The sequence below is a fragment of the Theropithecus gelada genome, chromosome X, assembly GCF_003255815.1.
Source record: "Theropithecus gelada isolate Dixy chromosome X, Tgel_1.0, whole genome shotgun sequence".
NCBI lineage: Eukaryota > Metazoa > Chordata > Mammalia > Primates > Cercopithecidae > Theropithecus > Theropithecus gelada.
Genome location: NC_037689.1, coordinates 12,727,951 through 12,800,039, shown reverse-complemented (window position 1 = coordinate 12,800,039; position 72,089 = coordinate 12,727,951). Strand labels below are relative to the sequence as shown.

Genomic DNA, 72,089 nt, shown 5'->3' with positions numbered 1-72,089 from the left:
TCCCATCTTGCCCAGCCTGTGCTCACCTTCCATCCTCAAAATTCCAATTGCAGTTTCTGCTCCAGCACCACACAGGTAAAGAGAAAGTGACTGTGTCGGATATGCTTTTCTCAGAATCACTGATTTGACAAGGTGCTTCTCTCTAAATTCATGACTGCAGAAAATGTGTAGGACTGCTAGACAATGTGAACACTCTTAGCTAAAGAGATGCAGCCTTCTCTGGATACCGTGGTCTGCGATCTTAGAGAATGTGTTTTGGTGAGTTGGAGCAGTTACCTTCCAAAAAACACTAAGGATAACCAACGTTTACTAAGCTATCATTAGATGCCAGGCACTATGATTGTCAGAGGATATCCTGATAGCCAAGAAATGACCTGTGAGAAACTAGCCATTAGAAACACAAAAAAAGCAAGCCCTTGCCAACTTCTGATTAGCACGTGAGATTTCTTTGTTAGTGTTTTAAATATATTAATTTCCCACAGTTCGGCAGTATGGAAGAGACATTTAGACCAGAGAATAAACGTGGAAGATCTTTCTCCTTTTAGCACAAATTTCTGGCGATCAAGCTTGGAAACCCCGGTGTCTGCTGCCCCCATGTGGCCACAGTCGTCTTTTGCTTTCAGCAGTCGCAAGAAAGTGCATTTCATTCACCAAGTGCAAGTGTAAAATTGTTTTGAGTGGAAAAGACTACAGTCTTGTGTAAGGGTTTTCTCCTTTTCCATGTCGCTAGGGAAATTCTATGATAAAAATTGAAACATTTAAAAATTTCTCCAGAACAGCCTAGGAAATCCCAGTGGTAAACTCTGGTTTATCCTTGTTCAATTGAACGCCTTTGTCTTGGCATTCTGAACTCCATGAGTTTCTGAAATGTACAAACTTTTAAAACAGTTCATTTCCAGGAATTCGGTAAACCAATTCTGGAAGCTATTTCAACTAAAGTCTTATCCATGCGCTGTGAGAGTTGTGAAGAATTTCAACCAAATTTCAAATTGGTAATTTTCAGGTCTTCTTCAACTATCCTCTCCACCCTACACATACTCCTTAAAAATCTGTCATGTAATAATCTTAGCCAAGCAAATACATTAGTTCTTCTCTACACATAGGCTAACAACTACTCAAATTCTTTCCCCATATTTATTTGCCTTTTCTGGAACATTTGCTTTATTCTCTTCACAGCACCAATTTCTTCTACTCTAAGAAATTTCTACCCAGAAATTAATGTTTTCTGCAAAACCTTCCCAGACTCCACTCAGAAAACGTTGTCAAGCCAATGATTTCAGCATCTTCCACTTGGAGGAGAAAAAAAGTGGGGGACAGAAGTAGAAAGAGAGAAAGAGAGAGAAGGACCAGGAAGGCTTTATTATTTACATATCTGCATATAAACTATTCAAAAGCAAGAATTGCATCTAGTCTTTCTAATTTTGCCTTCTCTTACATTATATATATATATACTTAATAATGACAGGAGAGTTCAGAACACAGTCTTTTCCAAGAATTATGGATTTTGAGATTAGGAATGAAACATAATGAGCAAAAAAAAAAAAAAACAAAAAAACCCATAGCATATTGAATATATGTCTTTAAATAAAATTAACTCAAAACATGACATTTATTTGCAGATGTGTCTGTCTCCTCTGTTAAATGCCAGGCACTTTGCAGCTTGTGAGTAAGCATCATGCCTGCTTTGACTTTTTTTAAAAAACAGACCTATTCATATGCCACAAAATTCACCTATTTCAAGTATACAATTTTTTTTTTTTTTTTTTTTTTTTTTTTTGAGACGGAGTCTTGCTCTGTCGCCCAGGCTGGAGTGCAGTGGCCAGATCTCAGCTCACTGCAAGCTCCGCCTCCCGGGTTTACACCATTCTCCTGCCTCAGCCTCCCGTGTAGCTGGGACTACAGGCGCCCGCCACCTCGCCCAGCTAGTTTTTTGTATTTTTTAGTAGAGACGGGGGTTTCACCGTGTTAGCCAGGATGGTCTCGATCTCCTGACCTCGTGATCCGCCCGTCTCGGCCTCCCAAAGTGCTGGGATTACAGGCTTGAGCCACCGCGCCCGGCTCAAGTATACAATTTAATGATTTTTAGTGAATTTATAGAGTTGAGAAATTACCAACTCAATCCAGTTTAAGAATATTTCTGGCCAGGCACAGTGGCTCACGCCTGTAATCCCAGCACTTTGGGAGGCCGAAGCAGGTGGATCACCCAAGGTCAGGAGTTCGAGACCACCCTGACCAACATGGAGAAACCTCGTCTCCATTAAAAATACAAAATTAGCTCAGCGTGCTGGCACATGCCTGTAATCCCAGCTACTTGGGAGGTTGAGACAGGAGAATCGCTTGAACCTGGGAGGCAGAGGTTGCAGTGAGCTGAGATCGTGCCATTGCACTCCAGCCCGGGCAACAAGAACGAAACTCCATCTCAAAAAAAAAAAAAAAAAAGAAGAATATTTCCATCACTCCAAAAAGACTGTGCATGCTGTTTGCAATCCCCACCCTCTACCCTCAACACCAGGCATCCGTTAAATTGCTTTCTGATCATATAGATTTCTCTATTCTGATTATGTCATATACATGGAATCATATAACATGTGGTCTTTTGCATCTGGCTTATTTCCCTTAGTGTAATGTTTTTGAGGTTCATCCATGTTACAGCATGTATCAGTACTCCGTCCTTTATTTATTTATTTATTTATTTATTTATTTATTTATTTATTGAAACTGAGTCTTACTCCATTGCCCAGGCAGGAGTGCAGTGGTGCAACCAGGGCTCACTGCAGCCTGGACACCCTGGGCTCAAGTGATCCTCCCACTTCAACCTCGCACGTGGCCGGGACTACAGATGCGCACCACCCCACCCAGCTAATTTTTGTATTTTTTGTAGAGATGGGATTTTGCCATGTTGCCCAGGCTAGCTTTGAACTCCTGGGCTCAAGCTATCCACCTGCCTCGGCCTCCCAAAATGCTGGGATTACAGGTGTGAACCACTGGTGCCTGGCCCACACATTTTTTAATCCATTTATCAGTTGATGGACATTTGTATTATTTCCATTTTTTGGCTATTACAAATTATGTTCCCATGGACATTGGTGTACACATTTTTGCATGTTATAATATGTTTTCATTTCTCTCTAGATATTTAGAAAATTGCTGGATTTTATGGTAACTTTAAGAAACTGCCAAACTGTTTTTCCAAATTGGCTGTCCCGTTTTACATTCCCACCAGCAATGTATGAACGCTCTAGTTTTTCCACATCCTCACCATCATTCTATGAGTATGAAATGGTGGTTCATTATGGTTTTAATTTGCATTTCCCTAAAGATTAATAATGTAGAATACCTTTTCATGTGTTCTACATTATCTTCTAGATAATCTTCTAGATCTACAAAGAAGATTTGTAGATCTTCTTTAGTCAAATGTGCATTCAAAACTTTGGCCCATTGCCCATTTTTTAATTGAGTTGCTTGTCTTATTATTATTTAGTTGTAGGAGCTCTTTGTACATTCTGGCTGGATACAAGTCCTTTACCAGAAATATGATTTGAAATATTTTTTCATTTTCTTTTTTTCTTTTTTCTTTCTTTATTTTTTTGAGATGGAGTTTTGCTCTTGTTGCCCAGGCTGGAGTGCAATGGCACTATCTCGGCTCACCGCAACCTCCACCTCCCAGGTTCAAGTGATTCTTGTGCCTTAGCCTCCTGAGTAGCCGGGATTATAGGTGCATGCTACCATGCCCGGTTAATTTTTATATTTTTAGTAGAGACAGGGTTTCACTATGTTGGTCAGGCTGCTCTGGAACTCCTGACCTCAGTTGATCCACCTGCCTCAGCCTCCCAAAGTGGTGGGATTACAAGCGTGAGCCACTGCGCCCTGCCCTTTTCATTTTCTTAATAGTGTCATTTAAAGCACAAAAGTTTTATTATTTTGATGAAATCCAATTTATCAATTTGTTCTTTCACGTTTTGTGTATATCTAAGAGATTTTTGTCTAACCCAAGGTAACCAAGCGTCTTAGTTCATTTTGTGATGCTATAACAGAATACCATGTACTTTATTTTATTCTATTTATTTTTTAACCAAAACTAGCTTTAATTTGTCCAAAAGCCACACACAGCTGTCTAGAAACTGTCTCTGGAAGGGAAGCCAAGAGAGAGTCCATTATGCACAGGGTCAAGAGGCCTCTAGAAGTTTTCAAGCAAGCCCAGGATGTGCTTTTGCTCCTTCTCCCAGAACTCTGCATACCCCTTGATGATACGCCTGACAATTTTGATGGAACGTCTTCACATGTTTAGGATCTGGTGAACCCTCGGGCAAATCTGGGGAACATTGGCATTGCAGATCTTGGCCATAATGCAGCAGATGCACTGGAGAACAAAGAGCCCTGCATCCAAGCACTGGAGGTAGAACTCATCCCCCATGTCACTGTCTATGATCTCTCCACACTGGACCATGTCATGTTTTTCCCCTTCCTTCCTCTTGTCTGCCACCTGCATTGCACCCAGATATTGAAAATGCAACTCCATTAGTCTGTCAGCCTACTCACTGTCATTTTCAGTGAATTTATTCAGAAGCCAGGTTCGCTGATGCCCTCTCAGGTTCCACAAAAGGAAAGCCAGAATGGAACAGACATGCTCTTTGTGTTCCCTGTCAGTGGTACCCACTTTCTTGATCTTTCTGGGAAATTCCATAAAGAGGGGAAAGATGGTTCATAAGCCAAGAATGTCAACAAATTTACCGCAGTTGTAGACGCCCTTGGATGCAATCAGCACTTTCAGGACCCTGCTCCATGAGATCTTCTTTTTCCTGGGCATGAGATTCATCAACTGAAGACCCTCGCCCTTCAGGAAGTGCTCACGATTGGAACTGAGCATTAGTTAGAAGCAGAGTGAATCAAACGGATTCTCCATCATCTCCTGCTCTTTTGCTGTGCTGGGATTGTGTCTTTTAAACACAGATAACTGCTGAAGAAGTGCATCAATTCCATCCAGCTCCCCAAGCAATTACCTGTTTTCATCGTTGTCCTGGAGCAATATGGCCTGCATTTCACTGCAATAGTTTGTTGGCATCAAAAGGCTTCTTTGCCTTCAGTCTCTTCAACAGCCACTGAGGAAGACCCTGCTGGGCACCCCTCGTACACATCTCCAGCTAGAACTCAGCCATGTTTCCCACAATAACAAGAGTGTTATGGACACTATTGGCCTCCTCCTTCACAGACTCATCCAGGCGCTCCACGTTCTGCACCAGCAGTGCTGTCACCTACCCATCCACCAGAGCATCAATGAGTACTTCTGCTCCCTCTTCACTCTCATAGAAGATGTCTATATATCTGTTAATTCCTGACTCAAATCAACCCCAGCTATGGACACGTCTGTATTATTGTGTCCAAGCAACCCAAGAAGTGACTGCACAGCATTCAGCTCCAGCAGAAGGTGATACAGGTCTGGCATGGTGGCCACCACGTGCATCTTCTGAATGATGTCATGTAGGTCCAGTTGGGATTCCATGAACTTCTCTGGATTGTCTGGAAACTTAATCTGCAATTCTTAGTTTTTATATGCTCACTATTCAAATGTGAGCATCATTTTCTTCACTGAGCTTTCATCCAACAGCTCCTCCTCTTTTTCTTCCTCCTCACCCTCTGTGTCAATAATCTGAAGCAGCCATTTTTTGTCATCCTCTGCTTCTTCCACCATAATCATTTCCTCTTCCCAATCTTGAGTACTAATTTGCTTCCGATGCATCTTCTGCTCCTCTTCTTTGTCATCTCGGGGACATTTTATGCCCCTGTTGGGCTGGTAGCTCGGAAGTTTGCCCGTGTCTGTGGTCCCAGGCACAGCCAACCTGTGTAATTTATGAAGAACAGAAATTTATGTCTTACAGTTTTGGAGGCTGGAAAGTCCAAGATCAAGGCACCAGAAAGTTTGGCGTCTGGCCAGGGCCCAGCCTCTGCTTCCAAGATAACACCTTAAATGTTGTATCCTCCAGAGGGGAGGAACACTGTTATTCATGTGGCACAAGAGCAGGAAAAAAAGAGAGAACCCACTCCAGAAAGTCTCATTTTAAAGACATTAAACCCACCCATGAGGGCAGAGCCCCCACAACCTAATCCCCTTTGAAAGGTCCCATTTCCCAGTTCCATTACAATGGCAATTAAATTTCAACATGAGCTTTGGAGGGGACAAACATTCAAACCATAGTGTTCCACCCATTACCCCCCAAAACTCACATTCTTCTCATATGCAAAACACCTTCATTCCATCCCAATAGACCCCGAAATCTTAACTATTTTAGCACCAACACATAAGTCCAAAATCTAGAATCTCATTTCAATCATATATGGGTGAGACTCAAGGCACGATTTATTCTGAGACAAATTCCCTCCAGCCATAAGCTTGTGAAATCAGGTTATCTACTTCCAAAATACAGTGGCGGGACAGGCATAGGATAGACATTCCCAGTCTAAAAGGAAGTAACAGACAAGAAGGAAGGGGTAACTGATCCCCAATATGTTCAGAACCCAACAGAGTGAACAACATCAAATCGTAAGGCTCCAGAACAATCTTCCTTGACTCTATGTCCCACCTTTTGGGCATACTAGAGTGGGCTATGTGCTTCCAAGACCTCAGGCAGCCACTCCCCCATGACTTTGCTGGACTCAGCCCATGCAGCAGTTTTCATGGGTTGAAGACTTGTGCATGCAGCTTTCCCAGGCTAGGACTGCATATTGGTGAGTCTACATTTCTGGGGTCTCTGCAGCGGCCCTGAGCCCACAGTTCCACTGGCATTGTCCTAGTGATAGCAAGAGGAGGCAGCCAAATGCCTAGGCAGATGGGGTGGGTAGCCAGTGAAACCCCAACTCCAAGCCAAAGACAGTTTAAAGCCTGAAAGCCAAGCTACAAGTTAAATCCTCAGACTGGACTGATAACTTGTCTTCCTGTTTGGCACACTTTCCTCTGATCGATCCCCTCCCTTTACCTATTTTACCTATACCTACCCTTTCCTAACTGGTTTTCTACAGTCATGCCCACCTTTGAATGGTGTCTTCACTTTAACCTTTTTTGCATACTCACAAACCAATCAACATGCCCTCCCCATTCTGAGTCCATAAAAGGTCCTGGATCCAGCCACATGGGGGACTTTTCCCGCCTTCAGATAGGGAAACCTCCACCCTCCGACATCCCCTCTCTGCTGAGAGTTTTCCTTTTGCTTAATAAATTCTACTCCACTCACTCTCGGGCATTCGCGTGCCTAATTCTTCCTGCTTGTGAGACAAGAACTCAGACTTAGCTGAGCTAAGGAGCAGAAAGGCCGTAACACTAGTGGAAGCTCTCTGTGGTAGCTCTGCCCCTATGACAGAGTTTAAACATGGAATTTAAACTACCTGGGCCCCCAAGCTGTCCATGACATCCTTTGAAATCTAGGTAAAGGAAGCCATGGCCCCACATTTCTTGCATTCTCTGGGGCTGCACAATTAGCACCACCTGGATGTAACCAAGGCTTAATGTTTTAATCTTTCAGAATAGCAGGTTGAATTGCACCTGGGCTTGCTTAAGCCATAGCTGGGACAGCCAAAGAGTGCTGCACTGGAATGCAGGAAGCAGATACTTGAGGTAGCAAAGGGCAGCAAATGGTGAGATCCCACAGTCCTTTTTCTAGAAACCTTGCCCTCAAGGTCCCTGTGCTCTGAGACTGTGATGGAAGGGGCAGCCTCAAAGATCACCATAATGACTTTAGGTTAATTCTCCATTGTCTTAATGAATAGCATCTGGCTTCTGTTTATCTGTATTAATCTCCTTATCAAACGGTCCTTTGGCCACACTTCTGGTTTTCTCTCCTAAACATGCCTTTGATTCTTTACTTAGCCAGGGTTTTCCAAATCCTTATGTTCCTCTTCCCTTTTCATTAAAAATTCCATGTTTAAATCATTTGTCTCTTCTTGCATTTAACTATATACAATTAGAAGAAGTCAGACAACACCCTGAATGCTTTGCTACTTAGATGTTCTTCTGTCATATCCTAGTTCATTGTTTTTAAGTTCTGCTTTCCACAAAACCTTCAGACATGGGTAAAATTCAGCCAAGTTATTTGCCATTTTATGACAAAGAAGGACTTTATTGCAGTTTATCATATCTTGTTTCCCATTTCCATCTGACATCTCACCAGAATTACCTTTACCATTCATATTTCTACCAACATTCTGATCATGACTACTTAGTGATCTTTCAGAAGTTTCGGACTTTCCCGACTGCTGTCTTCTTCTGAGCCCTCACCAGAATCGCTCTAAACACTTTATTCATGGCAATATAGGCTTTTGCTAGGATACTCCTCCAAGTTCTTCCAACCTCTACCCATCACCCAGTTTCAAAGTAGCTTCCAGATTTTCAGGTATATGTTATAGCAACAGCCCTATTTCTGAATACCAAAATCTGTATTCGTTGGGGTTCTCCAGAGAGACAGAGCCAATAGGATAGATACATGATAGATAGGTAGATAAATGACAGATAAACAGATAGATAGATAAGAGGGGATTTATTAGGAGAATTTGCTCATGTGGTTATAGAGCCTTAGAAATCCCATGATAGGCTACCTGCAAGCTAAAGAACCAGAGAGGCTGGTAACACGGCTCAGTCCAAGTCTGAAGGCCACAGAACCAGATAATCGAATGGTGTAACTCTCGGTCCAATGTCAAAGTCCTGAGAACCTAGGAGGTTGCTGGTGCAAGTCCCAAAATCTGAAGGCTGGAGAATCTGGAGTTCTGATGTCCAAGGGCAGAAGAAGAAAGGTGTCCCAGCTCCAGGACAGAGAGAGAGAGAACACAAATTCACCTTTCCTCTGCCTTTTTGTTCTATCTGGGCCCCCAGCCAACTGGATGGTGCCCATCCACATTGAGGGTGATCTTCCCCCACTCAGTCCACTGATTACACACCAACCTCCTCTGGAAACACCCTCACGGATACACTCAGAAATAATATTTTACCAGTTTTCTAGGTATTCCTTCATCTAGTCAAGTTGACACCTAAAATTAACCATCACACCGAAGTTTTCTCTTACATTTTTCTCTAAAAGTTTTAGCACTAAAATTTAGGCCTTTGATGCATTTCAAGTGAATTTTTATGTATAGTGTGAGGTAAGAATGCAAATTCATCCTTTTGCATGTGGACATCCAATTGTCCCAGCAACTATCATTGAAAAGACTATCCTTTCTCCATTGAATTGTCTTGGCACCTTTGTCAAAAATTCATTCACCATAAATGGAAGGGTTTATTTCTGGACTCTTGATTCTGTACCATCATCTATCTTCATGACAATATCACGCTGTCTTTTTAAACCTATTTTTAGAGTATTTTTAAAAAGTTTTTGAATTGACAAATAAAAATTGTGTGTATTTATATTGTACAACATGATGTTTTGAAATATGTACACACTGTGGAATGGCTAAATCAAGCTCATTAACATGTACATTACCACACATACTTATCATTTATTTGTGATGAGAATATTTGAAACCTACTCTCTCAGCAATTTTCAAGTATACAATACACTGTTATTAGCTATAGTCACTATATTGTATAATAGAGCTCTTTAGCTTATTCCTCCTGGCTGTAAAATTTTGTATCCTTTGACCAACACAGTCTTCATTACTGTGGCTTTATAGTAATTTCTGAAATCAGAAAGCGAAAGTATTTCAACTTCTGTTTTTTTTTTTCAAAAATCTCTTTGTTATTCTGAGTCCTATTAAGATCAGCTTGTAAATTTCTGAAATAATTCAGATGTCTTTACTTATGTATAATTCTATTTACTTTTTATTATTATTATTTTCTGAGACAGAGTCTCACTCTGTCGCCCAGGCTGGAGTGCAGTGGCGTGATCTCAACTCACTGCAACCTCCGCCTCCCTGGTTCAAACAATTCTTATGCCTCAGCCTCCTGAGTAGCTGGGATTACAGGCGCCTGCCACCACCCTCAGCTAATTTTTGTATTTTTAGTAGAGACAGGGTTTCGCCATGTTGGCCAGGCTGGTCTCAAACTCCTGACCTCAAGTGATCTGCCCACCCCGGCCTCCCAAAGTACTGGGATTACAGGCATGAGCCACCTCGCTCGGCCCACTTATGTATAGTTCTATTTAGATTCTCTGTCTCTACTTGACTCATTTTTGGTAACTTGTTTATTTCTAGCAATTTGTCCACATCACCTACATTGTCTTTAAATTCCTTTGTTGAATTGTTTTACTATATATTTAAAAGTTATTTTCGGCCAGGTGCGGTGGCTCAAGCCTGTAATCCCAGCACTTTGGGAGGCCGAGACGGGCGGATCACGAGGTCAGGAGATCGAGACCATCCTGGCGAACACGGTGAAACCCCGTCTCTACTAAAAAGTACAAAAAAACTAGCCGGGTGAGGTGGCGGGCGCCTGTAGTCCCAGCTACTCGGGAGGCTGAGGCAGGAGAATGGCATAAACCCGGGAGGCGGAGCTTGCAGTGAGCCGAGATCCGGTCACTGCACTCCAGCCTGGGTGACAGAGCGAGACTCCGTCTCAAAAAAAAAAAAAAAAGTTATTTTCTTAGTTGTTGCTTTAGGGATTACTATATGAATCTTAACCTGTCACTCTCTACTTCATAGTAATTACTAATTACCTTTGGTAAAATATAAAAAATTTGTACTAATATCATATACGTCCACTTCTCCCCCCCCCCACACACTCTGCTATTATTTTCATATATATATATATTATATTTGTATATGTTATAGCATAAAAATCATTTTATAAGAATTGTTTTATGTAAGGCCGGGTGTGGTGGCTCATGCCTATAATCCCAGCACTTTGGGAGGCTGAGGCAGGTGGATCACTTGAGGTCATGAGTCTGAGACTAGTCTGGCCAACATGATGAAACTCCATCTCTACTAAAAATACACAAATTGACTGAGTGTGGTGGTGCACACCTGTAATCCCTGCTACTCAGGAGGCTGAGGCAGGAGAATTGCTTGAACCTGGGAGACAGAGATTGCAGTGAACCGAGATCACACCACAGAACTCCAGCCTGGCGACAAAGCAAGACTCTGTCTCAAAAAACCAAGACTCTGTCTGAAACAAAAAACCAAAAAACAAAAAGCAAAACAAAACAAAAAATGAGTTGTTTTATGCAATCTTATGTAATTTAAATACATTAGGAAAAAATATATTTATTTAGTATTGTATATTTACCTACAGATTTACCTTTTCTGGAGCTTTGTATTTCTTTGAGTGAATCAGACCAACTAGTGTCATTTCCTGTTAGTGTGAAGGACTTTATTATTTCTAGAAAAACACCTATGTCTATGAGAAATAAGGTTACTTTGGGTTTACAAAATACTGGATAACCAAACCAGAGGCAGATACAAGGCTAAAATGGGAAGGATACAAATAGAATACAATAGAATACCTCGCACATTCATATTTTGACATGGTGTTTCTGTTTCTACATATTTTGGAAAATGCATCTGTGAGGTGACCAACAAGTCTTTGGATGATCCCCCTCCAACCTATGTGAGAGTAGGTTGCAGACTGTTTTTGAAAAGAATGTCAGGAAAATCTTGCGGTGGAGAGCACTTTGTCACTTTGACATGGACATTACCACTACCACCTCAAGCTACGAGAGGGTCCGCAAGATAACTCAGAATAACGGAGGTTCCTTCCACATGGAGAGACTGACATCTGCTTCTGTCCCAGGTGCCGAGCTGCAGAAACATATAGACCTACCCAATCCTGTCTCTGGGGTACAGCTTGAGGGGAGTTTTTGGTAAAGCTTGACATGTCCTAAGAGTTTTAGAATGTAGATGAGGACAGAGACTGATGACTGCTCCTAACTGGATAAACCTGTAGAGAGGAGGCTCGTGTAGCAGCCTGACATGGCAGAGTAAGGAAAGCGAGTCCAGACAGCGTGTATGTCCAGAGTTTGGTGGGCTGAGCGTGTGTGGGTTTTTCCCAGAGGCCAAGAAGGCAGCCAGTTGGAAGAATCTTGAAGGGTGGTGACCCAAGTGGACAGGCCGTCAGGTGAGCAAACTGGTGGTAGGAGTAACTCCTGTGGTAGAAACTGAGACAGTAAGTAATTGAGCTCAGGAGTATTTGCAAATTCGGCTTTTAGGGCCATCAGAACATCCCTATATTCTTTTTTTTTTTGAGACAGAGTTTCACCTTGTTGTCCAGACTGGAGTACAATGGGGCCATCCCTGCTGACTTCAAGCTCCACCTTCCAGGTTCAAGCAATTCTCCTGCTTCAGCCTCCAAAGTAACTGGGACTGCAGGCGTGCACCACCACAGTTGGCTAATTTTTGTATTTTTAGAAGAGAAGTGCTGGGATTACACCCCGCAGCAGAACATTCCTATATTCTTTCCACTACTTCTCTGTATTGCTGCTAAACCTATATAGGACCTACAAAGGTCTGGCCATTGTCAATGGTTTGATTGCAACCATTTGCATTCTGGTGCTCTTGGGGATGCTTGTCACCTCGTTTTGTTCATAATGTAATCTGGGAAATTTTTTCTTTTGCCATCATAATGATTCTTTGCTATCATAATGGTTTTAAGATAGCATTTAGGGAGATCAAAAACTACACTACAGGCCAAGTGCTGTGGCTCATGCCTGTAATTCCAGCACTTTGGGAGGCCAAGGCAGGAAGATTGCTTGATACCAGGAGTTTGAGACCAGCCTGGGCAACACAGGGAGACCCCGTCTGTACAAAAAAAAAGAAAAAATATTTAAATTAGCTGAGTGTGGTTGTGCATGCCTGTAGTCCCAGCTACTCGGCAGGCTGAGGTGGGAGGATCGCTTCAGCCAGGGAGGTCCAGGCGGCAATAAGTCATGATCGTACCACTGCACTCCAGTCTGGGTGACAGAGCAAGCCCTTGTCTCAAAAAAACCAAAAACCCCAAAACTGCACTACCATTATTACCTTGCATTGGCCTGTTAGTCCCATACTGACCTGTTAAAGAAACCAGGCCAGTTAACTTGTAGAATGTCCCACATTCTGTATCATCTGATTGTTTCCTCATGATGTCATCTAACTCTTCCTTTATCTTCTGTATTTTCTGTAGACTTGAAGTTAGGTCTAGAGGTTTGATCCGTTTCAGGTTAAGCATTTTTAACAAGAATACTTAATAACAACCAAGAATACTTCATGGGTAATATTGTGCAACCACTTTAATGATGCTAAGTTTTCTAACTAGCAAGCAATCTGTGGACTGACATTTTAGAGAACGGGATGTTAGCATCCTGTTCAAAAACAACTTTTATTGAATGTTTTTAACAGCCCTCAAGGATCTTTGCCTGAATCAGTTATTACACTGAGGCTTGCAAAATAGTGATTTACTAATTACACAATTATTTGTATATTTATTAGGTGGCATTCTTTTATAAATAATGGCTGTAGTAAATACTGTGGTGGTCTGCTCAGATCTCCTCTTCAGGGCCAACACACTGTCCTCCCACTTCTGGGAAAATCAGCTACTGACTTCACAGCTATGTCCCTCATTTCAAACTGCCCTCGGCTACAGGGAACTGCTTTACTCAAGGCTATCCACCCCTCTCATCCCTCAAAGAACAGGCAGTAGTCAATGAGTATCTGATGTCGAAATACAAGTCATGCGTGGCTTACTGATGGGGATACATTCTGAGAAATGCTCGCTCTGTTAGACAATTTCATCCATGTGTGAACATCATAGAGCGTATGTACACAAACCTAGATGGTGTCATCTACTATACACCTAGGCTACCTGGTATAGCCTATTGCTTCTAGGCTACAAACCAGTACAGCGTATGACTGTACTGGATACTATAGGCAATTGTCACCTATATGGTAAGTATTTGTGTACATAAACATATCTAAACATAGAGAAGGTAGTGCATCATGCTAAGATGTTATGACAGCTACAATGTCACTAGACGATAGGAATTTTTCAGCTTCATTATAATCTTGTGGGATCACAGTCGTATATGCGGTCTGACATTGACTAAAACATTCTTAGGTAGTGCACGACTATACAAAGGTTCAGCCCACTCTCCTTAATTTGAGACAACTCTGAGGGGCCATCCCAGCTCCAGAGCTCTCTGTAGAATTGTCTTAGGGCTCAGTTGTAACTGCATTGTAGGTCAACTTCTCTCTCAGTCCAATCTTGTCTTCTTCACCCTCTTACAGCTGTTTCTCCACAGATCTCTCCCCAGTAAACTTTCTGTATACAGCTTTCCATCTGAGAGTCTGTTAACCTGAAATCCAGTATAAGACAAAACAAAGAGCTTTTGAGTTTTTTCCTTTTAACCTTTTAACCTTTCCTTTTATGTTTTTGAAGTATCACTATGAATTTAGGGAATTTAATTTATCGAATGTGTTAGAATAAATTATGGCTGTTATTCTTTTTGATGTTGAAATGATCTCAAATGTGGCCAGTGAAGGCCCTTCATGATGCCGCCTATGTCATAGGGCCCCATGAGTCTTTAAGCATTCCCCTGCTTTTTAGCACAATAAGATAGCCCATGAGCGACACGTATTCTTCTACCCCCAGATCCGGAATTAAAAAGACATTACCCTAAAAATCTCTGGTGCCCTTTTAGTGAGAATGGTGGTTAGAGATCAAGATAATGGGCACTAGGGGTTAACTATTTTGTTTAATTTCATTATCTAAATGTCTTTTTGTTGATATAAAGAATTGCATATATTTCTGCACAGACATTCACTGGGGTTGCATTAGAATTAAAATTAAGTTCTCCTAAATCTCAATGCATATTAGAAATATTTTCAGCTGCAAGTATCAGGAAGCTCACTCACAATGGCCTACAAAAACAAGATGTTTAGTTAGCTCACCTGATAAGGAGTCTGGTTGCAGTCAGTCTGGGACTAATGCAATGGCTCAATGATCCTGTCAGGGGGACCCATATTGTTACTATTTAGCTCTTAGTTTGCCCTCTTGCTTATTGCCTCATTGTTACAAGATGACTGGCCTACACCAGGTATTGTCTACATTCCAGGCAAGTGTAAGGAAGGATAAAGAAGTTAATGACAAAAATATATTCTCCTTTCCAGGTTTTGCTTTTTTATTGGGGAAAGATGCCCTCTCTGGCCAGGTGTGTTGTCTCACGCCTGTAATCCCAGTACTCTGGGAGGACGAGGCAGAAGGATTGCTTGAGCCCAGGAGTTTCAGACCAGCCTGGGCAACATGACAAGACCCCAGCTCTACAAAAAATACAAAAATTAGCCTGGTGTGGTGGCCTGCAGTTCCAGCTACTCGGGAGGCTGAGTTGGAAGGATTGATTAAACCCAGAAGGTGGTGGCTGCAGTGAGCTGTGATCATGCCACTGCACTCCAGCCTGGGTGACAGAGTGAGACCCTGTCTCAAAAAACAAATGCCCTCTCCAGATAATTCCACTTGCTCATTATTAGACAGAACTGTCACAAGTCCAACTCTTGATGTATAATAAAGTAGTTTAGAAAATTGAGTTATATTTTTAGCTGCTAGCCCAGAATTATATTCCCAGTGAAACTATTCTTTAAAATGAACATAAAATAAAACTAGTCTCAGAAAAACCAAAACTGATACAATTAATTGTCACCAGAGTATTTATTCAGGTTAGAAAATAATGATCCCCAAAATATGAAAATGCAAAAAGGAATAAAGAGTACAGGAAAGGATAAATATGTAGGTCAATCTATATGAATACTGATTGTATTAAACAATGATCATAATGTATTGAAAGGTTTAAAATATACATAGAACTGACATTCAGAGCAACAATAGTATAAAATATAAGAGGAAATTAATTGAGTTGAAATATTTTACATCATTGCATTGTTGAGGAAGTAGTAAATATACTAATCTGTAGTGAACTAATAAATCAAGGGTGTACATCATAATCCTTAGAATCATCAAAATAATGATTAAAGAATGCAAAACTAAGAAGATGAAGGAAGGGAAATAGAATAATAAAAGTTAATTGATTAATCCAAAAGTCAGGAAAGGAGAATAAAAGGAACAAATAATGGGAGACAAAACAGGTGTCAAGTAGTAACATGGTATACTGAAACATACATATATCAGTAATTATGATGAAGCTCAAATTGTCAGAAAGGATTTTCAAAAGAAGGATAACTCTATGTGGTTTACAGGAAATATATCATTAATATGAAAACACAGAGATGAAAAGAAAAATGATGTAATATAATATACAATGCAAATACGAATCAAAAGAAGGTTGGTGTAGCTATATTAACTTTGTGGGTTGAATGGTAGTCCCCAGAAAGATATGTCCTAACCCCCAGAACCTGTGAATGTAGCCTTATTTGGAAAAGGGATCTTTGCAAAAGTCATTAAATTAAGGATCTTGAGGTGAGATTATTCAGGACTATCCAGATGGGCTCTAAATCCAATGACAAATGTCCTTATTAGAGACTTAAGAGGAGAAAAGAGAGAAGAGGAGAATACCAGTAAAGACAGAAGCAGAGACTAGAGTTATGTAGCCATGAGCCAGGGACTCCTCAGAGCCACCAGAAGGTGGAGGAATAGGAAGCATCCTTCCCCAGCACCTTTGGAATAATTGCATTCCTGTCAAACCTTGATTTTAGACTTCTGCCCTCCAAAACTGTGTGAAAGTAAATTTCTGTTTTCAAGCCACTAAATTTGCGGTAATTTGTTATAGCAGCCCTAGGAAACTAATAAATATTTTGGTACTAGGAAGCAGGATGCTGGAGTAACAAATAGCTAAAAATGTGGAAATGGCTGTGGAATTGAATACTGGACAGAGGCTGGAAAAAGTTTAAGAAGCATGATGGAAAAATTCCAGATTGCCTTGAAATGATTTTTAGTAGAAATATGAACATTAAGGCAATTCACTTCAGGGCTCAGGAGGAAATGAGGAGTATGGTAGAGAAGGCTTCTATCATCTTAGAGAATACATATATTGTTGTGCAGAATGTTGATAAAATATGAACAATAAAGGCACGTTTAGTAAGAATGCAGAAGGAAATGAGAGACATGTCATTGGGAATGGAGAAAAGGTGATCCTTGTTATATAGTGGCAGAAAACTTGGCTGAGTTGTATTCTACAGTTGTGTAGAAAGCAGAACTTGCAAGTGATGAATATAGAGATGTAGCTGAGGAGATTTCCAAGCAGTGCTGAAAGTGTGGCCTAGTTTCTTCTTGCTGCTTAAAGTAAAATGCAGGAGGAAAGAGACAAGTTGAGAAAGAGATTGTTAAACAAAATGGAATGAGTATTTGATGATTTGGGAGGTTCTTGGCCTACCCAGTTTGCAAAAGATGCTAAAATTAGAAAATTCACTGTTGGAGGGGGGGGGAAAAAGAGAAAATTTACTGTTGGAAAAAAAAAAAAAAGACAATTCACTGTTGGGAATAAATGTTCCAGAGAGAAGGTTAAGGGTGTTGCTAAATACCTTTTTGCCGAAGAGATTAGGTGTGTTACTCATGGACCCAATCAACCATCTCAGCAGAAGCCAAGAATCAAGGGATGGAAATGAGAATGGCACTACCCACCCCTAGAGATCCACTAGCAAAATTTTTGCTTCCAGTCTCTGCGACCTTATGTTTTACTGGTCTAGAGATCTTAGTTTCAAAGGAAGGAATGCTTTCCACTAGGAGACACAACAATTATTCCATTGAACTGGAGGTTAAGACTGCCATCCAGCTGCTTTGGGTTCCTCATGCCTCTAAATCAACAGGCAAAGAAAGAAGTTACTGTACTGGCTGGGGTGATTGGGCCTGATGACCAAGGAGAAACTGGGCTGCCAATACAACTGAAGGTAAGAAGGATTTTGCCTAGAATACTGGAGTTTCCTTAGGGCATCCCTTGGTACTACCATGTGCTGTGATTAAAGTCAATGAAAAACTACAACTCAATCCAGGCAGGACTCGTAACAATCCATGCGCCTCAGAAATGAAGGTTGTGTAACCCCACCAGGCAGAATACCACAATCAGCTGAGGTGCTCGCTGAGGGCAAAGGGAATATGAAATAGTAATGAAAGATGGCAGTTATAAGTACCTAGCTATGACCACATTACTGGTTGCAAAAATGAGGACTGTAATTGTTATTTCCTCTTTGTTTTGTATGAATATGTGATATTTATGTGCATGTGTGTGTATGTAATATTTCTGCTTTCTTCCCTCTCTTATCTCTTTATAATCTAATGTAAGATGTATTAATAATTGTTAATTTCACATCACTGTATTTATTTAAGTTACAGGATGTCAAGGAGAAGAGTGAACATTTTTCAAAGGTATTTGCATCCTCTTCTAGGGAAAGAGTTGGTGCAGTTTTGGTTGTATGCTGGATAATTGCATCATGTTAGGTAGAAATATGACTTTGTTATTATCTTTATCTGAAGATTAAGCATAGTTTAAGGAGATGTGTATGGTACCAAGATTACAAGGGGTAGACGGTGATGATTAGTTTTGAGTGTTAGCTAGGCTATAGTGTCCAGTTATTCAATCAAATACTAATCTAGGTGTTGTTACAAAGATATTTTGGAGAAGTGATTAACATCTATAATCAGTTGACTTTGGGTAAAGAAGATGATTCTCAGTAATCTGGGTGGGCCTCATCCAATGAGCTGAAAGATCTTAAGAGCAAAACTGAGCTTTCCGTGAGGAAGAAACTTCCACCTGTGGACTGCAGCATCAGGTCTTTCCTGAGGGTTTCCAGCCTGCTGCCCAGCCCCACAGATTTCAGATTTGCATAGCCAATCCCCACAATCATGTAAGCCAGGGGCCCCCAACCCTCAGGTCATGGACCAGTACTGATCCGTGGCCTGCCAGGAACTGGGCTGCACAGCAGGAGGTAAGCATCCGAGAGCATTACTGCCTGAGCGTGCCTCCTGTCCAATCAGTAGCGACATTAGATTCTCACGGGAACGAACCCTATTGTGCATGCAAGGGATCTAGGTTGAGTCCTCCTTATGAGAATCTAATGCCTGGCACTCTGAGGTGGAACAGTTTCACCCTGAAACCATTCCCCTCACCCTTTCAATGGAAAAACTGTCTTCCACAAAAACAGTCCCTGGTGCCAAAAATGTTGGGGACCGCCGATGTAAGCCAATTTCTTGTATGTCTCCTACTAAACTCCAACTGATACAATTAATATTAGACGAAGTAGATTTTATGGCAAGAAGAATGATTGGATGATTGGAGATAAACAATCATATATATATATAGTTTTTATTTGTTTTTGTATATAGATATATATAGTTTTTGCTTGTTTATTTGTTTTTGAGACAGAATCTCGCTCTGTCACCCAGGCTGGAGTGCAGTGGTGCAATCTCGGCTCACTGCAACCTCCACTTCCCAGGTTCAAGTGATTTTCTTGCCTCAGCCTCCTGAGTAGCTGGGACTACAGGCATGCACCACCATGCCCAGCTAATTTTTTTTGTATTTTTGGTAGAGACGGGATTTCGCCATGTTGACTAGGCTGGTCTCAAACTCCTGACGTCAAGTGATCCGCCTGCCTCGGCCTCCCAAAGTGCTGGGATTATAGGCGTAAACCACCGTGCCCAACCTAAACAGTGATATTTTGATAGGATTTTTAAAAAGGCCAATTAACTACGAAAATATTGCCAGTTTAAATATTTAAATGTATCTTTTTGAATAGGAAAAGGCCATACTGAAAACAGATAATATAACACATTGAATATCTTCCATCCCCTGGTAACAGTCATTTGGGGCACCAGCGCTTGTAACTTCAGAGCCAATATTGCGAGGGCAGCAATAATACACTCTACAAGAAAAAAATACATTCTGTACAACAAAATTGCATTGAATTGACACATGTCTGTTTCTGTCTGTAACTACAAAACAGTCTCTTCTAAAGTAAGCTTTTTTATTGTAATGTTCTTGCTATTTGATGAAGAAAAGAAGAATGTTTTCTGGGGTTAGACATATCCATGCCCAACCAACCACTGTTTGTCATTCCACTCGGGAAGAGCCAGACAGTCTATCCTCTTCTCAGAGCAGTACATTTTACAGAGACCTAGGAATTACCATTTTATCAACACAAATGACCTCAGAAGAAGACTGTGTCTGTTGAACCAATGGATGTGAAGCCAGATTCCTTAATCTGAGCAATGTGAGCCATTTGTCCCCACACCCAGATGAGCACCCATTGAGCAGCTGCCAGGTTCAGTGTGTACACGTAATGGCAGCCTTCAATGAAGAGTGGGGCAAGGCTGACCATGATGTACTCCAAAGGAGAAGCCATACCTCCACCTACTCTTCCAACTTGAGGACACAGGGATACCTCCTTGGGAGTCTGAGCCCCTCAGATTTCACACCACCTTCTGTCATTGGCCTCTGCACATGTGCCCCATAATGTAGTATCATGTAGGCAGAGGAAGGTGAGGTTTGTCTTCACCCCATCCCAGTAGGTACAGAGAAGATGACCCTGGGACTCCATGTAAGATGTGGGGGATAGGCATTATGGAGGACATCACACGGAGAGGGAGGCTGTGTTCCCCCCTCCCCACCTTCTGACTCCTGGAGCTCATGAGCCTTCCCCAGGACAGAGAGACCAGAAGTCACGATTGTTGTTTTGGTTGACTTTTCATCAGCATTCCTTCTTACAGTAAGTCACAAGACTAACTGCTTTGGAGGCCATTATCACAAGTCTAAATGAATGAGTCCAGTCCAGCCAGACTTGGGCTACTTTGTAGGACCCCATGTCTCTTATCCCATAAGACAGAGTATGTGGATCCAGCATGATGATTATCTCATCCATTATGATATTGTCTGGTTGAAGGAGCAAAGTTAGGGGCATCTTCCACTTAAAAGGTCGCACCATATTCCCATTCACCATTTTGAGTCAAGGCTTATCATTGGACTCCCAGGAACTTTGACTCCCAAGATTCCCACGTAACCATACTAAAATGGCAAGCTGTTTCAAAGCAGTTCCAACCTCGGAGGGATATTACCTTTACAATCAGGAGCTCAGGGATGCCCCTGCCCCATGTGTGTGTGTGAACCTAATTCCCCTGAACCCCCATTTCAGGAATAGACATATATGACATATTCCAGATATGTCAGTGGACATATCTGATCCCTCCTGTTGTCTGTTGGGTCAATGCTCACCAGAGTCATTCTGCTGCAGAGTTCTGTACTGACCACCATTTTACTCACCACTTGCTTCATTCAACTGCATGAATGTCACCCCTTTATCATGTTGACAGATAATCCAGTCTCCCAGAGATTTCTTCAGCCCTGCATGGTACTACCAGTCTTGGGAGAAGTCTTAATATTATTTCCATGAATTGTAACATTTTTAGCTGTACCTGATTTTATCCAAAAGTCCTCTGTCTGGTACATTGTATAATGATTGAATCTGAGGAGTTGGGCTGCATCAGCTGCCACAATAGTGACCAGATTTGGTGGGGGGTGGGCTCTCTTTTGTCACTTTCTCTACATCTTTAAAGCTCAAACATAGAAAAGCTGAGAAATATAATAATAGGCAGCCTTGTATCTCAGCCTCTTTTTTTTTTTTTTTTTTTTACCATAGTGATGTAGCCAAATTATCTGCTCATTCAGGTGTACATCTGTGGCCTCCAGACATTGTAACTACCCAGTGACTAACTACCTAGGGCCAAATGAACTGCCCATTCAGGAGTGTTTCTGTGACCTAGAGACATTCTGGCCATACAATCAAAAGGCTATCAATTCAAATTGCCTGTCAGTTTAGGGACATTTATGGGCCACAGAAAATGAGGCCATTTGATCATGAGCATTATGGGTGATTTGTCCTCAAATTCAGAGAGGATGCTTCCCAACCCTTGAATGAAACAGTGAAACTTTTCTGCCATAATCACTCCACATTAGGCACTGCTATCAAGTAAAGGTCTCAGTCAATCACCAGAAAGTATCACTGAGGAAGGCAGGGTCACACAAGCATGGGTCAGCAAAAAGCACAGATCTCGCATTCCCTCGTTATTTTGCAGAGACACATGCTTGGGCTGGGTGCAACTGGATGAACCAGCAAAGGACCCCTATCCCCTACTTCTCTTCCTTTTCATAGGTAGAGCATGAAAGTGCCATTGTAAGTAGAAGACAATTATCTGAGCTTGGATGCCGGTTGTTCAGGGGAGTGCTAAAAACGACAGCTGCCCAGCAACCTTGTGAGAAGTTGAGATCATGAGCAGTCCCTCATTCAATTTGGAGGATCAGCAGCCATTTATCCTACTTAACCCATTCTGAGACAACTAGAGGACACATTATTATTCAGCAAATAATCTTTTTAGTCTCTCTATATGATCTTTGGAATAACTTCTATAGTGGGACACACTTGGAAAGTGTATTATGGCAGACCTATAGAGTAAATTAGCATTTTACAGGTTCTAGAAGTCCTAAAATGAAAAACCATTTGTATACAATGTTTCCCAAGTTTTCGCAATTACAGAACTCTTACATCATACTTGCTAATACGCCAGAGAACCAATGTTTTGTGGAACACATTTTGTGAAATGCTACCCTTGGGCAGGCATGGTAAATACAGTTCAACATATTTGCCAATTCTGATTGGTAGAGATAGTCTAGAACATACCGTTGAGAATGATTTTAAGACCTTGTCTGACCTCAGCTAGAAAGAGTACAATTATTGACAAACAACAGCGGCCATGTATGTGGAAGAATATAACAGCAGCAGGAGGGCAATGGGTTTATCAGTCTTGCTCCAGCTCATTTAGCTTCATTTTCTCCAGCAAAAGATTCCTGTACGCCAGAATCATTGACTCAAGAATTCCTTCATCAGGAACCCAACTTGGGAAACACAACTCTTCCTTCATTATAGTTTGCTCATGCTCATTGAGTGTTCACTGAGTAGATGGGGCTCTCAGGAGGGTGAATAGGTTGTTTCTATTGATGGGACTGCTCTCAAAGGTGCCACACAAAAGAAATCCTGGAATTTTCCTTCAAGCTCAGTGCACAGGAGGATGCTCCATGCCTAAAGGCCTCCATGACTGCAGACTTGGCCTCTGAGGCCAGTGGCATTTGGGCAGAATCTAGGAAGTTCTCCCAACTCATCTAAAGCATCCTTTGTCCCATGATTTAGGAATGTTTTAAGCTTCTCCACTGTGACACTGGGAGATTTTCTGTCTGAGATATGGGTCTGCAAGTGCATGTATATGCACATGCACAAGTACACACGTGTACAAGTGTATACAAGTGTCTTAGTTCATTTCATGTTTCTATAACAGAATATCACAAACTGGTAATTTATAACAAATGGAAATTTATTTTGCATACAGTTCTCGAGTTTGGGAAGTCCAAGATGAAGGGGTCACATCTGGTGAGGGCCTGCTTGCTGCATAACATGAGAGAAGGCATCATATGGGTGAGAAGGAGAGGAAAGGGAATCAAACTCATCTTTTTATCAGGAAACTATTCCCAAGACAATAGCAGTATTCCATTCACGAGGGCAAAGCTCTCAGGACCTTATTGTCTCTTAAAGATCCTACCTCTCAACACTGCTGCATTAGGGATTAAGTTTCCAACACATGAACTTTGGGAGACACATTCAAACCGTAGCATTCCACACCTGGCCCCCAAAATTCATGTCCTTCTCACAGGCAAAATACATTCATTCCATCTCAATAACCCAAAAAGTTTTAACTTGTTTCAGCCTCAACTCAAAAGTCAAAAGTCCAGAGTCTCATCTAAATCAGATATGGGTAACACTCAAGGTATGATTCATCCTGAGGCAAATTTTCCTCCAGCTGTGAGCTTGTGAAATTAAACACGTTATCTACTTCCAGAATACAACAGTAGGACAGGCATAAGACAGACGTTCTCATTCCAAAAGCAAGAAAGAGGCAATAATAAAGGGGTAACTGATCCCCAATAAGTCCAAAACCCAAGAAGGAAAATAATATTGAAACTTAAGAAGCCAGAATAATCTCATTTGACTTCATGCCTTACATTCTGGGCACACTAGGGTAGCGGTTTGACCCCCAAGGCCTCGGGCAGTGCTGCCCCTATGGCTTTGCTGGGCTCAGACCACCAGGAGCTCTCACTGGTTGAAGTCTCATGCCTGCAGCTTTCCCAGGCTGGAGTTGCATGCTGCTAGCCTTACAGTTCTGTAGTCTCGGGAGCTGCCCCACTCCAATGACTCCACTAAGTAATACCCTAGGGGGACTCTGTGGTGGCTCTACTGCTGTGACAAGTCTGCCTGGGCTGCCAGGCTGTCCATTACATCCTTGAAATCTGACATGGCCCTATAGCTCTTACATTCTGAATGCCTGCAGAATTAGCATCATGTGGACGCCAGCAAGATTTACAGCTTGTACCTTCTGAAGTGGTAGGATGAGCCCTACCTGGGCCTTCTTGAGCCATGGCCAGGTGACTGAGCAGCACTGTGCAGAACTCAGGGGGCAGAGTCCCAAGTTGGCACAGGGCAGTGAATGCTGAGGTCCTGCAGGGAACTCTCTGGAAGCCCTACTTTCAAAATCCTAGCTTGCCTTTAAGATCTCCGAAATCCCTTTGGAGTCATTCTCCCACTATATTGATGAATAGAACTTTTTATCCATATTAATCTCTTTAGCAAACAGTGACTTGGCCACACTCATAGTATTCTCTCTCAAACATCCTTTTTTATTCTTTACATGCCAGACTGGAAGTTTTACAAATCTTTCCATTCTGCTTCCCTTTTAATTATAAATTTTGCCTTTAAATAATTTGTTTTCTCTCATTTTACTGTGAACAGCCAAAAGAAGCCATGCAGCATGTTGAATGCTTTACTACATAGATATTTCTTCTGCCAGATATCCTACTTCATCACTCTTATGTTCTGCCTTCCACAAAGTCTCAGGACATGAACACAATTCCACCAAAGTCTTCGCAACTGTATAGCAAGGATGGCCTTTACTCCAGTTTCCAATACTTTGTCCCTCAGTTCTGTCAGACCTCATCAGAATGGCTTTTACTGTCTGTATTTCTACCAACATTCTGATCACAACTGATATAGTTTAGATGTTGTCCCCTATAAATCACATGTTCAATTGTAATCCCTAATGTTGGAGGTGGGGCCTGGTGGGAGGTCATTGAATCATGGGGCTGGATTTCTCAGGAATGGTTTAGCATCATCCCCTTGGTGCTGTCCTTGTGATAGTGAGTTCTCACAAGATCTGGTTGTTTAAAAGTGTGTGGCATCTTCACTCTTGCTATTTCTTGCTCCTGTTCTTACCACACGACATGCGTGCTACCATTTTGCTTTCCACCATGAGTAAAAGCTCCCTGAGACCTCCCCAGAAGCCAAGCAGATGCTGGCACCATGCTTGTGCAGCCTGCAGAACTGTGAGGCAATTAAACTTCTTTTCTTTATAAATTACCCAATCTCAAGTATTTCTTTTCTTTTCTTTTCTTTTCTTTTCTTTTCTTTTCTTTTTTGGCTGAGCACAGGGGACTTTACTGATGGTACACGACAAGGTGGGGCTCCCTAGGCCCCTCCCTCTTCAAGTGGTCTGCATGGAAACTGTGAGGAGGGGAGATTCAGTATGGTGGGGGACTGAGTGTCCCCCAGCAGTGAGGGACTCCCCAGCAGTGAGGGTCTCTCTCTTCCTGTTGCGCTCTCGCTGGGGCTGGTGGTCCAGGGGTCTTACTCCTTGCAGGCCATGTGGGCCATGAAGTCCACCACCCTGTTGCTGTAGCCAAATTCATTGTTATACCAGGAAATGAGCTTGGCAAAGTGTTCATTGAGGGCAATGCCGGCCCCAGCATCAAAGGTGGAAGAGTGGGTGTCGCTGTTGAAGTTGGAGGAGACCACCTGGTGCTCAGTTTAGCCCAGGATGCCCTTGAGGGGGCCCTCCGACACCTGCTTCACCACCTTCTTGATGTCATCATATTTGGCAGGTTTTTCCAGACAGCAAGTCAGGTCCACCACTGACACGTTGGCAGTGGGGACATGGAAGGCCATGCCAGTGAGCTTCCCGTTCAGCTCAGGGATGACCTTTCCCACAGCCTTGGCAGCATCAGTAGAGGCAGGAACGATGTTCTGGAGAACCCTGCGGCTGTCACGCCACAGTTTCCCGGAGGGGCCATCCACAGTCTTCTGGGTGGCAGTGATGACGTGAACTGTGGTCATGAGTCCTTCCACGATACCAAAGTTGTCCTGGATGACCTTGACAAGGGGTGCTAAGCAGTTGGTGGTGCAGAAGGCATTGCTGACGATCTTGAGGTTGTTGTCATACTTCTCATGGTTCATGCCCATCACGAACATGGGGGCATCAGCAGAGGGGGCAGAGATGATGACCCTTTTGGCTTCCCCCTGCAAGTGAACCCCAGCCTTCTCCATGGTGGTGAAGATGCCAGTGGACTCCACGACATACTCAGTGCCAGCATCACTACACTTGATTTTGGAGGGATCTCGCTCCTAGAAGATGGTGATGGGATTTCCATTTAATGACAAGCTTCCCGTTCTCAGCCTTGATGGTGCCATGGAATTTGCCATGGGTGGAATCATACTGGAACATGTAGACCATGTAGTTGAGGCCAATGAAGGGGTCATTGATGGCAACAATATCCACTTTACCAGAGTTAAACGCAGCCCTGCTGACCAGGCACCCAATATGACCAAATCCGTTGACTCCGACCTTCACCTTCCCCATGGTGTCTCAGAGATGCGGCCGGAAATGCAAGAGAAGATGCAGCTGTCTGTTGAACAGGAGGAGCAGAAAGCCAGGTATTTCTTTACAGCAATGCATGAATGACACAATACAATGGCTACTTAACTAATCTCTAAGAAGATTTAGGTTTTTGCTACAGCTCTTTTCTACTTCTGAGCCCTCACCAGAAATGACCTTTATGCTCCATTTACGGCAACCAAGGCTTTTTCTAGTCTGCTCTTCTAAATTCTTCCAGCCTCTAACCATTACCCAATTTCAAGGTGCTTCCACATTTTCAAGTATTTGTTATAACAATTGCCCCACTTCTCAGTACCAATTTTCTGTCTTAGTTCATTCTATGCTGCTATAACAGAATACCACAGACTGGGTAATTTTTAGTTAACAGAATTTATTTGGGTCATGGTTCTGGAGTCTGGGAAGTCCAAGACTGAAGAGCCACATCACATCTGATGAAGGCCTTTTCACTTTATCATAGCATAGCAGAAGACATCACAGAGGAGAGACAGAGCAAGAGAGGAGGACAAACTCATCCTTTATAAGAACTCCACTCCCACAGTAACGAACCCACTCCCACATTAATCCATTCATGAGGGCAAAGCCCTCATGACCTAATCGCCTCTTAAACTGAAGGCCCCACCTAAACAATGTTCCACTGGGGATTAACTTTCCAACACATGAATTTTAGGGGACACATTTAAACCAGGGCCACAAGAATACTGGGGAGCATAAACTAGGGCTAACTTTATACCCAGGGAGTCTAGGACCTGGAAAAGAAAATTTCATGACACAAACTATTGTTGCTTGCCTCGGCAGCTGATGCCTCAGTTTGCAGTGACACTAGAGGGTTCTGCAGTCTTCTACTTCAGTTTGGAAGGAAGAAAAGGGAGACAAATCTTTCAACTTTAATGTGAATTTCAAAGATGCACCAGGTATTGTCTATTGACACTCCACAACATTCCCACTCTTATTCTCTTCCCTGGATTTCAGAGGCTGGAGGCCTTGAGACAATATTTCTCAGACTCCCTTGCGAATGCAATCTCTGAAGAAAATTTGGAAGAGAGAAGGGAGCTAGAAGCCATACTTTTCCTCTAGCAGGAAGAGCAGATGTGAGTTTTCACAGCACCCTGTTAAACTCCTTTCTAAGCTAATCATGATGGGGCCAATGGGATACTCATGCTATCAGCAATGGCTTTCTGCAGTTTTCTGTCCTCTGGGTGGCAGAAACAATTTCCTGACCACGGTGATCCTGAAAGCTACTTGTAAACCCTGAGCTATAGTCATCCTATTCTTTCTCACTTCCAGGAATGATGATGCCCAGAGCGCCTTGGAAGCCATTTTGAAGAGGGCAGAGATGACAACAGGCTGGGTCTACATGAAGGGGCACTGCCTGTCAATATGGAATACCCACGGTTGATTCTTGTGTGAGCAAGAAAGAAACTGTATCTGAGCCATTAAATTTTGGGTCTAATCAGTAATTTGACCTAACCATAGTAGTACAAAAGTTGTAGTATGCATCTAGCTACTGGTAATTCCTAGAGTTTGTGGGCAGGCAACTGAGCTTACAAATGGTGTCTGAGCATCTGAGAGGTTGTTGTAGTTACATTTTCCCCAGGATGGTAGCTGCATGGGCAGGCAGATTTCTGAAGGGAACCATTTTGACCTTTCTCCTAGGCTCAGTACAGTTGGATCCTCCCGGGCAGCTAAATCATGTGTTCAGTACAGCATGGCGGGCAAGAAGACCTGGAATGAGGATCACCTTGTTTTTTTCCTGCAAAGTCATGAATAATGTGACATTGAACAATGCCCATTCCTTTACCACTGTTCTCCCCAGAAACCTTCATGCAACGGAGGAAGGAACAGGGGAGGGAGGAACATTGGCTGAGAAGTCAAGTGGAATGGGTCCTAGTTCCAGTCTGTTAATGACTCCCTGAAGAGTTTTTTTCCCTCCTTGGGCCTCAGACTCTTCACCCCAGAAGGGAATTGTTAAGGGGTCTCAGAAGTGAGACTCAGAGAACACACCTGCTGTGTCTTTTTGTGTGTGTGTGTGTGTGTGTGTGTGTGTGTGTGTGTGTGTGTCGGTAGATATGCGTTTAAGGAAATTCTCCTGCTTGGAAGCCACAGCTGCTAAACCAGAGGGTTGCTCAAATCTTCTTTTGACTGAAAGCATAGTCTGAGGACCGGCAGTAATAGCATTGTCTGGGAGCTTGTTAGAAATGCAGAATGTCAGGCCCTTTACAGAAGTATTGAATCAGAATCTCCAATTTAACAAGATCCTTAAGGGGATCCCAATGTGCATTCAAGTCTGAGATGCACTGCTCCAGAGGACCTGGGATAAGACAAATGTCAGCCTGAAAAAAGGATGAGATTTGAAGTCAGGAGACCTAGGTGTTAGTTTTAATTGTGCCACTCACTGGCTGTCCAAATTGGGCAAGTCATGTAATCACCCTGATCCTTTTTTTGTAAATAGGGTGCTCTAATAACTACAGAATGGTGTCAAGATCAATGGTGTATGTTCTGGAGCCAAACTGTCTAACCTTAAATCCTGAGTTCATTTATCAGCTATGAAGCTTTTGGCAAGTTGCCTGATATCTGTGGGCTTCAGTCTCTTTATTTGTAGACAGGGTATCATAATAATGACAGACGTTGAGAATTTTTAAATGGGCTGGGTGCGGTGGTTCATGCCTGTAATCCCAGCACTTTGGGAAACTGAGGCGGGCTGATCACCTGAGGTCAGGAGTTCAAGACCAGCCTGGCCAACATGGCGAAACCCCGTCTCTACTAAAAATACAAAAATTAGCTGGGCACGGTGGCATGCGCCTGTAATCCCAGCTACTTGGGAGGCTGAGGCAGAAGAATCGCTTGAATCCAGGAGGTGGAGGTTGCAGTGAGCCGAGATCACGCCACTGCACTTCAGCCTGGGTGACAGAGTGAAACTCTGTATTAAAAAAAAAAAAAAAGATTTTAAAATGAAGTAATTAATGTAAATCACATAGCACAAGGCCTGGCATCATCTAAATTCACTGTACATCTTATTATACTCTGACTTCCTGTACTATCTTTCAAGAACAGACAGAGACCTCTAAAATAGAGCCACCTGGAGGCTAGCTGAAGACTCCTACCTTTGGTGTTTATCATAGTATACATAATTCTCAACAATGGGCACAGTCACTCAAAGACTGGAGCTCTAACCTCTGAACCACCAGACAGGCATGAGATTGATTTCATGATATTATCTTAGGCAATCAATCAGTTCCCCTGCATGTATTCCCTATTCCTTTGTTGTCTATTCCAGTTACACTCAACTCTAGATACTCCCTTCCCTGTGAAAATCTACAGAGCAGCCATATACAGAGCAGTGCCATCCAGGTAAGAGATGATCACTTGTAACTGGCTTTTCTTTCCCTACAGGAACTCACACAGTTCAAAAAATGGAATGTCATCAAGGCATTGCCTGGTGGGCCTGTCGCCACACTTACTGGAGGGAAAGGATCTAGGATGAGGGAGGTTCCAGGGACCATCAGCAACATGCCAAACCACAGCAAGAAATCAAGCATGACTCAGCTCCTGCCCACTGCAATTACTCAGGACCTCTGCCCTTCAGATGTGGAAAAAGCCCAGCAGTGCCTTGCAGTAACTGCTGCTGAGGTCTGGAACTTCCCGACAACCTTGCAAGTCCTTTGATAAGGGGAGGCTCAAACTGGATTTCAGAAGGCCCACTGCACCAGGATGACTGAAACAAACTGTGGACTGGGTATCAATGCAAATAATATTGTAGCATCAGGAATAAAATAAATTTCAACTCAATAAGAAGCCTCTGCAGGTGGATGCAAGTGGTGATCCTGGGCAAAGTTGGTGCCAGGCACAGGCACACCTGTGCAAGGAAATGGAAAAAGGGAAGTCCACAGTATGGAAAAGTCCAAAAGGGGTACCAGCATGTTTCATAGTGTGGGAGAGAGGAAAATGAAAACACCACTTACCAGGTGCCTGCCAAGGGCTATTCCTGGGCCTGCAGCTCTAGAGATGTTCCTCTGAACAAAACAGGAGCCATCTAGGACAGGTGGTGCTTGGCTATGACAACAAGGAGGGAACTTAAGTCCAACGGGTCAGTAAGTGATGGATTTGAGTCTTCTCTTCTAATGGATTAGTAGATCCCAACAGTCAATACGGTGGGGGTTGGAAAAACTTTCCTGTGTTTCATGATACCCAAATGCCAGTGTCATGAATGGCAAATGCTAGCATCCCAATGACAGTGTGCCCTTCATGAAACCCCACCCAAAGATTCAGCCCCTTCTCCTAATGTTCAAGCACCTGTTCCTGCAGAATCGGGATATGAAGAGAGGCTGGCAAAGGCCACAAACCAGGTACTTCTGCAGCTTGCGGGAGGGCGGAGGTTGGGGCGGTTTCTATGCTGTCCACAGGACACTGTCACACTAACTCTATTAATCCTTTCCTACCTAGAGATAATGATACGAGAAAAGAAAGTTATCAGTTCACCTCTCCTCTAAAAATAAATAGGGTGGTATCTCTGAACCTGGCCATTGTTAACAGATGCAAATAAAATACAGAGTGGGCAATAATGCAATGCACATATGCCCAAGACAAAACAGGCTGGCACAAATAAGGAAAGGGGCTTCATTTCTGAAAATACCAGCTCCACTTAATACTGGATACTCTCCTGCCTATGGAAATCCACAAGAGCAGTTGCGGAGAGCACAGCATGTTTCATAGTGTCGGGAGAGGACAGTGAAAACTGACATTTACCAGGTGCCTGCCATGGGCTATTCCTGGGCTTGAGGCTCTAAAGAGGTTCCTTTGAACAATAACAGCAGCCATCTAGGATAGATGGTCCTCAGCTGTGGGAGAAAAGGGGGAAATGAGGCCCAAGAAGCTAGTAAGTGGTGGATTCCAGTCTTCTCTTCCAACGGATTATTAGACACCAATGTCCCAAGCAGGGTGTTTCTTAATTTTTGAATACTAACATCATGAATAGCAAATGCTGGCATGGCAATAAGGGTGTGCCCTGCATCTGGTCACATCTAAAACATCAGTCCCTTCTTTTTCTGAAGAAATACCTGTTCCTGCAGAATCAGGATATGGAGAGATGCTGGTCAGGGCCACAGACCAGGTGCTTTTGTAGTTTGCAGTTTATTGTCCCCAGGACACTGTCATACTATTAGCCCTTTCCTGCCTAGTGATAGTGATGTCTCAAAAGAATGTCATCAGTTCACCTCTCCTCTAAAAACAAATAGGTTAGTATCTCTAAACCTGGCCATCAGCAACACATACACATGAAATTCTGAATGAGCAATAATTCACTGCTCACATGCCCAAGGGAAAACAGGTTCTTTTCCTAGGACTTGTACAGGAGGCTTAGACAGGGTGACTTCCCAGGGGATGGCTGTACTGAGTTTGCAAATTTGGGCTGAGACTCATTCAAACTACCTGGGGAATGCAAGTTAACCTGCAGAGGAGAAAGAGAAAAAGGAGAAAGACCCATGTTTAAATGGAAATTAAATACATATCTGATGGATTCCATGATCAGCTTTGACACTTTCATCTATAAACAGTGTCTGGAACCAGTTGGCTCCAGCACAGAAGGGACTGCTTTGTACCTGGTGGAGACCCTGCCACACCTGACCCAAGGAAGCCTGCTTGGTGACCAGGCAGCCACAGAAGGATGAAGAACACACTTGGTCTGTTTCCCCCAGGCCCAGACAGGAAACAGAAAACTTTCCTCAAGGCTACTACAGGCCTTTTTAGGGGACCATGTTGCCACTGGCTGGCAATCTCAGAGAAAACACCTCTCTGCTTTTTACAGTGCGTTTTCAAAAAAGTAAAATCTAGATTCTCCCAGGGGTCTAGGATCTCAGGAATTGGAGCCCCTCTACTGAGTAGAGAAAAATCAGAATGAGGGTTTCTTTCCTCATTGCAAGAGATTGCTGGCTCTGCAGCCCAGCTCAAAAGCCCATCCTCCAGGCCACTTCCCCGCCTGAGCCAGACCCCTTGCTCTCATGACTCTCTGAGAGCCAGCCCCATGGTCGGGTTCCCTGAGACCCGCCTGGACCTTAGACGGCCGCGCCTCCGAGCGCTATTGACGCCGGAGGCGCGACTCTTTTTCCTATTCCCAGGAGGGGAAAAAAGCGGGAACAATGGCTTTCGGGACAGAGGGACGCGAACACCCAATGGCGCAGCGACTGGCAGGGTCGCGATGCAGGAGGACGAAGTGGGAGAAGGGGCACTTCGGCCTCCCTGCGGGCGGGAGCTAGGCCGCTGGAAAGTCCGCTCGCCTCTAGCCCCAAGGGATGATCCCCTGGGCCTTTTGTACCACTCGCCACGGAAAATGGTCACAGGCTTTTCTCCCCAAACCGAACACTATTGGAAACACAGGGCCCCTGGAAGCCGCCACGTTGGCCATTGGCGGTGGCGCACCCACCCCCGTGCTACTGCGCGTGCGCAGCGCTGCGACACACTCCGACCCCATCCCGCGTTCCCAGGGGGCGGTGGGAAACGGAAGTGCTCGGCTGACCCGGGCGGGCGGTTCCTAGTTCGCAGTAGCTGTTGTCGTCGGTCTCTGAGGTTTCAGGCTCTTGGCGGTGAAGTAAGAGGGACGCGGAGGTGGTGATAGTTTTAATGGGGGACGGGGGTTGACGGGACCGTGGGGTCATGGGACGCCTTTGTGGGTGACAGGGTGGCTCTACAGCCTAGCTCAAAAGCCCACCCTCCAGGCCACTTCCCCGCCTGAGACAGACCCCTTGCTCTCAGGACCCTCTGAGCCAGGACCAGAGTCGGGTTCCCTGAGACCCGCAGGCCTGTGGGCGTGAGTGCTGGGGGCGAGGTTCGGGGCCAGCAAGTGACTGATTGATTGAGGCACTCGGCCCCTGTTTCCTGAGCTCCTAAAAATGCCAGGCAACCTTGCAAATGTTTCACATTAATCTTCACAGGAGCCCTGTGAGGTGTTACGATGATTATTTTCATGTTATAGAGAGAAAATGGCTCAGTGTGGCTTGGCAACCTGTCCAAAGTCACGTAGGTAGCAAACCCGAGGAATCCTTTTTCATTTCCTGTGCTTTGTTTGTCATGTTTATTGTTTCCTGTGTGTCTCCCCCGCTAGACTAGAAACTCTGCAGTAGCTGGGACTTTGAGATTTTGTTCACTGATGTATTTCCAGCACGGAGAACGGGCTCATGGAAGGCACTCATTTCTTCAGTGAATAAAAGTGGCACAGCAGTCAATCAGTTGGTTCCAAAGCCCGAACTCAGGAAAGCAGGGTTTTCGTCACTGGGGATAATTGAGCTGTGCATGAATGTTAATTCACTCTTAAAGCTAGAATGAGGCGTTGTCCCTCTTCTGTTGGGTAAAAACCTTTGGATTTTACTCAACTTCACTGCATGGAAGGGAGCATAGGTGTTGCTAATTGAATCTCCTGTGGTCATTGTGTTTCAAGGGTCAGAGTGCAGACCTGAGACCACTGCTACACCGACTTCAGACTCCAGTTTATCTGTGCCCCGGCTTCCTCACTTAGTCTCAGAAGACTTAGGCTGAGGCCCCAGGAGGAGGTGAGTTCCCTGGGTCACAGGCAGAGATCTGGTGCTATAGTGATGGCCCCACCTGGGGTGTGTTTGTCTCTGAATCCCTTGGTCCTGCCACCTTGGACATAAGAGAGGTACGCTGAGCTGAGGCGAGTTGGAGGAGAAGCCTCAGCCCAGAGTCCAGACCCAGCTCCTCAGGGCAGAGAGAGGAGGTTCACAGGACAGCAGGTCCTAGAAGAGCTGAACCCGTAGTGACCTTTGTCCCTCACTTCTGCTGAGACAGAGCAAACTGGCTCAACTTCCAGGTGCCATCGAGGACCATATGACAGTGCAGTTTGATTCCTACTGGAGGAGGGACAGGTGAAAGTCACAGGTGAATGGAGGCATGGGTGCCCCCGCCATGGGGCAGGTGCCCTCCTGTAGTGGCTGCAAAGGCGGGATGAGGCTGGGAAGGATCACAGCCCGCCACAGAGGATTGGCCTCTCCTAGCACACCTATTTGTGCACCCACGCACTTCCTTCTCTTGCCATTGGCTTTTTCTGAATTGGAGTCAGCCCCACATCATCAACCAGGCACCTGCTTCCAGGGGAAATGCGAGTGTCCCTTCATCCTGACCGAAGTGCAGAAAATATGTTTTTAGTTTATAGAATTTCAGAGTAGTGTCTAGGTACGCTGTCATCCAGCTCTGCTGCCTTATTTCAATGTTTAATGAAAGTGGGCTGGGGGACATGACCTGCTAAGCTACACCAAGCTGAACCCTGTTACCTTGATACTGTCACAGTGATTGCTGCAGTATGCAATGGTTGCTCTGCACAGAAGCTCCTTGCTGGAACTTTCTTTTGAAAAACTGCCAAAGAAGGAGGAGCCTGGTAATCAAAATGCAAATTGTGGGAAAGGAGGAAGTGGTGGGGTGGGAACAGGGTAGGTGGCCAGTTAAAGAGGCAGATGCAGGGGAGCAGGCACAGTGGTTTTCAACCCCTCACAGAACTGACAGTGCTGGGCTGTTACCCACCCAGCCCCACACCTCTCCTCCCCTGCAGCCCTCTGAGCCCTTGTTGGCCTCCTTCCTCCAAACCACATCAAGAGATCCTACTCATACACGCTTGCAGAGGGTCTTTTCACCTCTAGGACTCTGTTTGATAAGAGGTAATTTTTAATAATTTTTAATTTTTGTTTTACTAGTGATATTCTTTATCAAAAATTGAGAAAATGCAAATAAAAGAAGAAAATTGAAATCACCACTCAATAGTAACCAACATCAGCATTTTAATAAATCCTCTGAGACGTCATATATGTGCATATTGATTATCAAAAATGAGATCACACTGTGCTTGCTTTCTTGGAAGCTGCTTTTAAACACATTAGGAACTAAAAACAAATTCCATAGCATTTTGAAAGCCTGTTCAGTATACCTGCTTTTGCATGTGTCATATTTTTTAACTGTGTCCTCTTTGCTGGACATTTAGTTGCTTCCAATTTTTTTGTTTGTTTATTTGTTTTTTGTTTAGACAGAGATTCCCTCTGTCGCCCAGGCTGGAGTGCAGTGGTGCCATCTTGGTTCACTGCAACCTCCACTTCCTGGGCTCAAGTGATCCTCCCACCCAGCCTTCAGAGTAGCAGGGACTACAGGTATGTGCTACCATGTCTGGCTAATTTTTGTAGAGATGTGGTTTCGCCATGTTGCCCAGGCTGGTCTCGAACTCCTGGGCTCCAGTGATCCGCTCACGTCGGCCTCCCAGAGTGCTGGGATTATAAGCATGAGCCTCTGCACCTGGCTGCTTCCACATATTAATATTTTAATGGTAGAAATTACTACAGTTAACATTCTTTCAGCTTTTCCACATTTAGAATTGTTTCATTATGACAAATGTCTAGGAATAGAACTCTTAAGATAAAGGAGATGTTAATTGTAACTGGTTTCTAAAGTAGGTATCTTTAGACACAAGTCATACATCTGTCCAGTAAGGGAAACAAAATTTCATTTGCCAAACCTACATGATTTTAGTAGAGTTTCATGGAAACAGCTGGAGCTACCAGGTCATGTTTTTAGATCATTCTCCCCAGGGTACAAGGGTAATTATTATCAGGATGGTAATGGTGGTCTAATGGCTGTACCTACCGAGTGTACTCTCCTAATTTTGCCTTTATAGATCTCCATCCTTTGTCCAGAGCAGAACAGGATGGCCATGTCCCAGGTGAGTTCCTAATTTACCCATACTTTGTTTCCAGTGAAATTGAGGCAAGGTTTGGAATCTATATAGTAGACTTGAAAATACCAATTATCCCCTCTTCTCTGGCTGTTTTCTATTCAACTTGTTCTCAGCCTCTGGTTTCTCTAATCCTTCCCCTCACCAGGAGAGAGGAAAGACAAAAAGATTCCTCTCTGTACTTCTTTTTTTTTTTTTTTTCTTTTTCTTTTTTTCTTTCTCTTTTTTTTTTTTTTTTTTTTTTGAGACAGAGGCTCACTCTATCACCCAGGCTGGAGTGCAGTGGCACAATCTCAGCTTGCTGCAACCTCCACCTTCTGGGTTCAGGTGATTCTCCTGCCTCAGCCTTCCGAGTAGCTGGGATTACAGGTGCCCACCACCACGCCTAGCTAATTTTTGTATTTTTAGTAGAGACGGGGTTTCACCATGTTGGCCAGGCTGGTTTTGAACTCCTGACCTCAAGTGATTCCCCCACCTCGGCCTCCAAAGTGCTGGGATTACAGGCGTGAGCAACCATGCTGTCTACTTGTTCTTCTGAGAACTGTACCTCATCTTCTCTTCATTTCCTTCTCACAGAAGATTGTTTAAATACATAGGTTCATCTTGCTTTTTCCTTTCTTCATTTCTAGATCACTTGGTCTTTTCATCATTCATATTTATGATAATAACTTTGTGCATAATGTTTTGATGTGCGTAGAAAAAACTAGTAGCTGAAAGGATTCTATCTTTCTCCACCCAGTACCATGTTCCTCGTCAGAGAAGCCCATTGTTAACGGTTGGGTTAAATGGTGGGGTAGATGCATTTATATCAATTTAAGGAACTAAAAACATATGCATATGTATTGTTTTTATGCTTTTACACAAATGGCATCATACTCCCATACCTATCTTTTGCACCTGATTACTTTCTGGGTGGTGTTCCTTGTCGATATATAAAGATTGTTTCAATTTCTATTTCATAGTATGGATGTATTAATATCGTGTAACTTTATGGATATTTAAGTTTTTAATTTATTTTTACTATTGTAAACAGTGCCTCATGAACAACTTTCTCTGTATCTGCTTGCTCTGTAGTGCCAGTGTTTATGGAGGTTATACCTGGTAGTCGGGTTTTGACTAAAAGGTACTGAGACTTAAATTTGCCCTCCGAAATCCTTCATAATTACTCCTTTCACTAAATGTAAAGACCAGATAATTTCTGTGTTTCAATTTTCTAGGCTATTAAAGATGAAAAGTCACCCGGTTCATTTTGTGAAGCCACTTAACCTGAAATTTGAGGAAGGTACTACAAAAAAGAAAATCATAGACCAGTTTCCCTTAAGAATATAAATGTCAAAATATGAAAAATATTCTGAACATTAACAAATTGCATTGGGCATTTCAAAAGCAATGGATGCACGTGGTAAAAAAGTTCAAACAAAAGCTTTGTTCAACAACAAAACGTTTTTTGTGGTTTTTGTTTTTTGAGCAGGGTCTGGCTCTATCCCCCAGGCTGAAGTGCAGTGGTGCAATTTCAGCTCACTGCAACCTCCACCTCCCAGACTCAACAATCCTCCCACCTCAGCCTCCCAAGTAGCTGGGACTACAGACACATGCCACCATGCCCAGCCAATTTTTGTATTTTTTGTAGAGATGGAGTTTTGCCATGTTGCCCAAGCTGGTCTTGAACTCATGAATCTCTTTCTCTGCTTACGCACAATCACTTGTTCTCTCCTGCATGTGCTCTCTCTCTCTTTCTCTTTCTCTCTTTAACAAGTTATAGTACATCCTGGTCTTTCTGGTCCTTTTTGTTTTTTTTAATGATCTTTTCATTTGTGTTAACTCTACACCAGGGTTTCTCAGTGTGGCACTATTGACATTTTAGTTGAGGTCATTATTTGTCATGGGTTGCCTTCCGGTGCGTTGTATATGTAGCAGCATCCCTGGACTCTCTACTAGATGCCAGTAGCGCTCCCTCTTCCAGTGTTGGCAACCAAAATATCTCTTGTCATTGTCAAGTATTCCCTGAGGAATAAAATTATCCAGTGTTTAAAACCAGTGGCCTACCCCATTTACAAAAATGGCTGCTTGATACTTCATTTGATGGTAATACCACTATTACCTTTCTCCTAATAATAGATATTTAGGATATTCCTAGTCTTTTGCTACCATAAACAACATAGCAATGTATAGTAGATTCCCATTGTGTGCATGGGAGAACATTTATAGGATAACTTTCTAGATACGCAGTTTCTAGGTCAAAGTTTATGCATCTTGAATTTTGATTCAGAACTGTCAATTGCCTTCCAAATAGAATGTACTGATTTGCATTGCTGGCAACATTATAATGCCTTTTCCTATAAATGGGAAATCACAGTGTATTCTCTGCTATGATTTTTGCCATTGTGAGGGACAAAAGAGTAGTGCATTTTAATTCGCTTTTCTTGATTTGAGTGTCTTTTTTCATTTTTAACCACCATTTGTACTTTTTTCTTTCAAATATGTATTCTAGTCATTTGCCCCCTTTTCTCTTGGGTGTGGAATTACTTTGATTGCTGGATGTTAGCTCCTTGGGGTAACTTAAGCAAATGAGATCTCTGTCATATATGTTGTCAATATTTTTCATAGTTTATTATTTGCTTTGATTTGTCTTATACCTCTTGGGGAGTGGACACAACATGTTTTTAATGTCTCATTTTACAATCTTTTGTGGCTTCTAGAGTTCTTGTATTGCTTATATAGGATTCTGTGAGTTGAAATTATAAAAATGGCATTTCAGTTATGTGGAAAAAATGGTGACTGAATGATGGTGGCACTGTTGAGTCTCCGTCTGGATGGAAAGAAAGTTAAACTCTTTTTTTTTTTTTTTTTAATTATACTTTAAGTTCTAGGGTACATGTGCATAACATGCAGGTTTGTTACATATGTATACATGTGCCATGTTGGTGTGCTGCACCCATTAACTCGTCATTTACATTAGGTATATCTCCTAATGCTATCCCTCCCCGCCCCCTCCCCACAATAGGACCCGGTGTGTGATGATCCCCTTCCTGTGTCCAAGTGATCTCATTGTTCAATTCCTACTATGAGTGAGAACATGCGGTGTTTGGTTTTCTGTTCTTGTGATAGTTTGCTGAGAATGATGGTTTCCAGCTGCATCCATGTCCCTACAAAGGACATGAACTCATCCTTTTTTGCGGCTGCATAGTATTCCATGGTGTATATGTGCCACATTTTCTTAATCCAGTCTGTCACTGATGGACATTTGGGTTGATTCCAAGTCTTTGCTATTGTGAATAGTGCCGCAATAAACATACGTGTGCATGTGTCTTTATAGCAGCATGACTTATAATCCTTTGGGTATATCCCCAGTAATGGGATGGCTGGGTCAAATGGTATTTCTAGTTCTAGATCCTTGAGGAATCGCCACACTGTTTTCCATAATGGTTGAACTAGTTTACACTCCCACCAACAGTGTAAAAGTGTTCCTATTTCTCCACATCCTCTCCAGCACCTGTTGTTTCCTGATTTTTTAATGATTACTATTCTAACTGGTGTGAGACGGTATCTCATTGTGGTTTTGATTTGCATTTCTCTGATGGCGAGTGATGATGAGCATTTTTTCATGTGTCTGTTGGCTGTATGAATGTCTTCTTTTGAGAAGTGTCTGTTCATATCCTTTGCCCAGAAAGTTAAACTCTTCTACATCATATAAAAGTAAATTCCAGATTGATCAAATACCTAAATATATATTTGAAAAATTAGGTGAAAATGTAAGAGGATATTGGCATAACCTTGCTTAGTGCAAGAAACTTTTTTTTTAATGGTACAATGTTTTTCTTTTAATGATCATTGGGACATCTTAAAATTCACTACTAAGTACACATATAAATAAGGAAACATAAGAAATGTCATAACCCAAGTACTTTTGAAACTACTTCTTAGTTCCAAGCCCCAGCATGTATCAATTGTATGAATTAATTTTTTTAATTCAGAACCTGGATCTTTGTTTTAAGACTAGTATAAACAAAAATAAAATATAAACAACTTGTTATTAACATAATAGCTGTAGTTATTAACTGCAAGAATACAGTAAAAAAGAGTCATACTAAATGTTAATGTTCTTGTAACAATTATCCATATCACCTTATGGTAGCAAATTCTGGCAAGGAATGATCATTCATTTCTTATTAAAAATACTTATTTCCAAGATTGATCAGTTATACCACAAATAAAACCACAGTTTATTTAATAGAGCCCTTACCTTTCTCTTTTTTTTTTTCTGAAAGATCTGCCATTTACAGGGAACTACTAATTTCAGATCAGTTACTCAAACCAGGGTTATTCCTGTAAATTTACATCTTAACTTTATATATAGTAGATGTACACTCATATTCCCTCTCCAGTCTTGAAGCTAAACGCTTTCACAAAAGAAACAACCTAAAATCACTTCATGTGAATCTTGGTTCTTACTTTTCTTCTACCTCATTTGTTCTTCCTCTTCATCACCAAAATTCTCTTCCTGCATGATGGTAAAGGAGAGAGATCTAGCAGCCACTTCTACAGCAAGGCCATCAGTGAAGGTAAAATCCAGTGACAGCTGTAGCCATGCCAGCCTCTGCTTAATGGAAGTCTGTAAGGACTCCCTGGGAGATGGAGGGGTAGTGGCCAGAATGCCTCCATCTGCTTGAGATTCATCTTCGCCTTCACATTGGTAACGCATTCTCTCTTCTGCTCCTTGGAGGAAGACTTCATTTGCAGAATTGCCTTTATTTTTACCCTCTAGAGCAAGCTTGTCCAACCCATGGCCCCAGGCCACATGCAGCCCACGACAGCTTTGAATGCAGCCCAACACAATTCGTAAACTTTCTTAAAACGTTATAAGATTTTTGGCTGGGTGCGGTGGCTCGTGCCTGTAATCCCAGCACTTTGGGAGGCCGAGGCGGGCGGATCACAAGTTCAGGAGTTTGAGACCAGCCTGACCAACATGGCGAAACCCTGTCTCTACTAAAAATACAAAAATTAGCGAGGCGTGGTGGTGCATGCCTGTAATACCAGCTACTCAGGAGGCTGAGGCAGGAGAATTGCTTGAATCTGGGAGGCAGAGGTTGCAATGAGCCGAGATCATGCCACTGTACTCCAGCCTGGGCGATAGAGCGAGACTCTGTCTCAGAAAAACAAAAACAAAAAACAAACAAACAACAACAAAAAAACTATGAGATTTTGTTGCAGTTTTTTTTCTTTAAGCTTATCAGCTGTCATTAGTGTTAGTGTATTTTATGTGTGGCCCAAGACAGTTCTTCCAGTATGGCCCAGGGAAGCCAAAAGATTGGACACCCCTGCTCTAGAGAGTTCACATAAATACTCAGTCCTACTTATTTCATTGTCACTTGTGGAGTGTTTACTGTTTTCCTTTTCAGTATCATTTTTACTGACTTTTCCTGTATCTGAATTCGCTGATGGTTCTGAATTACTTGTGGGTTCCACTGGGCTTACAGGAGACAAGGATTTCAACACAGCATGATCACTAAGTAGAGGTTACAACCACTTCTGCCTTTCTGCCTCTGAAGCTTTAAATCCCAGCACAGATTTTAATTCTTGGAGCACCCTCTTGGATTCTTCATGCTCATGCTTCTGTCTTTCTTTGTCTTCTTGAGACAAGTAATAAAAATCATCCTTTCTGCAGTCACTGTCAATATCTATATCACCTACATAAGCTTTAAGTCCATCCTTCTCAGGGAGTGGATCTTTGTCTGCAGTGTGTAGAGTAGGCTGCATCAAAGGTACCACTGTACAGTGTGGGTTTTCACACACTACCTGAGGCTTGCCTTTTTTTAATCTGTATTTCTTCATAGCAGTTGGTCCACCTGAGAAATGGCCTCTTCCCAGCAATTGTTGCTTGTTTAACCATGGGACTGAATCAACTTTAATTTCTGTTCTAGGATTTGATAAGCCTCTGACACTGTTCTTGTGTTTCTTTCATACAAATAAGCTTTTCAAATGTATCTTTGAGAATTATTACCTTATTCAGTAATGCTTTCACATGGAGCTGCAAGTTGCACACTGCTGTGTGAACATTATTCAGTTCTTTTGACTTCTGTTGAGTTTTGGATAAACACTGGTACTGACTGGTGCTGAGTTTCAAAGTACTGATAGAATTCAGAGTTGCACTTAAGCTCTTTTAAACAGGCATAGTAAGCATGAGGTAGACCTTGAGTCAAATCAGATAAGATATGATGAGGCAAAAGTGCTGAAGTTAAGTAAAGGCCCAGGAGATGAACTGGCTATAGAAAGTAATAAGGCTAACCGTCTGAAGAATTCTGAACTCTGCCACCCAGAGTTGGAACAAAACCTTCAATGTAGGCAGGCTGAAGTCATCTGTAAAGTTAAGTGCTTCCTCTTCTGAAATCTACTCTTCACTAAGTCCAAGGCCTAGCTCCTTAAAAGGCACGACACAGATATAGCTGGTTACATTGTCACTTTCAGAGTTCAGAGGGTAGTTTTTTAGCATCCATAGGATAGATAGCCTTGCCGCTTGGAAGTTCTGAAGACAGCTTTCCAGAGACCGATGAGGTACTGAGTGGGATGCTGTTCAGCTTTATTAAATGGGATAAATAATCATTTATTATTAATCATTCAATAATAATTCAATGTATTAAATTATATAATTTATAAATATTTATGAATTATATGATTTATTATAAATTTAATAATTATTAATCATTTAATAAATTATTCCATTTATTAAATGGGATAAAGCACTGACCCTGTCAAGCAAAAGTATAAATCCTCTGGAAATCACTTCAGTTTTTTGAATGAGACATAAAGCTTTTCTTACAAGGTTAGTAATAGCTCAGCTATTTGCTGCCATATCTTCCAAATGAACATTGTATTTTTTTCAGGTCACTTGTAGTTCAGCTGTCCTCCATACTCTCAAAGCTCTTATGACCAAATACACAAATAGAATCACTCCCCATACCAGCCAGGAAGATAAAATCCGCCAAATGGGAAGCATAACGAGCAAACTAATGAAGGCAAATAGCATTGAGACATCCCAAATATTAGGGGTTGCCAGGGAGCAAAGTGTTGCAAGGTATCCACTTTCCTGTTGTTGAGGTTGCCCTGCAGACAGGATACTGGAATCAAGTAGCTCAGTGAGCTCCACATCCTCTTGAAACAGGACTTCCTGTTACAGGATGGTATGTAATGAGTTGAGTCGGAATCCAGTATCCAACTTGTGAAGTAAGTAATCTTTCCTACTGCGCTGAGAAAACCAACTTTTGGTGGTTTTAGCCACTTTTAGCAGAATGCGTTGCTTAATAACCCATTCCCTGAGCATGCCAGTAAGTGGAGTTTATGTTCATTGAGTGATTACTGTATCCCAGGTATTTTGGTAGGACTCTTGTAGGAAGCTTTTGTTGTCCCTCTGTGGTGCATTTTTCCATTTTTGGTGACAACATATTTCAAAGTCTGTGTGTCCCGGATCCTGTAAGTACTGATAAAGCAGAGAATTCCAAATGCTACCTCCTTGTCAAACTCCGGTGTTATCCTTCTCTGCCATGCCACCCACTTCAGCACGATGGGAAATCAGAAGAAACATTTGTAATGAAAATGGGAAACCTAGAAACCATAACGAGAAAGATTGTCAGATTAAACTGTATTAAAATGTTAAAACCCATAGAGTCAAAAGACATATTTGAAGCTGAGAGAAAATATATGCAATGCATATGATATGCAAAGGATTCATATATAGAAAATGAAAAAGGATGAAAGAAGACACAAAATGTGGTGGACATATAGACAAAAAGATAAGGCAAGCAATTTCTGAGAAAAAAGTGTGATGCCATTTGCAAAGATGTTTACTGTCCCCAGTTTTTAAGCCAGGAAAACAGGGCTGATTTTCATTCCTCCCTTTCTGTTGCATTCCAACAAATGAACCCAGTTTCAGCCCTTCTACTGTTTGCCTTTCTGAATTTTTTTTTGTTTTATATATATACAAAACCACAACATTTTGTATAGGTTGTTTTTAATGAAAACATGCTCCCACTATGCTTTTCTGTTTTGGGGTTTTTGTTTTTTGTTTGTTTTTTTGAGATGGAGTCTCGCTCTGTCGCCCAGGCTGGAGTGCAGTGGCACAATCGGCTCACCGCAACCTCCACCTCCCAGGTGCAAGCGATTCTCCTGCTCAGCCTCCCGAGTAGCTGGGATTACAGGCATATGCCACCATGCCCACCTAATTTTTGTGTTTTTAGTAGAGACGACGTTTCACCATGTTGGCCAGTCTGGTGTCGAACTCCTGACCTCAAGTGATCCACCTGCCTTGGCCTTTCGAAATGCTAGGATTACAGGCATGAGCCACCGCACCTGGCCCCGACATTAGAAATGTCTAAGCACAGTGAAAATCTTAAAAATTATCAAACATCCATATCAAAGTGAGAAAAATATTTGAAGTATACATAACAATGAGTTACCTTCTTTTATACACTAAAATTCTAACAAATCATTGAAGATCACACCTAATATATAGCTGAAAGAATATGAAATGTATGTAGAATAGTATACCATGTATTATACTTCATATTCTTAAACATTAAAAAGGTTGATAACAGTTAGTACAGTCAAGTATGTAGAAAAAACACCAAAGAAGTTATAAACTGTATATGGCATTTTGTGGTGAAACAGTTGATTTATATATATCAACATTTACATTGCAAATACCCTTAACACAGTAATGCCCTTTCTAGAATTTTACCCTAGAGTTTTAATATGTCAATAAGACAAGACAACCCAACAGAATGAAGACTCATAGCAACAGAAATATTAGTGGCCTAGAAACATACAAAAAGATTATAATCCTCACTAAAACTCACATATATGCTGTCATTTATCTGTAAGAGTGGTAAACTTTGAACAGATAGGTAAGAGCCACTGTGGGTGAGAGTACTGGCTGGTTGACAGGTAATTTGGCTGTACTTATTAAAGATCTTTTTCTTATTTTAATCAGCAGTTGCATTGATAGGACTCCATCCTAGTGAAATATTTATATGTCCACAAAGATTTCCAAGGCAGTTCTATTCATACCAGCAAAAAGTAGAAGGAGAAAGCCCTAAGCGTCCCATGTTCCTGAGAATCCAATAATGGTAGAATGACAGCTATACTACCAGGTGGCATTGCTTATGATAAAAATGACCCCTGATTGGTAAACAAACTTCACGTGGACGAGGAGGACTAGAGAGTAGTTAAATTGCCACATCCATACTCTGGAACTGTCATGATAAAAATTGACTGATATGTAAGAATGTCTGGGATACTTTTGTCTAAGTGAAAAAAATCAAAGTCCAGAAAAGCATAGTAGGAGCAGCTGGGCAAGGTGACTCACATCTGTAATCCCAGCATTTTGGGAGGCCAAGGCGGGTGGATCACCTGAGGTCAGGAGTTCGAGACCAGCCTGGCCAACATGGTGAAACCCTGTCTCTACTAAACATACAAAAAAGTAGCTGGGCATGGTGGTGCATGCCTGTAATCCCAGCTACTTGGGAGGCTGAAGCAGGAGAATTGCTTGAACCTGGGGGGCAGAGGTTACAGTGAGCCAAGATAGTGCCACAGCACTCCAGCCTTGGCAACAGACAACAGAGCGAGACTCTGTCAAAAGAAGAAAAAAAAGAAAAAAGAAAAGAAAGAAAGAAATTTCTAATGTCTAGGTAGTCAAGTTTATCACTCTGTAGCTATGTATTTTCTGAATTTGGGGATTGCTTAGAAAGGCTATCAGCCACCACAAAACTATCAAAACTTTTAACTTCTCTATCACTTTTATGGTTATCTTGTATACATTTAAATCTCTAATCCATCTGTAATTTACTTGGGGGCTCAGAGTGAGATGAGTAATTTACTTTTATGGAGTTTCTTCCCTCCATAAATGCCTAGCCAGATTTTTCTAATGACATCTTTTCTGCAGAGATTTAAGATACTTTTATTATGAAGTAACCTCTGACACTGTACTTCTAGGATCTGTTAATGGTTATTAACTGTCATTATCATTGTCATGTTTAACTCTGTGTTACTGGAAGCCTGACAATGGAATGACGGCTGTTTTACTGGGTCTGAGAGATAAGGAAGGAAGGAAACCCAAGTTTTTCCTACCGTCTACTCTCACTTGACACAACACTTCCGACACCAGATGTAATCCCAGGCCCCAGGCTGTTCCCCTACATACCAAGCCGTTCTCCCTGGACACCAGCTGGGTGTGCTCTTAAGTCAATTCCATTCTGACACCATCTACCTGGAGTTAGCGTCAGCTCCCACAGGTTGAGGGCTTAGTCCCACAAGACTGCCCCAACTTGAGATGTCAGTCACAAGTAGGGTGTCACCTATACATCTGACTGATGGGCCACAAATTGGGGGTTCCCATGAACCCCTCCTGAAGATTGATTAATTTGCTAGAGTGAGTTTCAGTTTCCCTGAGTTTCCCCTATTTGTTATAAAGGATATTACAGGCCAAGCGCGGTGGCTCATGCCTGTAATCCCAGCACTTTGGGAGGCCAAGGCGGGCGGATCACCTGAGGTCGAGAGTTTGAGACCAGCCTGACCAACATGGAGAAACCCCGTCTCTACTACAAATACAAAATTAGCCAGGTGTGGTGGCACATGCCTGTAATCCCAGCTACTCAGGAGGCTGAGGCAGGAGAATCACTTGAACCCAGGAGGCAGAGGTTGCAGTGAGCCAAGATCGCGTCATTGCACTCCAGCCTGGGCAACAAGAGCGAAACTCCGTCTCAAAAAAAAAAAACGGGGGGATATTACAGAGGATACAGATGAACCGCCAAATGGAAGAGATGCATAGGGCAAGGGATGTGGGAAGGTCCAAGGACCTTTCATGCCCTCTCTGTACTCACTACCATCCGGGCACCACCAAGTGTTCAGCTGTGTGCAAGCTGTCTGAACCCACCCAGTCCTTTGGTTGTTGTTATTGTTGTTTTTGAGAAACAAGGTCTTGCTCTGTCCCCCAGGCTGGAGAACAGTGGTGCAACCTTGGCTCACTGCAGGCCCAACCTCCTGGCCTCAAGTGATCCTCCCTCCTCAGCCACCCATAGTGCTGGGATCACAGGAGCCAGCCACCACACCCAGCCACAGTGGGGTTTTTATGGAGGCTTCATCACAGAGGCATGATCATCACTGGCCCTTGGTAGTCAACTCAGCCTTCATCTTCTCTGCCCTCCCAGGAGTTTTGAGGATGGAGATGAAATTCCCAACCCTCTAATCCTGTCTGGTTTTCTGGTGACCAGCTCCCATCTGGAAGCTACCTAGGGGCAGCCAGCCACCAGTCATCTCATTAGCATATAAAAGACACTTTGATCACTTCAGAGTCTATTCCAAGGGTTGCAGGAGCTTTTGCCAGGAGACAGGACAAAAACCAAATATATGTTTCACAGTATCAAACCAGGTGACATTACTCCAGATAAAAATGACTCTGGATTGGTAAACAAACTGCATCTGGACTGGAGGACTGAGTAAACTATGACTGGCTGGTAGGAAGCCATGGATTGGGGTTTTCTGAGCACATTGTCACTCAGTGATATGTAACTGGGCACATCTTTTGCTGGGACCCTGGAAGCCATGCCACTGGGACCATTACAAGAGATATTGGTCTATGGAACAGGTTAGAGCTTCCAAGCAACATTTGTTTCATCCTAGCACTCAGCAGTGTGGTTTTGTTCCCTGGCAGCGGAGCTCTCACGAGGGAGGGGCAGTTTGGGCTACCAGCTCCTGGATTGCTCTGAGAAGCCCTCCTGCTGGAGAAACCTGCCTGTCACCGCCCTCTGGCAGGCTGGCTTTCCTGTCCCCTCTCCTGCACAGCTGGGTAAACTAGTGCCACTGTGGCTGATTTGGGCCTTACGAGTGCAACGAGTGGCTTGAATTGAAGGCCACCAAGTGTGGGTGTGACAGGATGGGATCTGGAGCAGAAACAGGTGGGTTATTCGTCTTTGTGAGGAATTGGGGCCCTTGTAGAAGTGAGTTCTTGTTTGGTGGTGACAAGGCCAAGCACAGACCTTTCCCCTTTTGCCTCAGTCAGCTGCTCGGGCCACAGACATCTGGCTTCCTGTTCTTTGTTTCATGATTGATGAGCGAAGGTTAGAACGGTTTGTCATGGTTGATTAGCTATGTTTAGAACTGTTCGTTGTAGCTCTTTGTCCCCTGCAAAGCCTGCTCTGTCAGCCCCAGGCAGGACTGACTTCCTCCTTTGTGGACCACCCGGACCCTGTCCTACATCTGTCACTGTCCCTGTGAGGCAGGCTTCCTCGCTGCCTCGGTTTCATCTATGAGTGTGTAAGTGTCGCTTTTCTCCCTCCACTGAACTGAAGCTCCTTGAGTTCAAGAGGTGTGGTTTTGTATCAGTCTTTCCTTCACAGGACTTACCAGTCTGGCCTCTATTCAGTAAACATGTGTTGAATGAATGAATTTCCAGGGTGAGATATTTCTCATAGCCTGTCTGTTTCTCTTATAAAGTTCAAAATGATTTTAGTCATATAGATACTCTATGTAATATACTATGCCAAACTGACTAGTGACTGGCATAAGAACAATTATATAAGAAAGGCCAGGCCGGGCACGATGGCTCACGCCTGTAATCCCAGCACTTTGGGAGGCCAAGGTGGGCAGATCACAAGGTCAGGGGTTCGAGATCAGCCTGGCCAACATGGTGAAACCCCGTCTGTACTAAAAATACAAAAATTAGCCGGGTGTGGTGGTGGGCTCCTGTAGTCCCAGCAACTCTGGAGGCTGAGGCAGGAGAATTGCTTGAACCCGGGAGGCAGAGGTTGCAATGAGCCCAGATTAAACCACTGCACTCCAGCCTGGGTGACAGAGCAAGACTCAGTCTCAAAAAAAAAAAAAAAAAAGCAAAGGCCAGTGTGGATGCGGGAGCCAGACCGCATGGATTCGACTCCCTCATTCCTGGCTGTGTGACCTGGGCTAGTTACTTAGGCTCTGTGTGCCTCACACTCTTCATCTGTCAAGTTTCTCCTAGAGGGCACAGAGTAAGCCCTCCATGTGCGTGAGGTGCCATGTCCCGGTGCCCCAGGCTGCTCCTGGCATGCTAAAGAGGAATGTGCCATTACAGGAATCATTGACCTTCAAGGACGTGTTTGTGGACTTCACCCTGGAGGAGTGGCAGCAACTGGACTCTGCCCAGAAGAACCTCTACAGGGATGTCATGCTTGAGAACTACAGCCACCTGGTGTCTGTGGGTGAGGGACCACGCCACGGGGTGATGCAGAATGCCCCCAGTACTATGTTTCTTTCTCAGCTGCTCCAAGCTCCGGGGCCTGGGAACAATGAGTGTGGGTTACCACCCTCAGTGTGGGTTACAGCCCACTGTGCAGTATTCGTAGTCCCCGTTGGACTCTGGAGAGCATATTGGTGCCCTTGCTTGCTATGTGAATGTTCTGTACTGAGGGGCAGATGGCTGTGTGCTTGGGGCCATCCCCGAGGCTGTGCCACCTTCAGCCTGCAGGGGTGGGCCTAGGTTCTGGAATTCCTCAGCGTTAATAACGAAGTCCTATGTCATGTCCCCTGAACAGGGTATCTAGTTGCGAAGCCAGATGTGATCTTCAGGTTGGGACCAGGAGAAGAGTCCTGGATGGCAGATGGAGGGACCCCGGTACGGACCTGTGCAGGTGAGGACAGGCCAGGTGAGTCAGGCCGGGGAAAGGGACCAGGTTGGTTGATGACAGCTTGGCCTCTGGGATGCGCTCAGGAGCTCTTCTGAGAGCCCCGGACTTGTGGACATGCCTAGGCTCTGATGAGCGGAACTGTTGTCATGTCCAAATGAGGCCTCTGCCTGGCCACTGGTTACAGTCTCTGCGTTCTTTGCTTGGCGTTCCCATAGATTGTGGCCACTCTTGTTCTGAGATCCCATTTCTACCTTCCACCCTCCTGGCTTGTTAGTGAGAAGTGCCAAGCCTCTTCTCATTCCTCTCCCACCACCTTTCTGGAAGCTTTTAAGACTTATTCTCCCACCTTCTTGGCCTTTTGTATTTTCACCATGGTAGATGTATTAATAGATGTCAGCATTTCCTCTTTATTGGGCATACTGTGGGCCCTTTCAGGCTGAAATTTGGACTGTTTTTTTGTTTGTTTGTTTTTTGTTTTTTGTTTTTGTTTTTGTTTTTTAGCCTAAGGTAGATTATCATGCCTGTTTGTTTTTTTGTTTGTTTTTTTTTTGAGTCAGTATAGACACCAAAGCTTTGCCAGTGACCTTTACCCAACCAGGTACCCACCACGTTCTTGCCTGCTCTCACTTTGTGGTTAACACTGTAAACCTCACACCATTTTCTGTTTTCTCTACTTATTTCTTCTCAGACTGTTACAAATCTGACTTCATACTACTTGTTATCAGATTCCTCCATTTTTTAATACATCCTTCCCATTCAACTCTTGTTTTTGTTATTATCTCTTTACTTATTCAAAAAATAAACACACTCGAGAGGACATTACTCCCAAGGTGGAATACTTCAGTGAACCATATTTTAGTCCTGCATAGAGCTGCTTTTTCCTTGTCTATTTTTCCTGTGGGCTGCCTACAAGGATCCAGAAACTCTTCTGATACACTGGTCTGCTCTTTCTCTCCCCTTCATAGTACCCCCTTCACTGGCCCATGGCAAAGAAGCCTGTTTAGAATGGTGTTACTCTTCAGAGGGTGATCGATGAACCAGCAGCCTGGGCATTGTTGGGGCACTAAGTAGAAAATCAGAATCTGAGGCCTCACTCTAGATTTTCTGAAGGAGAATGTGCATTTCAGCAAGCTCCCCAGGGACCCCATAGACACAGTAAAGCTTGAGAATCACTGCTCATTAGAGATTAATTTCAGAGCATCAGCTGTAGTCAGGTGCTGGCCCCAAGGACTCCTCAGATGGCTTCCTCCAGAACCCACTCCTCAGCACACACACCTATTCTCTGAGATCCTCCCTGTGCTGGCATTTGTGGCTCCCACCATTCTGTAGCTTCCTCCAGGAATGTTTTGGGTGATGATAACCTCTTTGTTGCTCAGTGTAATCCCATATCTGCTGCTTCGAGATTCATCAGGATTTCTGGTGTGCTGATGGTATGCTTGCTTTCTTCCAGTGATGCCTGGAATTGTAATGACTGTATGTCTTGTTCTCATTTCAGTGCTGTCCTAGAAGGGAGGAAAAGCAAATTCAGGCACAGTCTACCCTCCTGAGTCCCAATTCCCTCATAAGAAAAACTATTAAAATACAGACATTTATATATTCAGTCTAAGAGTGCAGAACAGTATAGGCTAAAAAGTAATCTTAGGTGCATTCCCAATCACACCCCCCAAGGGCAGCTTCTTCTACAGATTTCTCTTTTTGGTTCTGGTGAGCACCTCCATAGGTTTAGGGAATACCTTTATATCTGCATTTTATGGGTTTTCAGTTTTATCTTCCCTCTATGAAAAGTAAGGATTTCCGGCCGGGCGCGGTGGCTCAAGCCTGTAATCCCAGCACTTTGGGAGGCCGAGACGGGCGGATCACGAGGTCAGGAGATCGAGACCATTCTGGCTAACACAGTGAAACCCCGTCTCTACTAAAAATACAAAAACTTAGCCGGGCGAGGTGGCAGGCGCCTGTAGTCCCAGCTACTCGGGAGGCTGAGGCAGGAGAATGGCGTAAACCCGGGAGGCGGAGCTTGCAGTGAGCTGAGATCCGGCCACTGCACTCCAGCCTGGGTGACAGAGCAAGACTCCGTCTCAAAAAAAAAAAAAAAAAAAAAAAAAAAAGAAAAGTAAGGATTTCCCTCACACTTTGGCCTTCCACTCCCCAGCTCTTCACAAGTTTGTTATATGCTTATTTTTAGTTCCTTTATTGGTTACATTTGTAACTTTAAATAATATAGCTATGCATTTCATATGGTAACTTTTAAAAAAATATAGCTAAGTGCCAGTGGCTCATTTCTTTAGCTCAAACACACCCCCTAGACATAAGAGCCTACATCTTGTTCTGACTTGTTCCAGTGTGGGACTGGTGGAAGACATTCAATAAATATTGCACTGATTGATTTGGACCTGGGCAGAGGAAGGAGCTTTGTTATTCATCCACATACAAGTGGCTAAGAGTGACTGTGGAGCCACATAGCCTGGACTGGACTTCTGGCCACTTTCCTCACTAGCTACCACTGTGTACACATTGGTTGGCCTCTCTACCTGTTGTGAGGCTAATGATAGAACTGAATGATTTTCAGAAATTAATGAGTTGATCCATGTGAAGCACCTAAAAGGGTGCCTGGCATAAAGGGAACACTCAACAAATGTTATCACTGTTTTTATTGTTGTTATTATCCATAAAAAACGTTTTCTTTAATTTAATGTAGTGGTTGTTAACCAGAGATGTATTACATAGTTACCTGTGGATCTATCAGAATATTCATGAGTAGGCCCCACTGTAGAAATTGTTTCAGAAAGCCTAGGGTAGGCCTGGTTGTGTGCATTTTGAGTGACACTCCAGAGGGTTCTCATGCCCATCTTTGGTTAAGATCCACTACTTGAAATATCTGCTGAGAGGAATTGCAAGGGAATAGGAGACAGCAATGGGCATGCGAGCAGGATGGGATGGAAAGGCAGGAGCACATGGACTCACTCCTAGACAGCTCTCCAAACTCCCAGGGTTGGAAGCAGAATGCAGCAGAAAGCAACTTGAATTTCTTCGCTGTTTCTCCATATTTGAATCTATTTCAGGAACTATATTTTTCCCTCTGTCTCCTGGATGAAACCTCTGGCTGGTCCCATAAGTTCACTGGTCATTCTGAGATAATACAAATCTTCTGGAAACTGTTCCTTTCAAGAGTAGCCTCATTACAGTAATGAAAACTGTCCAGTCTCATGTAGTAGTACAAACTGAAATTTATTTCAAGTTTGTTGATCTTTTCATAGAAGTTTTAGCTTTGTTAATTTTCTCTACCATTTTTCTGTTTTATTGATTTCTTTTATTTTCTTTTTCCTACTTACTTTCAGTTTACTTTGCTGTTTTTTATCTAGCTTCCCCCAACATTTTATTATGAAAATTTTTATATAAAACAAGTAAAAGAATTGTAGATTGAACACCCATATAATACCTCCACCTAGATTTATAATAACTATAAACATTTGGCTATATTTATCCCCTGTCCATCTGCCAGTTCCTCCAATTTCCATAAATTCGATTTATTTTTTTATAGTGCATTTCAAAGGAAGTTACAGAGATCAGTACCCTTAACCCCTAAGTACTTCCACAGGCATATCATTAATTAGAGTTCAATATTTGTTAGTACTTTATCATTAGTACTCATGAAGTATTTTAATAAAACAAAATGCCCTTACGGCACCATATGATCTTTGGCCATACATGTTAATGTTTGAACGTAATTTTCTATATGTGTTTTTATATGTGATCATTATATATTTGTGTTGATGTGACTGCATTCCTTTTATTTTTTCAAATGAAATTGATTAAGGTATAATGTACATACCATGAAATTTATCTTTCTGAGGTGTACAGTTGTATAGTTTTGACAAATATGTAGCTGTGTAATTACTACTACTATAATAAAAGTGTTGGACATTTTCATCCCCCACAAAAAACTCCATGTTTCCTTTTATAATTCAGTCTCTCTCCTCATCCCAGGCTTGACCTCTTTTCCCTCTAGTTTGGTTCTTTCTAGAATGTCATGTGGCTGGCTTCTTTCACTTACCTTAATGCATTTTAGGTTCATCCATGTTGTGGCATGTATCAGTTTGTTCCTTTTGATAGCTGAGTAGTGTTCCAGTTTGTCTGTCGATGGACCAGTTAATGCACATTTGAATTGTCCCGGGTATTTTTTGGTTATTATGAATGAAGCTGGCAGACATTCTTGTACAGGCATTTCTGTGGATCTGTGTTTTCATATCTCTTGGGTAAATATCTGGAGTGAGATTGCTTGGCCATATGGTAAGCATATGTTTAACTTTATAAGACATTGGGCCGGGTGTGGTGCCTCACGCCTGTAATCCCAGCACTTTGGGAGGCCAAGGCGAGTGGATCACTTAAGGTCAGGAATTTGAGACCAACCTGGCCAACATATAGTGAAACCCCGTCTCTACTAAAAATGCAAAAATTAGCTGGGTGTGGTGGCACATGCCTGTAATCCCAGCTACTTGGGAAGCTGAGGCAGGAGAATTGCTTGAACCCAGGAGGTGGAGGTTCCGGTGAGCTGAGATCATGCCACTCTACTCCAGCCTGGGTGACACAGTGAGACTCTGTCTCTCAAAAAATAATAATAAGATATTGCCAAACTGTTTTCTAGTGTGGCTGTACTATTTTGTTTTCCCACCAACAACACACCTTTCTAGTAGGTATATAGGGGGATCTCATTGTAATTTAAATTTGCATTTCTGTAATGATCAGTGATGTTGAGCATGTTTTCATGTGCTTATTTGCCATCTGTATATGTTCTGTGGTGAAGTGTCTATTGTAATCTTTTGCCATTGTTTGTGATTAAATTGTGAGAGTTCTTTATATATTGTGGATATAAGTCCTGACCAGCTATGTGTTTTGCAAGTATTTACTCCTAGGCTGTGGCTTGATTGTTCATAACAGTATCTTTTGAAAAACAAATGTTTCTGTTTTTATAAAGTCCAATTTATTAAATTTTTCTTTTACGGTTCATGCTTTTTGTGTCCTCTTTAGAAAATCTCTCACTAACCCAGGGTAACAGAGATTTTTTCTGTATGTTTTCTTCCAGGAGATTCATAATTTTAGTTCTTATATTTAAGTCTATGACTGTTAATGACTTAATTTTTGTATCTGGTGTGAGGTAAGGGTCAACATATTTTTATATTATTTTTACATATGCATTTCCAATTGTTCCAGTAATATTTTTGAAAAGAATATTCTTTCTTTTTCTCAGATCAACAAGTGATCCATTTATTATTTGACATCTACTTTAAAATGATGCCAGGTGTGGTGCCTCACACCTATAATCCCAGCACTTTGGGAGGCTGAGGCAGGAGGATCCCTTGAGCCCAGGAGATTGAGACCAGCCAGGGCAACATAGTGAGACCCCGTCTTTACTAAAAAATTAGCTGGGCATGGTGGTGCGCACCTGTAGTCCTAGCTACTCAGGAGGCTGAGGCACAAGAATTGCTTGAACCCAGGAGGCAGAGGTTGCAGTAAGCTAAGACCGCACTGCTGCAGTCCAGCACTCCAGCACTCCAGCCTGGGCAACAGAGCAAGACTCTGTCTCAAAAAAAAAATGTTAATAGTAAGAATTTCACTGGGGAACTGGGATATATAAAATAATCTAATGAAAACTGAAAATTAAGAATTTAATATATATATAAAAGAAACACAAAATTTAAAGAGCAACAACAAAAGAAGAATTTCATATATAGACTTAATAGCAGATTAACCAGAGCAGAAGAGAGGTTAAGTAAGACAGATAAGTTACTATCAAATATTCAGTCTATTCCAGACTGTTCTTTCTTAATTAACTTACTTTGGCATCCTTTTTGAAAAGTATTTGAACATATGTGTCACTCTGTACACCAATACAGGTTGAGTATCCCTAATCCAGAAATCCAAAATCCTAAATGCTCCAAAATCCAAAATTTCTTGAGCACCGACGTGGCATCCAAAGGAAATGCTCATTGAAGCATTTCAGATTTCATGTTTTCAGGTTAGGCTGCTGAACCAGTAAATATATAATGTAAACATTCTAGAAACCAAAAATATCTGAAATCCAAAAACACTGCTGGTTCCAAGCATTTTGGATAAATGATACACAACCTGTACCACATGTCTTAATTGCTGTAGCCTTATATTATGTGTTTAAATCAGGTAGTATGAGTCCTCTTACTTTGTTCTTCCTTTTTGTAATGTTGTAGCTAGTCTAGGTCTTTGGTATTTTCCTACAAAGTTTAGAATCAGCTTGTCAATTTTTGCAAAAAAGCCTGCAGGGGGTTTTGACATTGCATGGAATCTGTGGATAATTGATGTGCAATATTGAGTCTTCTAAAGCAAAATATGGTATATCTGTCTATTTCAGTCTTTTAAATTTTATTTCAGTAATATTTGATAGTTTTGAATGGATAGGTCTTGCACATATTTTGTTTAATTTACCCCCGTGTTTTATGTTCTTTCAAGGTAATGTAAATGGGGTGTGTGTATGTACATAGTTGTTTTGTATTTCATTTTCCTATTGCTCATTGCTAATTTATAGAAGTGTAATTGATCTTTCCATATTGGCTTTGTATCCTGGAACCTTTTAATAAGCTCACATATTAATGCTAGTAGCTCTTTTATAGATGGTTTGGTATTTTCTACATAAACAATCATGTAGTTATGAATAAGGACAGCTTATTTCCTTTCCCAGTCTGGATGCCTTTACTTCTTTTTCTTACTTTATTGTACTTACTGGCTAGGATCTTCAGTATAATGTTGACTCAGGTAGGGAGGGCAACATATTTGCCTTGATCCTGATCTTAGGACAAAAGCATTTACTCTCTTACCATTAGGCCTAATTTTACTTGTAGGTTTTTTCATAATGGCCTGATAAAGGTTGAGGATATTTCCTTCTAATCCTGATTTTCTGAAAGTTTTTTTTTATTATGAATGGATGTTATAAATTATTTTTATGGATCAATTCCTATGATTGTGTTTTTTCCTCTTTAGACCATTACTTCCCATGTAATTATTGATATTATTGGATTTACAGGTACCATTTTATTATTTCTTTTCTGTTCATCCCACCAACCAAACTTCTTTTTGGTTTTTTGTTATTTTACTTCACCATCCTTCTCTTTGGAATATTTGACTATTTTTTAAATTAAACATTCTATGTTAAGATAATCGTAGATTCCCATGCCCTTTAGGAAAAAATAAAGATAAATCTCATGTATTCTACCCAGTTTCTACTAATGGTGACATCTTGAAAAACTATACTACAAATCACAACAAGGATATTGACATTGAGAAAGTCAAGATACGGAACATTTCCATTACTACAAGGGTCCCTCATATTGCCTTTGTATAGCTATACCCATTCCTTCCCACCCCACCCCTTCTTAAGCCCTGGCAACTACTAATTTGTTCTCCATTTCTATAATTTTGTCATTTCAAGAATATTACATAAATGAGGTCATACAGTATGATGCTTTATGGGATTAGTTCTTTTCACTCAGCATACTTCTCAGTTGGATTCATCCTGTTGTGAGTACCCAGAGTTTCTTCTTTTTTGTCACTGAGTAATATTCCACCAAATGGATGTACCACAGTTTGTTTAGCCATTCACCATTTGAAGAACATTCCTGTTTTCAACTTCATTGATTTCTGCTCTGATTATTTCTTTTCTTCTGCTTGATCTTTATTTCTAATATATGCATTCAGTGCTATAAATATCCCTCTCATTGCTGTGTCCCACAAATTATGATATGTTGCATTTTCATTTAATTCAAAATAGTTTCAAATTCCCCTTACGACTTATTTAGAAGTAAGTATATCTTTAAATTTCCAAATATTTGGGGTTTTCCAAGTATCTTTCTCATTGATTTTTGTTGTAATACTATTATTGCACATAATATGATTTCTTATAAATTTGTACAGGTTTGTTTTAAGACCCAGAATATGTTCTATCTTGGTGAATGTTTCATATGCACTTGAAAAGAATGTATATTCTGCTGTTGTTGGATGCAGTGTTCTCTGAATGTCAATTAGGTGAAGTTGGTTGATGGTGCTGTTCAGATTATCTATATCCTTGCTGGTTTTCTGTCTACTTGTTCTATCAATTATTGAGAGAAAGTGTTGAAGTCTCCAACAATAATTGTGGATTTGTCTGTTTCTCTTTCAGATGTATCCATTTTTGCCTCATGTATTTTGAAGTGCTGTTATTAGGTACATACACTTTTAGGATTGTTATTTCTTCTCAAAGAATTGACTGTTTTATCATTTTGTAATGTCCTTCTTTGTGCCAGAAAATCCTTCTTGTTCTGAAGTCATTGTCTGAAATTAATGTAATTTCTCCAGCTTTCTTTTGGTTAGGTTTTCATGGTATATCTCCATCCCTTTACACATCTCTCGACAGAGAGTTTCCTTATACCTCTCTCTACCCGCCCCCACCCCGCCAATTTCCCCTAATAGTAACATCTTGCATTAGTATGGTACATGTGTTACAACTGGTGAATGAATACATTATTATTAACTAAAGTCACATCTTACATTAAGGTTCACTCTTTGTGTTGTTCAGTTCTATGGGTTTTGTCAAATGCATAAAAATCCACCATTACTGTTTCATACAGAATAGTTTTACCGCCCTAAAAATTCCCTGTGCTTTGCTTTTTCATCCCTTTTTCACTCTCTCCTGGCAAGTACTGATCTTTTTACTATCTCTATAGTTTTGCCTTTTCTAGAATGTCATATAGTTGGAATCATATAGTATGTAGCCTTTTCAGACTGGCTTCTTTCAAATAGCAATATGCATTTAAGTTTCCTCCATGTCCATGGCTTGATAGCCCATTTCTTTTTATTGCTGAATAATATTCCATTGTGGATCACTTTGTTTATCCATTCACCTATTGAAGGACATCTTGGTTGCTTCCAGTTTGGGGCCATTATGAATGAAGCTGCTATAAACATCATGTGCAGGCTTTTCTGTAGACATAAGTTTTCAACTCATTGTGGTTCATTTCCTTTTGAAGTTTGTAATTTTTTTTACTGTGAACTCCTTTTCAGTGAGAGTTATTTTCCATGGAAATTCTGTGTACCCTAAGCTATGAAAGCATCACTGCAGAACTATTTGGATTGCCACTGCTGGGGCCCACTGGTTTCACTAATGCAGGAACAATTTATAGGTGAATTTATCAACTTCGGGGGTTTTGTATTATACTTCAAATGTCCATTTGGAATGCACTCCTACATGTGGTACAGGACTGTGGTTCTGACTTCTTGTAAGTAACCCCTGATTCTTCTTAACATTTTCATTAGCCAGTGGGTGACATCTTTCTAGTTCCTATTTTACACACAGAGATGTCCTTTGTGACTCCCAGCTTTAACCAGGTAGCTCAATTCTAATTCTCTGCACAGTTGTGCCCTGTGGCCTAGAATTCACTTCACACTCATGATTAGAGCCTTAGTCCCCCAACTGCAAAGCCACACAGCTTTAATTTCTGTTCACCCCCTCACTTTAAATTTCTTCTTCATTTTTGTCACATAATAAATTTATTTTCTGGTTTGAGCTTGGCTGCATATTAAATTATTTTTGTTAAATTTGAGCCAGCATTTCTTTGTACTTGCACTCAGGGGAGGTGGTGGTGGTGGGACATGGGGAGGGTCCATCCACATCAGCTCAAGTCATGTTGATAGGAGTTCACTGCTTGGGCATTTAGGGATTAATGTTATTCCATAATATTCCAGTGGAAAGACTTAACAAGTTTGATGATTCATTCATTTTCTTCTAGAAGTCTGGCAAGTTGATGAGCAGATAGATTGCTACAAGGAAAGCCAAGACAAACTTCTGTGGCAAGCTGCATTCATAGGCAAGGAAACACTGAAGGATGAAAGTGGTCAAGAATCCAGAACATGTAGAAAAAGCATTTATCTGAGCACAGAATTTGATTCTGTAAGACAAAGACTCCCTAAATGTTATTCATGGGAAAAGGCATTCAAAACATAATTTAAACTTTCTTAGTCAAAATAGAAGCTATGTAAGAAGGAAAGATGATGGATGTAAGGCATATTGGAAAGTATGCCTCCATTCTAATCTTCATAAAGCTCGACCTGCAGAGAGATTTTTTGACCCTAATCAACGAGGGAAAGCCCTCCACCAAAAGCGAGCCCTTAGAAAAAGTCAGAGAAGTCAAACTGGGGAGAAACTCTACAAATGTACTGAATGTGGAAAAGTGTTTATCCAGAAAGCAAACTTAGTTGTACATCAAAGAACTCACACCGGAGAGAAACCTTATGAATGCTGTGAATGTGCAAAAGCCTTCAGCCAGAAGTCAACCCTCGTAGCACACCAGAGAACTCACACAGGGGAGAAGCCCTATGAATGCAGTGAATGTGGAAAAACCTTTATCCAGAAGGCACCACTTATTAAACATAAGAAAATTCATATGGAGAGAGACCCTATAAATGCAGTGTCTGTGAGAAAGCCTTTAGTGGGAAGTCAACTCTCATTAAACATCAGATCATTCATATGGGAGAAACCTTACAAATGTAATAAATGTGGGAAATCTTTTAGTGTTAAATCAACTCTCATTGTATGTCACAGAACATAAATGCGTAAGTTGCATGCTATTGTGAGTAGTGTGATGAAATTTTACATTGTCCTGCTGTTTCCTGCTCAGGATGCAAATCAGTGAACCCTTTTTTTTTTTCTTTTTTTTTTGAGACAGTCTTGCTCTGTCATCCAGACTGGAGTGCTGTGGCACAATCTTGGCTCACTGCAACCTCCACCTCCCGAGTTCAACCGATTCTCCTGCCTCAGCCTCCCGAATAGCTGGGATTACAGGTGCATGCCACCATACCCAGCTAATTTTGTATTTTTAGTAGAGACAGGGTTTCACCATGTTGGCCAGCCTGGTCTTGAACTCCTGACCTCAAGTGATCTGCCTGCCTCAGCCTCCCAAAATGCTGGAATTACAGGCGTGAGCCACTGCACCCGGCCTGAATCATCCTTTTGTCCAGTATTATATCCATGCTGTATATGCTACCTGCCCATTAGTCCCTTAGCTGTCTCAGTTGTCAGATTGACTGTCATGGGATTGCAGTGCTTGCATTAAAGCTACCCTTATTGTATAATGACCCCAAAGTGCAAGAGTAGTGATGTTGGCAATTTGCATATGCCAAAAATAAGTTATAAAGTACTTCCTTAAAGTGAAATGGTTAAAGTTCTTGACTTAATAAAGAAACAAAATGTATGCTGAGGTTGTTAAGATTTATAGTAAGAATGAATCTTCTATCCAGGAAATTGTGAAGAAGGAAAAAGAAACTTGTGCTAGTTTTGTTGTCACATCTCGAACTGCAAAAGTTATGGCCACAGTGCATGATAAATGCTAAGATGAAAAAGACATTAAATTTGTGGGTGGAAGGCATGAATAGAAATGGGTTCTGACAGCAATCAGGTTCGGTACTATTCACAGTTTCAGGCATCCGCTAGGGATCTTGGAACATATCCCCCATGGATAAGGGAGGACTACTGTACATTGTCATATTGTGCATCAAAGAATTCATTGAGTGTAATCATGTAAATCTAATATACATTTTTTTTAAAAAGCCCTCAGATATCATTTAGCCTTTGGTAGATGTAAGAAAACTCAAAAGTTACTCAAATCATTCAATAAATGATTATTTATTTATTTATTTATTTATTTATTTTGAGACAGGTCTCACTCTGTCACTTAGGCTGGGATGCAGTGGTATGATCACAGCTCACCAGAGCTTCGACTTCCCAGGCTCAGGTTATCCTCCCACCTCAGCCTCCCGAGTAGTGGGGACCATAGGCACCCGCTACTACACCCAGCTAATTTTTGTATTTTTTGTAGATGGGGTTTCGCCATGTTGCCCAAGCTAGCCTCGAACTCCTGGGCTCAAGTGATCTGCCCACCTCAGCCTCCCAGAGTGCTAGAATTACAGGTGTGAGCCACTGTGACCAGCCAATAAATGACAAATTCCTTACTCATGAGTTTTAATACATTGTACATCAAATAATTTATGAAGGGTCAAAACCATGAAGATAGCAAAGACTGGAATGCCTTTGGAAAGAAGCGAGGTGTCATCTTATATCACAGCACTTATGTTCAGCAAACATCAATTTAATAAATTTGATAACCCAGTTTTCCTGTATAATATAAGGAAAATCATGTCTCAGATATGTCATCATCCATTTTATAGAAAAGATCGCAGGGGTTACAGTCAAGCACTCAATTATAAATTATACACATATTCTCTGTAGAACAGGTTTAGAAGCTTCTGAAAGTATAAATACATTTTATAATCAGGAGGACAGAGGAAAAACATATTAATCCTTACTAGGCCAATCTCCAAGCTTATCTGTAAATAGATAATCCCTAAATAGATTAGTTTCGGAGCACATGAGCCAGCAGGATTCTCAAATAGACCTTGCACATGTATTTTATCTGTCATCAGTACAAAAGTGGAAGCATCTTATGGAGAAAGATACTCTTCTGGGATACTTTTCTTGAAAAGTCAAAATTTATTCTCAAAAAAGTAATTATAGTGGGGCAATAGGAGGTTCAGAATTTCTAGGAAAGATCCTATAAGAGCAGTATTAATTGAAATAAAAATAAGCAACTTGAATATCCAGTAATAGGTGAGAGAGTAACTTGATATATTCATAAATTGGAATCATGCTTCCCTTAATGTATTCATATTTTAAGGAGTTTGGAAAATGTTCATAGTAAACTAAGACTATAAAACTATGATTTGTGTTGTAAAACGGCATATATATAAGAAGGATATGGCCAGGCGTGGTGGCTCATGCCTGCAATCCTAGCACTTTGGGAGGCCAAAGCGGGCGAATCACCTGAGGTCAGGAGTTGGAGACCAGCCTGGCCAACATGGCGAAACCCCATCTCTACTAAAAATACAAAAATTAGCCAGGTGTGGCAGCGCGTGCCTGTAATCCCAGCTACTCGGGAGGCTGAGGCAGGACAATCCCTTCAACCCAAGAGGAGGAGGTTGCAGTGAGCTGAGATCGCGCCACTGCACTCTAGCCTGGGCAACAGGGTGACATTCCATCTCAAAAAAAAAAAAAAAAAAGATATGCGATATGCGCCATTATGAGTTCAGTTGTCTCTGGGTTGTAGGAATATAGGCAAATTTTTTATTAGTAAAAAGTTAGATACATGTGTATATATTTATATTACATTTCTATCTTGTCTGTGTTCTCACATGTGGAGAGAAATACACAAAAAAGGAAGAAAAGAGAAGGAAGAAACTACACCCTACTATTAACACTTATATTTGGAACTAAAATTACTCATTTTTTAATGCTTCTGATTATACTCTCAAATTTCAAGAAACTACCAAGAAGGATTATTTAAAATGTCTTTTAGGTAGTTTTCTTTATCCCTCCTTATTTTTCTATTCAGTTTTATTTTCAATATATTACACTATTCTGCTACTTTCTATTCTGCACACATCATCCCACTTTGACACGTCCACACATACTCTCTATTTTCCATATGGTTGTCTGTTTGATCTCATTGTTAGAAGAATATATTCTACAACGTTGAGAAAGTGTATCTTAGGATTTTAACTGGGAGAGTGATTTTCTAATGAGAGCTAAAGCATCATCTTGCTTTTACACTTCATCCTCACAAATCCTGTGACCTAAATTGGAAGATACCAGATTTTACATATGAGAAAACACTGTAGTGAGTAACTCAAGGTCCCATGGGTAAGAAGAACAAACTGACAAAAACCCAAACCTTCAGAAACCACATATAAATTCTGATACTGGTGATTGCTATTGGATAACTATTTTCTCTTTTCCTCTTTTTTCCGTATTCCCTGTCACCAGCTCACAAAATGCACTGTGGTGAGTATCTCTTAATATTGATTTGTTATGAAAGTAAAGGCTTTTCATTTTATAAAAGCATTACATTGATGAATTCCACTGATTCTCATGGCAATACTATTAAGTAGGGAAGATGATGACAGTCCCACCTCCACCAATCAGACATACCCTCTGATATTTTACAGAAGAAAAAGCAAAATCATAAGGAGTTTGTTTACTTAAAACTCTTGGAAAACAAGAAATATAGCAAGCATTAGCCACTGATACACATTCCGTGTGGCGCCATGCAGACAATCTGTGTTCCTCTGCGATGTCTTTCATCCCCCTACACCTCACCCAATGGAAGAGAGGAGGGAACATCTTATGTGGTAATTTAGTATCTTCTCATTTTTGTCTTGGATTTAAATGTTGAATAAGAAAGTAATGACCAGACCCTCATTTCCATGTATATTGTAGTTGGTATTGCCAGGCCAGCAATCATGCTGCAATAAGTTGTTGGTGGGGCAGGGGGTGGAGGATGGGGAGATAAATTGAAAAAAGTTTAAAGATATTGCCAAGCTGTGGAAACAATGAGTTCTAGATTAATTAAAATTCCAGAAAGTGAAGTGCTTTTTCTAGCGGAGTTGACAATTGCTGACCATTATCTGGGGGCACTTGCTGATTTTCACTATGAGCTGAGGATGGGGCTTGGTCTAGGCTGATAGACTTTACAAGAGGAAGAGATCCAGAAGGGCTTTTGGAAGTTATATAGGGCTGACTTAGAAACTAGAAGAGCTTCAAGCACATGACTAGTTTTGTCACAGGACATTTGCTAAGTTTGTGATGGTACGGGAGGTTAGGGAACTGGGCCAGAAAGGCAGTCTCTCTACTTTGGAAGCAGTCCAAATAAGAGAAGGGGCTTGCCACAGTCATGAGAAAGAAGGCTAAAGAGCTCAGCTGAAAACTCATGAAGGGTAGAACTAAATCTCAAGCAGTTTTTCTAGACCAAACAGGCTCTCCAGCAAAAGTGCAGGAGGGAAACACCTGAGGAACAGTGATGAACAAGAGCTGGGTTGTGTTAGTAACACTAAAGCCCTGATTGTTTAAGGTGATCAGTGCCTTACCTTACCTCTCTTATCTTTAGAGGAAAAGATAAACCCAATAAACTACAGTCTCTACAGTTTGTTTTGGTTTTTTGACTTGGGGTTTCACTGTCACCCAGGCTGGAGTGTAGTGCTGTGACCATGGCTCACTGAGGCCTCAACCTCCTGAGCTCAAGAAATCCTCCCACTCAGCCTCCTACTCAGCCTCTTGAGTAGCTGGGGCTACAGGTATACACTACCATGCCTGGCTAATTTTGTAGTTTTGTGGAGATGGAGTCTTGCTATGTTGCCCAGCCTGGTCTCTAACTCCTGACTTCAAGTGATCCTCCTGCCTCAGCCTCCCAAAGTGCTGGGATTACAGGTGTGAGGCACCACACCCAGTCATCTACAGTTTTTATTTTTTATTTTTTTTTTTGAGACGGAGTCTCACTGCGTCCCCCAGGCTGGAGTGCTGGAGTGCGGTGGCACGATCTCGGCTCACTGCAAGCTCCGCCTCCCGGGTTCACGCCATTCTCCTGCCTCAGCCTCCGGAGTAGCTGGGACTACAGATGCCCGCCACCGCGCCCGGCTAATTTTTTGTATTTTTAGTAGAGACGGGGTTTCACCGTGGTCTCGATCTCCTGACCTTGTGATCCACCCGCCTCAGCCTCCCAAAGTGCTGGGATTACAGGCGTGAGCCACTGCGCCCGGCCATCTAAAGTTTTTAAAATATACAATGACCCCAAAATTAAAGATTATTAGATGCGAGAAAAGGCAGAGAAATTCAGCTGTTAGGACAAAATGGGCCAGGCACAGTGGCTCACACCTATAATCCCAGCACTTTGGAATGCCGAGGTGGGAGGACTGATTGAGCCCAGGAGTTTCAGACCAGCCTGACTGATACGGTTTAGCTGTATCCCCACCCAAATCTCATCTTGAATTGTAGCTCCCATAATCCCCACATGTTGTGGGAGGGACCTGCTGGGGGGTAATTGAATCATGGGGGTGGTTATCCTCATGCTGTTATGATAGTGACTGAGTTCTCACGAGATCTGATGGCTTTATAAGGGGCTGTTCCCAACCTTGCTCAGCACTTCTCTGCTGCCACCATGTAAAGAAGGACATGTTTGCTTCCCCTCCCATCATGATTGTAAGTTTCCTGAGACTTTCCCAGCCACGTGGAACTGTGAGTTAATTCCTTTATAAATTACCTTTATAAATTACCCAGTCTAGGGTATTTCTTCATAGCAGCATGAGAATGGACTAACACAGTAAATTGGTACCAGGAGTGAGGTGCTGCTATAAGGACACCTGAAAATGTGGAAGCAACTTTGGAACTGGGTAACAGACAGAGACTGGAACAGTTTGGAGGGTTCAGAAGACAGGAAAACGTGGGAAAGTTTGGGACTTCCTAGAGACTTGGAGGGCTCAGAAGACAGGAAGATGTGGGAAAGTTTGGAACTTCCTAGAGACTTGTTGAATGGCTTTGACCAAAATGCTGGTAGTGATATGGACAATGAAGTCCAGGCTGAAATGGTCTCAGATGGAGATGCAGAACTTGTTGGGAACTGGAGCAAAGGTGACTCTTGCTATGCTTTAGCAAAAAGACTAGGCTAGGCACGGTGGCTCATGCCTGTAATCCCAGCACTTTGGGAGTCTGAGGTGGGCAGATCACTTGAGTCCAGGAGTTCAAGACCAGCCTCGGCAATATAGTAAAACCCTGTCTCTACCAAAAATACACAGAATCAGCTGGGTGTGGTGGCGAATGCCTGTAATCCCAGGTACTTGGGAGGCTGAGGCAGGAGAATTGCTTGAACCTGGGAGGTGGAGGTTGCAGTGAGCCGAGATCAAACCACTGTACTCCAGAGCCTGGTTGACAGAGTGAGACCCTGTCAAAAAAAAAAAAAAAAAAAAAAAAAAAAGGACTAGCAGCAACGTTTTGCCCCTGCCCTAGAGACCTGTGTAACTTTGGACTTGAGAGAGATAACTTAGGGTATTTGGTGGAGGAAATTTCTTTCTTTTTTTTTTTCTTTTGGTCTCTTTTTTTTTTTTTTTTTTAAATCATACTTTAAGTAATAGGTTATACGTGCAGAATGTGCAGGTTTGTCACAAAGGTATACATGTGCCATGTTGGTTTGCTTCACCCATCAACTTGTCATTTACATTAGGTATTTCTCCTAATGCTGTCCCTCCCCCAGCCCCCCACCCCCCAAAAAGCCCCGGTGTGTGATGTTCCCTGCCCTGTGTCTAGGTGTTCTGATTGTTCAATTCCCACCTATGAGTGAGAACATGCAGTGTTTGGTTTTCTGTTCTTATGATAGTTTGCTGAGAATGATGGTTTCCATCTTCTTCCATGTCCCTGCAAAGGACATGAACTAATCCTTTTTTATGGTTGCATAGTATTCCATGGTATATATGTGCCACATTTTCTTAATCCAGTCTATCATTAATGGACATTTGGGTTGGTTCCAAGTTTTTGCTATTGTGAATAGTGCTGCAATAAAACATATGTGTGCATGTGTTGTTACAGTACCATGATTTATAATTCTTTGGGTATATACCCAGTAATGGGATTGCTGGGTCAAATGGTATTTCTAGTTCTAGATCCTTGAGGAATCACCACACTGTCTTCCACAATGGTTGAACTAATTTACACTCCCATCAACAGTACAAAAGCACTCCTATTTCTCTACATCCTCTCCAGCATCTGTTGTTTCCTGACTTTTTAATGATCGCCATTCTAACTGGCATGAGATGGTATATCATTGTGGTTTGGATTCGCATTTCTCTGATGACCAGTGATGATGAACGTTTTTTCATATGTCTGTTGGCTGCATAAATGTCTTCTTTTGAGAAGTGTCTGTTCATATCCTTTGCCCACTTTTTGATGGGGTTGCTTGTTTTTTTTCTTGTAAATTTGTATAAGTTCTTTGTAGTTTCTGGATATTAGCCTTTTGAGTTGCCTCTTCACTCTGATGATAGTTTCTTTTGCTGTGCAGAAGCTCTTTAGTTCATTTAGATCCCATTTGTCTATTTTGGCTTTTGTTGCCGTTGCTTTTGGTGTTTTAGTCATGAAGTCTTTGCCCTATGTCCTGAATGGTATTGCCGAGGTTTTCTTCTAGGGTTTTTATGGTTTTAGGTGTTACATTTAAGTCTTTAATCCATCTTAATTTTTGTATAAGGTGTAAGGAAGGGATCCAGTTTCAGCTTTCTACATATGGCTAGCCAGTTTTCCCAGCACCATTTGTTAAACGGGGAATCCTTTCCCCATTTCTTGTTTTTGTCAGGTGTGTCAAAGATCAGATGGTTGTAGATGTGTGGCGTTATTTCTGAGGCCTCTGTTCTGTTTCATTGGTCTATGTATCTGTTTTGGTACCAGTACCATGCTGTTTTGGTTACTGTAGCCTTGTAATATAGTTTGAAGCCAGGTAGTGTGATGCCTCCAGCTTTGTTCTTTTTGCTTAGGATTGTCTTGGCTATGCAAGCTCTTTTTTGGTTCCATATGAACTTTAAAGTCTTTTTTCCAATTCTGTGAAGAAAGTCATTGGTAGCTTGATGGGGATGGCATTGCATCTATAAATTACCTTGGGTAGTATGGCCATTTTCACAATATTGATTCTTCCTATCCATGAGCATGGAATGTTCTTCCATTTGTTTGTGTCCTCTTATTTTGTTGAGCAGTGGTTTGTAGTTCTCCTTGAAGAGGTCCTTCACATCCCTTGTAAGTTGGATTCTTAGGTATTTTATTCTCTTTGTAGTAATTGTGAATGGGACTTCACTCATGATTTGGCTCTGTTTGTCTGTTACTGGTGTATAAGAATGGTTGTGATTTTTGCACATTGATTTTGTATCCTGAGACTTTGCTGAAGTTGCTTATCAGCTTAAGGAGATTTAAGGCTGAGACGATGGGGTTTTCTAAATATACAATCATGTCATCTGCAAACAGGGACAATTTTACTTCCTCTTTTCCTAATTGAATACCCTTTATTGCTTTCCCTTGCCTGATTGTCCTGGCCAGAACTTCCAACACTATATTGAATAGGAGTGGTGAGAGAGGGCATCCTTGTCTTGTGCCGGTTTTCAAAGGGAATGCTTCCAGTTTTTGCCCATTCAGTGTAATCTTGGCTGTGGGTTTGTCATAAATAGCTCTTATCATTTTGAGATACGTTCCATTGATACCTAGTTTATTGAGAGTTTTTAGCATGAAGGGCTGTTGAATTTTGTCAAAGGCCTTTTCTGCATCTATTGTGATAATCATGTGGTTTTTGTTGTTGGTTCTGTTTATGTGATGGATTACGTTTATTGATTTGCGTATGTTGAACCAGCCTTGCATCCCAGGGATGAAGCCAACTTGATTGTGGTGGATAAGTTTTTTGATGTGCTGCTGGATCTGGCTTGCCAATATTTTATTGAGGATTTTCGCATCAATGTTCATCAGGGATATTGGCCTAAAATTCTCTTTTTTGGTTGTGTCTCTTCCAGGCTTTGGTATCAGGATGATGCTGGCCTCATAAAATGAGTTAGGGAAGATTTCCTCTTTTTCTATTGATCAGAATAGTTTCAGAAGGAATGGTACCAGCTCCTCTTTGTACCTCTTGTAGAATTCGGCTGTGGATCCGTCTGGTCCTGGACTTTTTTTGGTTGGTAGGCTATTGCCTCAATTTCAGAACCTGTTATTGGTCTATTCAGGGATTCAACTTCTTCCTGGTTTAGTCTTGGGAGGGTGTATATGTCCAGGAATTTATCCATTTCTTCTAGCTTTTCTAGTTTATTATTTGCGTAGAGGTGTTTATAGTATTCTCTGATGGTAGTTTGTATTTCTGTGGGATCAGTGGTGATATCCCCTTTATCATTTTTTATTGTGTCTATTTGATTCTTCTCTCTTTTCTTATTAGTCTTGCTAGTGGTCTATCAATTTTGTTGACCTTTTCAAAAAACCAGCTCCTGGATTAATTGATTTTTTGAAGGTTTTTGTGTGTGTGTGTCTCCATCTCCTTCAGTTCTGCTCTGATCTTAGTTATTTCTTGTCTACTGCTAGCTTTTGAATTTGTTTGCTCTTGCTTCTCTAGTTGTTTTAATTGTGATGTTAGGGTGTCAATTTTAGATCTCTCCTGTTTTCTCTTGTGTGCATTTAGTGCTACAAATTTCCCTCTACACACTGCTTTAAATGTGTCCCAGAGAATCTGTTACGTTGTGTCTTTGTTCTCATTGGTTTCAAAGAACATCTTTATTTCTGCCTTCATTCTGTTATTTACCCAGTAGTCATTCAGGAGCAGGTTGTTCAGTTTCCATGTAGTTGTGCGGTTTTGAGTGAGTTTCTTAATGCTGAGTTCTAATTTGATGGCACTGTGGTCTGAGAGAGAGTTTGTTGTAATTTCTGTTCTTTTACATTTGCTGAGGAGTGTTTTACTTCCAATTATATGTTCAATTTTAGAATAAGTGGGATGTGGTGCTGAAAAGAATGTATATTCTGTTGATTAGAGTGGAGAGTTCTGTAGATGTCTATTAGGTGTGCTTCATCCAGAGCTGAGTTCAAGTCCTGAATATCCTTGTTAACCTTCTGTCTCGTTGATCTAATATTGACAGTGGGGTGTTAAAGTCTCCCATTATTATTGTGTGGGAGTCTAAGTCTCTTTGTAGGTCTTTAAGGACTTGCTTTATGAATCTGGGTCCTCTTGTATTGGGTGCATATATATTTAGGATAGTTAGCTCTTTTTGTTGAATTGATCCCTTTACCATTATTTAATGGCCTTCTTTGTCTCTTTTCATCTTTATTGGTTTAAAGTCTGTTTTATCAGAGACTAGGATTGCAACCCCTGCTTTTTTTCCTTTCCATTTGCTTGGTAGATCTTCCTCCATCCCTTTATTTTGAGCCTATCTGTGTCTTTGCACATGAGATATGTCTCCTGAACACAGCACACTGATGGGTCCTGACTCTATCCAATTTGCCAGTCTGTGTCTTTTAATTGGGGCATTTAGCCCATTTACATTTAAGGTTAATATTGTTATGTATTAATTTGATCCTGTCATTATGATGCTAGCTGGTTAGTTCGCCTGTTAATTGATGCAGTTTCTTCATAGCATCGATGGTCTTTACAATTTGGCATGTTTTTGCAGTGGCTGGTACTGGTTGTTCCTTTCTATGTTTAGTGCTTCCTTCAGGAGCTCTGTAAGGCAGGCCTGGTCGTGACAAAATCTCTCCACATTTGCTTGTCTGTAAAGGAGTTTATTTCTCCTTCACTTATGAAGCTTAGTTTGGCTGGATATGAAATCTTGGGTTGAAAATTCTTTCTTTAAGAATGTTGAGGCCAGGCGTGGTGGCTCACGCCTGTAATCCCAGCACTTTGGGAGGTCGAGGCAGGCGGATCACAAGCCCAGGAGATTGAGGGCATCCTGGCTAACATGGTGAAACTCCGTCTCTACCAAAAATACAAAAAAATTAGCTGGGCATGGTGGCACGCACCTGTAGTCCCAGCTACTCGGGAGGCTGAGGCAGGAGAATGGCATGAACCCAGGAGGCGGAGCTTGCAGTGAGCCAAGATCGCACCACTGCACTCCAGCCTGGGTGACAGAGCAAGACTCCGTCTCAAAAAAAAAAAAAAAAGAAAAAAGAAAAAAGAAAGAATGTTGAATATTTGCCCCCACTCTCTTCTGGCTTCTAGGATTTCTGCAGAGAGCTCTGCTGTTAGTCTGATGGGCTTCCCTTTGTTGGTAACCCCACCTTTCTCTCTGGCTGCCCTTAACAGTTTTTCCTTCATTTTAACCTTGGTGAATCTGACAATTATGTGTCTTGGGGTTGCTCTTCTTGTAGAGTATCTTTGTGTTGTTCTCTGTATTTCCAGAATTTGAATGTTGGCCTGCCTTGCTAGCTTGGGGAAGTTCTCCTGGATAATATCCTGAAGAGTGTTTTCCAACTTGGTTCTGTTCTCCCCGTCACTTTCAGGTACACCAACTAAATGTAGATTTGGTCTTTTCACATAGTCCCATATTTCTTGGAGGCTTTCTTCATTTCTTTTCACTCGTTTTTCTCTAATCCTGTCTTCTCACTTTATTTTATTAATTTGATCTTCAATCACTGATATCCTTTATTCTGCTTGATTGAATCAGCTGTTGAAGCTTGTGTATGCTTCACGAAGTCCTTGTACTG

The 72,089-nt window shown here is 41.9% G+C and overlaps 1 protein-coding gene and 3 pseudogenes across 7 annotated transcripts; 1 reads left to right on the top strand and 3 right to left on the bottom strand.

Moving 5' to 3' along the window:
• Positions 1 to 4,177: 4,177 nt before the first annotated feature.
• LOC112616338 lies at positions 4,178 to 5,803 on the bottom strand (annotated as a pseudogene).
• A 19,582-nt stretch (positions 5,804 to 25,385) lies between these two features.
• Positions 25,386 to 26,621, bottom strand: LOC112616606 (annotated as a pseudogene). The gene has a single exon (XR_003117678.1). The product of XR_003117678.1 is annotated as a glyceraldehyde-3-phosphate dehydrogenase pseudogene (transcript).
• A 6,123-nt stretch (positions 26,622 to 32,744) lies between these two features.
• KRBOX4 (KRAB box domain containing 4) lies at positions 32,745 to 61,702 on the top strand. Of its 6 annotated transcripts, none has more exons than XM_025372714.1 (7): positions 32,745 to 33,224; positions 34,071 to 34,182; positions 36,306 to 36,350; positions 49,459 to 49,585; positions 49,919 to 50,014; positions 58,194 to 58,237; positions 59,800 to 61,702. In XM_025372714.1, the coding sequence occupies exons 3-6, from the start codon at positions 36,336 to 36,338 to the stop codon at positions 58,235 to 58,237; spliced, it is 282 nt and encodes a 93-aa protein (XP_025228499.1). In that variant the 5' UTR covers positions 32,745 to 33,224; positions 34,071 to 34,182; positions 36,306 to 36,335; the 3' UTR covers positions 59,800 to 61,702. The 6 variants fall into 6 exon arrangements, with proteins under 6 accessions (XP_025228499.1, XP_025228497.1, XP_025228496.1 ...); XM_025372712.1 differs by having other exon boundaries at positions 49,919 to 50,029; XM_025372715.1 differs by having other exon boundaries at positions 33,141 to 33,241; positions 59,800 to 61,695.
• LOC112615807 lies at positions 41,719 to 43,680 on the bottom strand (annotated as a pseudogene).
• Positions 61,703 to 72,089: the final 10,387 nt, after the last annotated feature.

Excerpts from the sequence above, each read along its gene's own strand:
- KRBOX4 (XM_025372710.1), top strand. The coding sequence starts at position 32,835 with ATGCAGGAGGACGAAGTGGGAGAAGGGGCACTTCGGCCTCCCTGCGGG. Across the intron at positions 33,225-34,070 it reads TTCAGGCTCTTGGCGGTGAA|GGTCAGAGTGCAGACCTGAG; the intron begins GTAAGAGGGACG and ends TTGTGTTTCAAG.